Consider the following 72089-nt stretch of genomic DNA (forward strand, 5'->3'; position numbering starts at 1 on the left):
AAATAATAAAATAAAATAAAATAAAATATTATTGTTCCTGAGTGTTAAGTATAAAATGTTTGACAATTATCTAATCAATAATAGTAGTTAAACTATATATATATCTCTAACTAATAATTCTAGTAAGGCTATACATATCAAGAATCCACAATGCATGCCTACATTTTAAATGTCTTAAAATATGACCTAAACTTTGATTTGTTCTATATATTTATCAAATTACTCAGGGAATTCTAACAAAATATTTGTTAAGACAGAAAAGCTATAGTTATGTCATTTCAGGAGATAAGAAATCTAATTCCATTGATAGAAAATATTATAAATTACATTTTAAATTTCTTAATACCTATTAAAAATAAGAAAGTTATGCTTATTTTATTATTATCATTCAGATATATGACAAATTCATTCCAGAGATATGCAGATCAAGTTTGTGGTATATATATTTCAGAAAAAATCAGATTATGTGGCCTTGAGTAAGTTACTTAACCTCTCTTAGCCCCAGTTACCTAAACTAAGCATTCATTTATTCATTTATTTGTTCATTCAAGAGGTATTGATTGGGTTCCTACTGTGTGCTGAGCACTATTTTGAGTATCCTCAGTGAGTACTGAGTACTGAGGATATACTGAGTACTGATGATACAGTCTTTCAAGAAAGACAAGTTCCTTGCTCTCAATGGAGTTGACATTTCTAATGGGAAAGAAAGACAATTAGAATATTGAAAATTCAATAAATCAAAAATAATACCTGCTACCGAATAATAGTAATAGCTCTTTCTGGCATCCAGATCACAGCTAAAATATCACCCCCTTAGAAGAACTCCCTGTCCATTCAGTCGTTCCCTTTGTATGTAATCTAACTACATTTGATCCAATACAAATAGAAGGATTGAATGACAAGAAAAAGCAAGCCATGAAAATGTTAGGGGAAGAGCATTTGAAATGGAGAGAATGAAAACTACAAAGCCACTTCGATGGAGGAGAGCTTGGTGTGTTCAAGAATGAAAGAAAAATTCTGCCTGGCTGGAGCCTGATGAAAAGGGAAGAGGGTGGTGCCACAGTTGGCTCGCTGGATAGGTAGGTAAAGGAGAATTTGAAAGGCTATGATTAAGTAAAGAAATTAATTTTAAAAATAAAACCATTAGAGGTTTTATTCTGAATGTGATGGAAAGTTTATGTATTGCTGTGTAACAAATTAAAGGTTGCTGCAAAAGATTTGAAGTTTGTCGCAAAGCCATTTCTTAATCTTATCATCCTTTGCCATTAGAAGCAGCTGAGAATTTTCAGAACCTCCAAGTCCAGGCTGCTTCTGTTTAGAAGTACTTCTTTAATCTTATCTCTTTCCTCTTGCTTTTTAATGTAAGCAGGAAGAAGAAACCAGGAGTCACCTTTAACACTTTGCTTGCGAATCTCTCTTACCTAGGAAACGTAGCCTGTTAGGCACATTTTCTGCTTTCTACATTATCAGCCAGGCACGATGGCTCACAGCTATAGTCCTAGCACTTTGGGAGGCCAAGGCAGGAAGGTCACTTGAGCTTAGGAGTTCGAGGTTACAGTGAGCTATGATTCCACCACTGTACTCCAGCCTGGGTGATAGACACATTAACACAGTTTAGTGTTGCTAAACTTTCTGCCCCTATATGGGAAGGATGATCCTCTATCCTCTAATTTCCAATACCATTTTCTTTTTGAGTCTTCACCAGTACCTCTTTGAAAGCCATTGGGCTTCTGCTAACACTTAGTCAAAACACCTTATGCTTTCACTAACACATTTTCTTAAAAGTTCTTTCTACTTCCACCCACTGCTGGATTCCAAAGCTACTCCCACAGTTTTTGTTATGGTAGCACCCAGTGTTCATGTACTAACATCTATGTTAGTTACCAACTGCCATGTAACAAATTGCCCCAAAACTTAGTGCAAAAAGCAACAGATATTTTTAATTTCTGAGAGTCAGGATCCTGGGAATAGTTTACCTGGGTGGTCTTACCCTGAGTAACTCATGAGATTTTAATCAAGGTGTTAGCTAATAGGGTGTAGTCATCTGAACTCTTGACTGAGACTAAAGTATCCAATTCCAAGATGCTTCATGTAAATAGCTGGCAAGTCTGTGTTGCTGGTTGGCCGTGACTGCTTGTCATGCAGTCCTCTCCATGGGGCTGCTTGAGTGTCATGACATGACAGCTAGCTTCTTTCAGAGTGTGTGACATGGGAAGAACAAGATTAAAGCCACAATGTCTTTAATGTTTGAGCACTGAAAATTTCAAATAATCAGTTCTACGATATCCTAGTGTTTGTACAGTTCTAACCCATTTAGGGCAAGATGGGAATACACAAGGGCATGAATACAAGGAGGCAGATATTGGGACCATCTTTTTTTTTTTAAGATTCAAGGGTTTCGTGTGGAGGTTTGTTACATGAATATATTGCATAATGGTGAGGTTTGGGTTTCTAGTGTACCCATCACTTAAATAGTAAACATTGTTCTCAATAGATAATTTTCCAACCTTCACCCACTTCCTTTCTGTTCCCTTTTGGAGTCCCTGTGCCTATTATTTCCATCTATATGCCTGTGTGTACCTATTGTTTAACTCCTGCCTATTAAGTGAGAACATGCAGTAGTTGATTTTCTGTTTCCGAGTTATTTCACTTAAGATAATGAGCTCTAACTCCATCCATGTTGCTGCAAATGACATGATTTCATTCTTTTTATGGCTGCATAGCATTCCATGGTTTATATATCCCACATTTTCTTTATCCAGTAAACCATTGATTAGACACTTAGGTTGATTTCATCACTTTGCTATTATGAATATTGCTACGAAAAACATACAAGTGCAGGTATATTCTTTAAAAAATGATTTCTTTTCTTTTGGCATATACCCAGTAGCGGGATTTCTGGGTTGAATGATAGTTCTATTTTTAGTCCTTTGAGAAATCTTCACACTGTTTTCCACAGACATTGTACTAATTTACACTCCCATCAACAGTGTATATGCATTTTCTTTTCCCTGCATCCATGCCAACATCTGTTATTTTTTTTTACTCTTCAATAATCCATTCTGATTGATGTAAGATGATATCTCATTGTGGTTTTAATTTGTATTTCTCTGATGATTAGTGAAGTTGAGCATTGTTTTCATATGTTTGTTGGTCACTTACAGATTTTCTTTTGAGAAATGTTTATGTCCTTAGCCTACCTTTTAATGAGGCTGTTTGTTTCTTTCTTGTTGAATTTTTGAATTCTTTGTAGATTCTGGATATTAGTCTCTTGTCAGAGGCATAATTTATAAATATTTTCTCCCATTCTGCAGGTTATCTGTTCACTCTGTTGATTATTTATTTTGCTGTGCAGAAGCTTTTTAGTTTAAGTCCCATTTGTCTATTTTTGTTTTTGTTTCATTTGCTTTGGGATATTAGTCATAAATGCTTTGCCTGAGCCAATGTCCAGAAGAATTTTTTTCTGGGTTTTTTTCCAGGACTTCTATAGTTTCAGGTCTTATTTAAATCTCTAATCCTCCTTGAATTAATTTTTGTATATGTTGAGAAATATAAGTTCAGTTTCTGCATATGGCTAGCCAATTTTCCCAGCATGGTATATTGAAAAGGGTGTCCTTTCCCCTTAGTTTTTGTTGACTTTGTTGAAGACCAGCTGGTTCTAGGTATGTGGCTTTATTTTGAGGTTCTCTATTCTGTTCCATTGATCTATGTGTTTGTTTTTTGTACCAGTACCATGCTGTTTTAGTTATTATAGCCTTGTAGTATAATTTGAAGAGAATGTGATGCCTCCAGCTTCATTCTTTTTGTTTAGGATTGCTTTGGCTGTTCAGGTTCTTTTTTTGGTTCCATATGAACTTTGGGATTGTTTTTCTAACTCTGGGAAGGATGACATTGACAATTGGATATAAATTATATTGAATCTGTAGATTTCTTTGTGCAGTATGATCATTTTAACAGTATCAGTTCTTCCAATCCATGAGCATGGAATGTTTTTCCATTTGTTTGTGTCATCCATAATTTCCTTCATCAGTATTTTGCAGTTCTCCTTGTAGAGATCTTTCATCTCCTTGGTTAAGTGCATTCCTAGGGGTGTGTGTGCGTGCGCGCGCACGCGTGTGTGTGTATTGCAAACGGGATTGAGGTTTTTTGTTTTTTGGATTTTTTTTTAAAGCAAAGTTTCACTCTGTGACCCAGGCTAGAGTGCAGTGGTGAAATAATGGCTCACTGTAGCCTCAACCTCCCAGACACAAGTGATCTTCCCATCTCAGCCCCCTGAGTAGCTGGGCCTACAGGCACTCGCCACAACACCCAATGAATTTTCTTACTTTTTGTAGGGATGGGAGTCTCACTATATTGCCCAGGCTGGTCTCAAACTCCTGGGTTCAAGCAATCCTCCACCTTAACCTCCCAAAGTGCTGAGATTACAGACAAGGGTCACTGTGCCCACAAGAATTGAGTTCTTGATTTGGTTCTCAGCTTGAATGTTATTAGTATATAGAAATGCTACTGATTTTTATACATTGATTTCTTATCCTGAAACTTGACTGAGGTTGTTTATCAAGTCTAGGAGTCTTTTGAAAGAGTCTTTAGGATTTTTTAGGTATTAAATTATATCATCAGTGAACAGAGATAATTTGACTTCTTCCTTTCCAATATGGAAACCTTTTATTTCTTTCTCTTGCCTGATTGTTCTGGCTAACACTTTCATTACTATGTTGAATAGAAGTGGTGAGAGTGGACGTCCTTGTATCATTCCAACTCTTAGGAGAAATGCTTTCAACTTTTGCTCATTCAGTATGATGTTGGCTATAGGATTGTCATATATGGCTCTCATTATTTTGAGATATGTTCCTTGAATGCCTAGTTTGGTGAGGGTTTTTATCATAAAAGGATGTTTGATTTTATAGAATGCTTTTTCTGCATGTATTGAGATGATCATATGGTTTTTGTCTTTATTCAGTTTATATGGTGAACCACATTTATTGATTTGCATATGTTGAACCATCCTTGCACCCTTAGAATTAACCTCAGTTTACTGTGATGTACTGTCTTTTCAATGTGCTGTTGGATTTGGTTTGCTAGCATTTTGATGTGAATTTTTGCATCTATGTTCATCAGGGATATTTGCCCGTATATTTTTTTTTTTTGGTCATGTCCTTTTTTTGGTTGTGTACTGGTTTATTGTCTAGTCTTCTGCCTTCTACTCTTGCTCCTCTACAATCAATTCTCTCCACAGCAGCAAGTGAACTTTTAAAGACACAAATCAGATCATGTCACTCTCTTGCTTATAAACCTAATGGCTTTTTGTAGTAGCCAGCCTTTAAGATGGCTCCAAGGAAGGCCTATGTTTAGCCTCCTTAAGGAAAATAAACGGGCTGGGTGCAGTGGCTCACAACTATAATCACAGCACCTTGCAAGGCTGAGACAGGAGTATGGCTTGAGCTCAGGAGCTCAAGACCAGTCTGGGCAACAAAGATCCCCATTTCTACCAAAAGAAAAAAAAAAAAAAGCCAACCAGGCAAGAATTTTATATTCTGCCAAACTAAACTTTACAAATGAAGGAGAAATAAAGTCTTTGCAAGGCCAGAAAATATTAAGAGAAATCATCATCATGAGACAAGCCCTACAAGAAATGCTCAAAGTTGTTCTAAACATGAAAACAAAAGGACAATACTCACCAACACAGAAGCACACATGAGTAGAAAGCTCACAGATCCTGTAAAGCAGTTACACAATTGAGACTTCAAGACAACCAGCTAACAGCACTATGACAGAAACAAAATCTCATATATTAATATTAACCTTGAATCTTATATTGATTTGGGTAATATTACTATCTTAACAATATTTAGTGGTCTAATCCATGAACATTAGATGTTTTCTAATTACTTAGGTCTTCTTTAGTTGATTTCCACAATATTTTATAGTTTTCATGGTAAAAGTCTCACATTTGTTTTATTAAGCTTATTTCTAATTATTTTTTAAATTTTTGACACTATTATAAATGGGATTGTTTTCTTAATTTTATTTTTGGACTTTTCTTTGTTAGTGCATAGGAATAAAATTTATCTTTGTATGCCAGTCTTACATCCTGCAACCTTGCTGAGCTCATAAGTTCTTTTGTGGATTTATTAGAATTTTCCACATATAAGATAATGCCATCTGAGAATAGCTAGCACTTTCAACATTATGTTGAATTAGTGGTGACAGCAGACATCCTTGCCTTGTTCCAGATCTTAGCAGAATATTATTCAATTTTTTACCATTAAGTATGATTTAGCTGTCAATTTTTTGTAAATACCTTATCAGTTTGAGGAAGTCCCCTTCTATTTCTAGTTTGATACATATGTTTATTATGAAAGGGTCTTGGATTTCATCAGATACTTTTTCTTCATCTTTTGAGATGATCATGTGATTATTGTCCTTTATCCTATTAATATGGTATATTACATCAATTTATTTTTCTGATGTTAAAAAATCAAACTTGTGGAGTTTTTTTGTTGTTATTAAATCCTACTTGGTCAAGTTGTGTAATCCTTGTTTAAATCTGTTCTTGAATTCACTTGACTACAGTTTTCTTGGGAATTGTTGCATGTATGTTTATAGGGAGATTAATCCATAGTTTTTTTGTGATTTCTCTGTGTGGCTTTGATCACAGGATAATATTGGCTTCATAGAATATGTTAGAGAGTATTTCCTTCTCTTCTACTTTTTGGAAGAGCTTATGAAGTGTTGGAATTAATCTTTTTAAAATGACTAGAATTTGATGGTGAGGCATGTCATCTGGGCCTGAGGTTTCTTTTTATGTAACATTTCAAAATTACTAAGTCAATCTTTTTTTCTTGTTATAAGTCTATGTATTAATACATGTTCCAATTGTTATTCAGTCAGTTTAGGTAGTTTGTATTTTGTAGAAATTTCTCCATTTTATATAGATAATCCATAGATAATCAGTTATTCACAATATTTCTTTGTAATCCTCTTTTTTTCTGTAAGGTCAGTATGAATGCTCTCTCTTTCATTCCTGACGTTAGTAATTTGAGTCTTCACTCTTTTGTTCTTGCCAATCTAGCTAAAGTTTTTCGATTTTGTAGATCTTTTCAAAAAGCTAACTTTTGGTTTGTTAGATTTTTTTTTTTCTATTGTTTTTGTATTCTCATTGGGAGAAGCTCAGAGACTCCAAACTTTGCCCTTCAAGAGAGATCCAAACATACAGCATCGCGATGTATATAGCACTAGAGACTTAGCAATCAATCTTTTATGGTTATTCCTCACAGCTTGTATATGAGGTCAGATCGAAAGAATTTGTTTTGATCTGCTCAGAGGTCAAAAAAGATTTTTAGAAGTCAATGGGAGAAATGGATTTCCATTCCTAACTTCATTCCATGCATCTTGAATGCTCCCAGTTTGTAACAGTTAAATATTTCCAATGGGAATCCTTGTTCACTTCAAAGTAATCATTTCTCCAGACAATGGCTATAAAGCTCCCTCTAATAAAAATGTAGTCCCATCCAACATTTAAGATAAATTTAACATGAGACGAAGTTTTAATTTAAGATTATCAGGTGCATATTTTAACAGTAGGAGCCAATACACAAAATCTGTGGTGCTGTGAAAATAACTGAAACTGTGATTACCCTTGAACAAATATTAGCATGGTCACACTTTTTTGCATAGCAGGTGTTTTTAATTATCTTACCCATTCACAGACTGTCTCTCTGCAGAGTTCATGAGAATTTTTATGACAAAATGCTATCATACTTTCACCTACAGCTTTTGGCTTGCTCTCCTACTCTAATTCCTGAATAGTTAATTAAAACTCTCAAATTTTGTCAGGAGACTGGAACATTTATTGAGCATTTACTGTATGCATATAGGATATTGGATTAGGCACAATAAGTGAGAAACCTTAAATAAATCAAACACTGCAACAATAAATGTCGTGTTTTGGGGAGATGGTGTACTGGAGGATAGATTCAACATGTGCTTCTCTTCAACTGCAGAAAGGGAAAAAGTTTGTAACCCATGGAAGCATCCTAGAACTGTCAAAAGTATATTAAATCTATGAATGCTGTGATAAATAAGGACTTGTTTTATTTGTTTCTTCAACAACGTGAAAAATACAAATTGTTCTTGGAAACAGAATAAAAACACAAGTAAACTAGTTGTACTTTGCTATGACAACTGACAGTGAAACTTCTTTTGAAACACATTGCGAAAATAATCAGCATTACAACTTCTGACAAGGCTGTATGCCCTAGTCCTTATTGGCTTCTTCCCTAATCCGCAAATATTTTCTTCACCTGTGCCCAGGACTGACCCTAGTGTTAACATACATCCCTGGAAGAACTTATTTACAATGCACATTCTTGCTTCTATGCTGTTAATATGGTATAGATCCCGGATTCTGCATTTTAAATAAGTATCTATATTTTTTTATTCTGGTAGAACCAGGACCACACCTTTAGAAACTTGGCCCCATTGTGTTTCTGCTCTATGCAAGGCAGAATCTGTACTGGAGAAGCTTAAAATTTAGTCAGAGAGTCAAAACACGGTAACAAAACAAAACAAACTGCAGAAAGAGAGAGCAATATTCATTCATTCAACAAAATTTATCAAGTGCCTACTATGAATCTACGAGTTTGCCAGAAAAATAATAGGGTGTTTAAACTTTTCTTGTTTCCAGTTTGAAGTTTCAAGAGATGGATACCACATTTTAAAGTGAGACTTGAAACCATCAGGCAGGACTTGCAATAGAAGGTTGTGGGAAACTGGAATTTTCCATAGCTGATTGCCAATCTTCAGCCTTCAAGGCTGAGGAAAGATTTGGAGGTGTGAGAAAGAGTGTCCAAGAGAATAGCTGGTGGGCTGTGTGTCCCAACCTCTTTTATGGGAATGGAAAGGGAATCTTCCTTTTTTACTGAAAATCAACACAGAGGGACTCTAAAGTAGGTTAATACGAGTCCCCACAGCTGGGGGACAAGACGCACTGGTTTCTGACTAATGACTGAGGAATCTGTGGGGTAGGAGAGGAATATCTGGTTTGCTAGAGGGATTTTCCCATCATATTGCTCTGCCTTTTCTGCCAAGGGGGGTTCTTTGTCCTGACTGAGTTTCATGATGTTTTTCAACTAAGGGCCACAAAGTGATTAATTGTTGAACTCCTCAACACCCTGGTGAGGTAGTTAGGTATCATTATCCCTGATGTCCAGCTAGACAAACAGTGAAGGTTGGCTGCATTGACTTAGATCACACAGGGAGCAGGTTTAGGAAGAGAAATGGGTTGTAGCCTCCTGAAACCAGAGTGAGAACTTGGTCTGATCTCCCTAGGAAGATTCCCAGTTGGCCAAAATGTTCACTATGCCTCCTTCAAGTGCAACAATGTGTGGGGCATTTTGCAATTGTCAGTGTATGTGAACTGAGAGCAGCTGTGTGATAAAATATGAGGGAGGGAAAGCTTTTCTGAAATGTCTGGTTTCCAATTTGTGCTTGACTGGCAGTCAGAGAAAATTGTGCTGATTTAATTGGCAAGGGAAATGTGCACCCAAGGCACTTGCTGGGGTTTCCTTGCAAGGAAAATATATATAAATGTATATTATATAAATATTTATATATAAATATTTATATTTATATATTGTATAAATATTTTATTTTTCAATTTAAAAATATGTTTTGAATGAGTGCTACACATCTTAGCATGCAAGCCTTTGGCAGCATCAAACTGTTCTCAGAGCTCTCTAGAAGTGCTGCCCTATGCAACAGATGGTTAATAACTACAAAACCATTCAATCGAACAAACATTGAATTAGCCTGGGAGCAGATTTGGGAGGTAGGTGGACAAAGAGATAAATATAATACAGTCCCCACCCTCTAGAAGATTACAACCTATCCTGAGAGGTGGAGCTGGATGGTAAAACACACAACCAAATAAACAAAATGCAAAAACAGAAGTTTACAACCTAAGCATTGATAAATATAGCAGAGTTCCCTTTTAATTGGGGTTGGGTTCTAAAATCAGAGAATAAATAGAAAATCTCATTTATTCAAAATTACCCTTGAAGGTTTCATTAACTTGTCCATAAAGTGTTACATATATGGGTCATAAATATAAGTCTGTGCAATAATTCTTATGTCCTTTAAATTTTTAAGAATCAATGGAGTTAAAATATAAGGAACATAAACAAAGGGCAGGTGCTTTGTGTGAACATTCAAACTTGCCCACCAATGAGATGATTATTGAAGACCTAGCTGGGAATGGAGGTTGGAGTGTAAAATCATACAGTGCATCTGCTTGATTTTTCTGCATAAGAAACAACTCCAAATCTCAGTGGCTTAATATAACAATCGTTTATTCTCATGGAACTGTTGGTCAGTTGAATGTCAGCTCTCTTGCCTGGGCTTGGCTGGGACAGTTCAGCTTTGCTCCACAGTTTCTCCATTCTCCCTGTAATACTATTGAGCTATCCTGGACATGTTTTTTCCATGGCGATTACAGAGACTCAAAATCCCAAGCCTGGCCGGGCACAGTGGCTCACGCCTATAATCCCAGCACTTTGAGAGGCTAAGGTGGGGAGGATCACTTGAGGTCAGGAGTTCCAGACCAGCCTGGCTAACCCCATCTCTACTAAAGATACAAAATTAGCTGGGCGTGGTGGTGGTTGCCTGAAGTCCCAGCTACTCAGGAGGCTGAGGCATGAGGATTGCTTGAACCCAGGAGACGGAGGTTTCAGTGAGCCGAGGTCATGCCACTGCACTCCAGCTTGGGCAACAGAGTGAGACCATGTCAAAAACAAAACAAAACAAAACAAAACAAAAACAGTCAACAAAATCCCAAGACATTTCACTCAAGCGCCTTTTAAGATTTTGCTTGGTTGGGTGCAGTGGCTCATGCCTGCAATCCCAGCACTTTGGGTGGACAAGGCGGGTGGATCATGAGGTCAGGAGTTTGAGACCAGCCTGGTGAAACCCTGTCTCTACCAAAAATGCAAAACTTAGCCAGGTATGGTGGCGGGCACCTATAATCCCAGCTACTCGGGAGGCTGAGGCAGGAGGTTGCAGTGAGCCAGGATCGCACCACTGCACTTCAGCCTGGGCAACAGAGCACGACTCCATCTCAAAAAAAAAGAAAAAAAAAGACCTTGCTTACCTCACACTGGCTATGACTGAAGGAAGTCACCTGACAAAGACCAAAATCAAGTGATGGGGAGATAAGTTCTGCATCTTTAGTGATTGGAACTGTAAAATCACATGGCAAACAGTATAGACACAAAGGAGGGTGGAGTCAGTCCATCACTGGAATTTATTTCATTTCACATTTCAGAGTTTAGTCTCTAGCCTTCTTATTCATAAAGCAAGCTACTTTCCCATAAGTTCCTTTTCTGCTTGAGTTGTAAACAGTGTTAGTTTCTCTTTGCAACAAATAAAAGTTAAATGTGCATAGCAAGTGTAGGGGCAAAGGGGATTTCCTTTCACCCCTAGAAGATTTGAGTCCTTAAGTCTGCTGAAAAAAGCAGGAGGAAAAGCATACAAATTTATTACCATGAATGAGGACATCACAGGGAGGTGAGCACCCAGTAACCCAATGAAGTTCAGAAGCTTAGAGACCCTTCTTCATAGGTGAGAGGGAAATGGGAAGTGTAGGAAATAATCAATTGTAGAGGTGTAAAAAGTGACTTTACGGTAGATATGGGCCCGAGAAAACAGACAGTAGCCTCAGAAAAAGTTTGTCTTGGCTCTAGGTATAGTGTTTGGTTTTTAGTCTCTTCTTCCGTGATTTGTGTTTAATCTTCCCTGGTTAATGAAATTGCAGTAAGAAGGTTGAAGGCAATTCTGTGCCTTTTTAGCAGATTTGATCTTTAGGTTGATAAGAGAAAAGCCTCATGTAGCATCTACTGATCCCCATGTGCCTTTAATTTTAAATTGTCAGCATACCAGGTTGCTATATTTTGGGGTGACTTTTCTAGGACTTCTTCAGAAGCAGCTCCTCTGCCAGGCAGACTGTGAGATACACATAAAGTGAAATGGAGACACGTTAATTTTAGCAGGGAGAGGACATCCAAGAAGACTTTTTGGAAAAGTTGGGATTTATCTGGAATTGTGGGGAATGGGTAGGATTTGGATATTCCAGGCTGAAGTGAGGTTTCAGAGAGAAGGTGAGAAGCTCACTCTCTGTTTGGAAAGCAAGTCCTTTTTTTTGTTATCTATATAATCACCTGTAGCTCTGGTCTCAAATTATTTCTATAGATAGAAAATAAGCACTTTAGAAATCACCACTGTGTGCATATAAAGTAACACATGTCTCCTACAAACATGCCAGAACTCAGCTTAATCAAGCTTTCCTCTCAAAGCACAGTCAAAGCAGACATCAGGAAGGATCCAATGTGGGGACTGAAGGAAAGTAAAGCTGGCTTCATTGTACTTAGCTTATGCTGCCCTGAAACACAGTTCAGTTTTCACAGAGCCTCGGTTTCCATGCCTATGTGCTCGACAGTGTTGCCTAAGCTTGGGTCATGGGGAGATTTGTTCCCAGAGAGAAGCTTGACGTCCACCTTCACATCAGAATGGGACCATCTCCAGTGCACAGTACTAAGAATGGAACTAAACTTTGATGACTACAGAATTTAGCTAGACTTTAAACAAGAAGAGGAAAAGGATGATGGTTTTGGGAGATGGGGAGAGTCAGAATAAAAGGATTCTTTTTCACTCAAATGGTGAAAAAGAGTAGATAAGGGAGGAAAATTCTAAAGAATGAATACTTAGAAAGTCAGGAGTGGGAATTCATCAAGGTTTTGGAGAAGGGAAGACTAAGTTTTATGAAGACCCAAATTATCTGTTTTGTTCATTGTTATTTTCCTAATATCTGGCATATGATACAATTATACAAAGCAATAATGAAATATATGAATGAAAACAATTATATAGATACACAATACATATGTTCATATAGGTATATAAACATAGTTCAAAATTTTTACTTGTCAATAGTATACAAATTGATACTTGCAAAAAAGTCAATTAAAATGTATGTAAAGCAACAGTGAAAGCTGTTTTTCACTAACCCTGCAATTTCACTCTCTTCCCCAGAAGTAATTGCAGCTGTGAATTTGATATGTGACCTTTCAGATAGTTTTCTCTGACTAGATGGCCTACAATGTGAAATGTAACTCACCCTCTACTGGATTGATCTAAATTACTGCTTAAATAATGTCAAAAGCAGTACATTTACTTGTAATCTACATTCATTCTTTCTTCACTCATTACATGAAACTTTCTCATTCTAAGTGGAGTGATATGCCAAATTCTAAGAAAGTTGTCTAACTTAAGGAGTTCAACCCCCATTTAAAAGGCCGTACCAGAACCACTTAGGCTTTTAGCCAACCATAAACATCGTGTGTGTGTGTGTGTGTGTGTGTGTGTGTGTGTGTGTGTGTGTACTCCACAATTCTTCCTCTTCAATTCAGAAAGAGTTGCTCCCAAGGCAGCTCCTAAATGCTGGAAGTATTCCTTCTCTAGGGATGCTATAAGAAAGTACCACAACTGGGTGGCTTAAACCAGAGAGATGTATTGCCTCATAGTTATGGAGACTGGAAGTCTGAGACCAAGATATTGGTAGGGTTGGTTCCTTCTGAGGGCTAGGAGGGAGTGATCTGTTGATTACCTCTCTTCTTGGCTTATAGATGGCCATCTTCTCCTAGTATCTTCACATTGTCTTCCCTTTGAACACGTCTGTGAAAGTGTCCACATTTTTCCCTTTTATAAGGACATGAGTCATATTGGGTGAGAGCTCACCCTAATGACCTCATTTTAACGTGATTACCTTTGGAAAGGTTTTAGCTCCAAATAAGGTCACATTCTGATGTGCTGGATGTTAGGATTCCAACATATATTTTTTGTAAGGACACAATTCAACCCATAACACTCAATTACTAGGGATTATATTCATAAAACACTCTCTCAGGAATCATTCTTTTAGTTGCTTTGAATTATTGTATTTGGAGGAAGCCAGACCATTAAAGATCCTGAACCATATTGTTGTGGCCACTTGTACATTTGTTGTCGGTGAGGCAGTTCGGGTTCTTGAGTTTGCTGCACAAAATAATTTGAGAGTGAGTCCAAGATAAGGGTAGCACAAGAAGTTTATTGCAAAGCAAAAGTACACCTGCAGAGGCAAAGCAGGCTGCTCAAAGGGTGAGACAGCCCCTAGTGTCTTAAGGGAAACTCCCTTTATGCGAACTGTACATACATATTCATAAAATACTGGTGAGGTCAAGCATGCAAAGGTGGACCTGAAGCTGATGCATGTACTCAGCATCTAGATGCTCTAATATGCATCACATACATCATTGGCATCTAAAATCTCTATCTAGTGGTGTGTTTTTTCTATTAAAATGAGGAAAAGTTCACTATAAGTTAAATCTTGAGCCTAGCTGCACAGATGGGACCCAGAAAAGTCCCTGCCTCCCCAAGGCAGGAATTTGTAGCTAATAGCTTCTTGGGCTTTTGGTGCTGATTGGCTGGAAATTAGGGAAGCCACATCATGAATAAGGGGTTCTTGTTTTCTTTCCCAGGCTATTTTGGGTGTCAGAAGCTTGAAACCATCTGGCAGTCGGTTGACATCCTGTAGGATTGCTTATCATGCAAAAGAGTTAGGTGTTGAGGCAGAAGGGTGTGAGGATGTGAGACAAGCCCGCAAGGCTTCACACAAGGGAACAAGTCAGTGTAGCCTCCTAACTTTACTTATCCTACCTCGAGTTGGCTTTTATTGACATCTCTCACACATTAACAACATTTTACTTATCAGACTTTTTCATGAAAAATGAAAATGCAGCTTAGCTGATGAATAAACTTAGCAAATAAGATGGGTAGAAAAGCTCAACCCTCCACTCCCCTACTTTAAGATAGAGAATACAACAATTCTTTGGGAAATAGGGACAACTTCATAGACTCCAGGTGGACATATTTTTTCGGGTGCCACCACTCAACATATTATACTAGCATATGAGAAAGAAGAGGCAAAATAGGTGGGTGTGGGATTCAGAAACGATCAGGAGAGAGTGCCAAGGATCAAATTTGCTGTCTTTGTAATCCTGCCTTGGAATTGGAAGCAGCTGATGCACCCTAGAACACTGCTGCCAAAAGCTGTTGATGCCCCATTAAGCTACTAGAACTGGCTCAGATAGTTGAAATTAAAGGTTCTCTAATTTTGCCTAATTTTTCAGCATTCTATTTGTGGCAGAGCCACAGTATGTATTAGCCCTCAGTATCTATTCTTTCCTTCTTTCTTTTAGTAATAGAATCTCCAACTCAAGTATTTTTCATATTTTTATTGTTTTATTTTGTTTTAAATTGCCGAATAATCAATGTACATTTTTATGGGGTAAAGTGTGATGTTTCAATACATGAATACATTGTGTAATGATCAAATCAGAGTAATTAGAATATCCATCACCTCAAACATTTATCATTTATTTGTGGTGAGAGCATTCAAAATCCTCTTTTCACTATGTTGAAACAAGCAATACATTATTGTTAACTATAGACATCCCACTATGCAATAGAACACCATAACTTATTCCTCCTAACTGTAATTTTGTACTTGCTGACCAGCTTTTCCTATCTTTACTCCTTCCTCCCCTGTCCAGTCTGTGGTAACCACTATTCTACTCTCTACTTCTATGAGATCAATTTTTGCAGATTCCACATATAAGTGAGATCATGTAATATTTGTCCTTCTGCTTGGCTTATTTCACTTAACATAATGTCCTCTAGGTTCATCCATGTTTTTGCAAATTGCTGGATTTTGTTCTTTTTTATGGCTTAATAGTATTTCATTGTGTATATATACCACATTTTCTTTATCTATTTTTCTGTTGATGGGCACTTAGGTTGATTCCATATCTTGGTTATTGTGAATAGTGCCACAATAAACATGGGAGGCCAGATTTCTCTTCAACATATTGATTTCCTTTCCCTTGGATATACACTCAGTAACGGAATTATTAGGTCATATGGTAGTTCTATTTTTAATTTTTTGAGGAATGTGCATACTGTTGTCATAAGGGCTGTACAAATTGACACGCCTACTTATAGTGTATAAGAATTCCCTCTTTCTCTACATCCTTCCCAGTATTTTTAATGTTTTTGCCTTTCTGATAATACTCATTCTATCTGGGGTGAGGTGATATCTCATTGTGGTTTTGGTTTGCAATTCCTTGATGATTAGTGATGTTCAGCATTTTTCCATTATATCTGTTGGCCCTTCTCATGTCCTCTTTTGAGAACTGTCTATTTAGGTTTTTTGCCTGTTTTTCAAATTGGATTTTTTTTTGTTGCTATTGACTTGAGTTTCTTATAAATTCTGGATATTAACCTCTCATCAGATGCATAGTTTGCAAATATTTTCTCCTGTTCTACAGGTTGTGTATTCTGTTGATTGTCATGCAGATTTTTGTATGACATAATCCCATTTGTCAAGATTTGCTTTTCTTGCCAGTGCTTTTGGGGTGCTATCCAAAAATTCCTCACTCAGACCAGTGTCATAAAGTGACATTTCCTCTGGTTTTTTTTTTCAGTAGTTTCATAGTTTGGGGGTTTTAGATTTGTCTTTAATCTATTTTGAGTTGATTTTGTACCTGGTGAGAAACAGGGGTCTAGTCTTATTCTTCTGCATGTTGATATCCACTTTTTCTAGCATGCTTTATTGAAGAGACTGTTGTTTCTCCAATGTTTTGTTACCTTTCTCAAAAATAAATTGTCTGTAAATACCTGGATTTATTTCTGGGTTCTCTATCTCTTCTATTCGTCTGTGTGTCTGTTTTTGTGCCAGGACCATCTCTTTTGGTTACTATAGCTTTGTAGTATATTTTGAAGTCAGCTAGTGTGATGCCTATAGCTTTGTCCTTTTTGCTCAAGTTTGTTTTTGCTATTTGGGTTATTTTGTTGTTTCATATGAATTTTAGAATAGCTTTATCTATTCCTGTGAAGAATGCCATTGGTATTTTGATAGGGATTGCACTGATTTGGTAGATCACTTTGGATAGTATTAATATATACATTTTAATAATATTAATTATTCCAATCCATGAACATAAAATATCTTTCCATTTGTGTCCTTGTCAATTTCTTTCATCAATATTTTATAGTTTTCTTTGTAGAGATTTTCACCTTCTTAATTAAATTTTTTCCTACTTGTTTTGGTAGCTGTTGTGAATGGGATTATTCTCTTGATTGCCTTTTTAGATAGTTCACTGTTGGCATATAGAAATGCTACTGATTTTTGCACGTAGATTTTATATCCTGCAAGTTTACCAAATTTATTAGTTCCATTAGTTTTTTTGGTAAAGTCTCTAGGGTTTTTTATATAAAAAGATTATGTTGTTCCAAAACAGGGCTAATTTGACTTCCTCCTTTCCAATTTGAATGTTCCTTATTGTTTTTTTCTTGCCTGATGGCTCTGGCTAGGGGTGCCAGTACAATGTTGACTAGATATTAAAAGTTGGCATCCTTTTCTAGATTTATATCTTACAGAAACCTTTCAGCTTTTATCCATTCAGTATGATGTTAGCTGTGGGTTTGTCATACATAGACTTTATTGTTAAGTACATTTCTTCTATACCTAGTTTATTGAGGATTTTTAATTATTAAAGGCTGTTGAATTATCAAATGCCTTTTCTGCATCTAATAAAATGATCTTTTGGTGTTTCTCTTCATTCTGTTAATGTAATGTATCATGTTTATTGATGTATGCATGTTGAGCTATCCTTGCTTCCCTGGGATGAATCCCATTTGGATGTGGTGAATGCTCTTTTTAATGTGCTGTTGAGTTTGGTTTGCCAGTATTTTGTTGAACATTTTTGCATTTGTATTCATCAACGATATTGGCTTCTGATTTACTTTTTTTTGTTGTGTCTTTATCTGGTTTTTTCATCAGGGCAATGTGCTGTCCTCAAACAATGAGTTTGGAAGAATTCTTTCCCCTTCAATTTTGTTGAATAATTTTAGAAGAATTTGTGTTAGTTCTTCTTTAAATGTGAGGTAGAATTCAGCAGTAAAGCTGTCAGGTCCTGGACTCTTCTTTGATAGGAGACTTTTTATTACTGATTCGATCTTGTAACTCATAATTGATCTATTCAGATTTTCTATTTCTTCATACTTCAATCTTGGTAGGTTGTATGTGTCCAGAAATTTATTATTCATTTCCTCTAGATTTTCTAATTTGTCAGTATATAATTTTTCATAATAGTCTTTTATGATCTTTTGTATTTCTGTGGTGTCCATTGTAATGTCTCCTTTTTATCTCTTATTTGAATTATCTCTCTTATTTTTAGTTAGTCTAGCGAAAATTTTGTTAATTTTGTTTATCTTTTCAAAAATCCAACATTTTATTTATTTTTTGTAATTTTTTAGTCTTTATATTGTTTATTTCTGCTCTGATCTTTAGCATTTCTTTCTGACTACTAATTTTTGATTATTTTTCCTTGTTTTTCTAGATCCCTGAGGTACAACTTTATTTATTTGAGACCTTTCTACTTTTTTGATGTTGGCATTTATTGCTATAAAATTCCCTCCTAGAATTGCTTTTGCTGTATTCTCTAGGTTCTGGTTTGCTATGTTTCCATTTTCATTTGTTTCAAGAATTTAAAAAATTTCTTTCTTAATTTCTTTATTGACCCATTGGTTATTCAGGAAAATGTTGTTTCATTTTCATTTATTTGTACAGTTTTGAAAGTTTCTCCTGTTATTGATTTCTAGGTTTATTCTACTGTGGTCATGAAAGACATTTGATATTATTTTGATTTTTAAAAAAATTGTTGAGTATTGTTTTGTCACCTAATATGTGCTCTATCCTGGAGAATGTCTCATGTGCTGTTGAAAAGAATGTATATTCTACACTGTTGGATGGAATGTTCTGTAAATATCTTTGGTCCATTTGGTCTACAGTCTGGTTTATTTGGCATGTTTCTTTGTTAATTTTCTGTCTGGATAATCTGTTCATTGGTGAAAGTGGGATGGTGAAGTCCCCTACTATTATTGTATTGCAGTGTCTCTCTCCCTTTAGATCTACTAAAATTGGCTTTTACATTTAGGTGCTCCAATGTTGGCTGTATATATACTTATAATTGTTGTATGCTCTTGTTGACTCACCCCTGTATCATTATATGACATTCTTCTTTGTCTCTTTTTACAGTTTTGGCTTAAAGTATATTTTATCTTATGTAAATAGAGTGACACCTGCTATTTTTTCAGTTTCCATTTGTATGGAATATCTTTTTCCATCCCTTTACTTTCAGTCGTGAGTATCCTTACAGATGAGGTGAATCTCTTGTAGGCAGCATATAATTGGGGCCTTTTGAAAAAAATCCATTTACCCACTCAATGTCTTTTAATTGGAGAATTTAATCAATTTACATTGAAGGTTAGTATTGTTAGGCAAGGGCTTCCTCCTGCCATTTTGTTACTTGTTTTCTAGCTGTTTTATAGATTCTTTCTTCCTTTCTTCTTTTCTAACTCTTTTTCTTTGTAGTTAAGTGATTTTCTCTAATAGGATGTTTTGATTCCTTTCTTTTTATTTTTAGTGTATTTATTATAGATTTTTGTTTTGTGGTTACCACCGGCTTACTAAGAACATCTTATAGTTATAACAAATTGTTTTAAACTGATTAGAACTTCACTTTGGTAACAAACAAAAGAAACATAAAACCCTGTACAGTTTGCCTTCATTCTCCCTCCACATTTTGAGTGTTTGGCATTACAGTTTGTATCTTTTAGTATTGCCTATCTCTTAACAAATTGTCTTACCTATTATGTCTTTAATAATTTTATATTTTAATCTTCATACTAAAGATATAAGTGATTTACTCACCAAAAATTATGGTGTTAGAGTATTCTGAATTTTTCTGTATACACACTTTTACCAGTGAGTTTTATACTTTCAAATGTTTTCTTGTTATACATCAGTATCTTTTTCATTCAGTATGAAGAACGAGCTTTGGCATATCTTATAAGACAGGTCTGGTCATGACAAATTCTCTTACCTTTTGTTTGGGAAAGTCTTTGCCTCACCTTAATTTCTGAATGACAGCTTTGCTGAGTACAGTATTCTTGGTTGCCAGTTTGTGTTTTTTCAGTACTCTAATTATATTATTCCAATTTCCTCCTGGCCTGCAAGGTTTCTGCTGGGAAGTCTATTGCCAGACATATTGGAATTTCCTTATTTGTTATTTACTTCTTTTCTCTCACCAATATAGCATCCTTTCTTGTTCTTTGACCTTTACAATTTTGATTATAACATGTATTGGGGTAGTTTTAATTGGAATGACTCTGATTGGTGACCTTTGACCTTCTCTACCTGGATATTTATATCCTTTTTTAGGTTTGGAAAGTTTTCCGTTATTTCTTTGAGTAAGACTTCTACCCTTTATTCTTTTCCTGCTCCCACTTGAATTCCAGTGACCCAAATGTTTTCTCTGTTAATGCAATTCCATAGGTACTGTAAGCTTTCTTTGTTCCTTTTTATTATTTGGTCTTTTTTTATCTCACTGTGTATTTTCAAATAGTCTATCTTCAAGCTTACTGATTATTCTGCTTGATTAATTCTGCTTTTGATGCTCTCTATTGCATTTTTTAATTTCACTAATTGTATTTTTCAGCTTCCACATTTTTGTTTCATTTTTTAACATTTTAATCTCTCTGTTAAATTTTTAAAATAAAGTTCTGAATTATTTTCTCTTTTCTTGAGGTTCACAGAATTTTCTTAAAGTAGAGATTTTGAATTTTTTGTCTGTCAGATCACATGTCTCCATCTCTTTAAGGTCTGTCACTGGCACCTTGTTTTGCTCATTTGGTGAAATCCTAATTCCCTGATTGTTCTTATTTTTGTGGACATATGTTATTTTTCTGGACTTATTTTGTGTGACATATGTCAATGTCTGTGCACTGAAGAATTGGGTATTTATTCCAGTTTTTGAAGTTTGCCTTTGTGTTGATCTTTCTTCAGTGGGTCTGTCCAGAAATCTAAGCAGACTGACTATTATCAGAGCCCATAATCACTGAAGTCATTTCAGCACTAGTGGATATCCTGAACCTGTGTTTGCTGTGAGTCTTGCAAAGGCTCTAAGGTTGATACAGCACCTTGGCCTAGATGGACCTGGGGAATACCCAAAGAGTATACCCAGGCTGTGTAGGATAACACCGAAGGGGCCAAGTGTGAAAGTCTCTACTATTGGCCCAGACAGGCATGCGTTTCATAGCAGATCTCTGAACAGGTGAGACAGTTCTCTGACTGTACCCTCATGATAAACTGTGGAATGGGAATCAGTGGGCTTACCCTAGTGGCCCTGATGTGTATGCTTGTGAGCATTCTTCTGCTCAGGCAAGATCTCCTTGATTATGATAAGAGAGTGGAAACTGGCCCCTTAAGAGCTGCTGTGGGACAGACAACTGTGAGGCTTTTCCAGTAGCCCAGGCAAGTATGCATTCCCCAGCAGTTCCCCACAAGGGTGGGTGAGCTCCCTGAGTGCAGCAAGCTGAGACTGGCCCCCTCAGTCTCTACTTTTGGATGGAGAACAGAAGGTACATTTTGGAGGCTTAGATGGATATGAAATATGAGTGAGTCTTGCTCAGGATCCTTGTATGTGCAGTAATAAGTAGGAACCATGCTGAGGGAGCTCAGCCAAGTTATAGGGTAACTATCAGATCCAGTCTTGAGAACGATGGCAGGCAGAAAAGCTTTTCTGCTGAGGCAGTAGTGTGCATGATTCCTTCTAAACCTTTGGCAGATGGTTTTAGTCACAGGATCAAGGACAAACAGGGTTGTAGCCATACTCAAAGGGGAATGGGTTTGAATCTAGGAGCACAATTGGCAGGTCTGCTACCTGGTTATTGATCTGCAATCTCAAATCAGCCTTCCTAGGTTTTAGGCTCCACCAGGATCTCAAAACCTCCTACTTGAATTCTGAGGCTCTCACAGACAGACTTTTGTCTGTAGATGGGTGTAGACTTCTTGTTGTTGTTGAGGGATATGAGCACGCTATATTCTATTCTGCCATCTTGCCAATGTCACTATAGCCCAACCCAAGTTTTAACAGAGCATATGTCTACCCATCTAAAGACTACAATTCACAGGCCTTTCAAAGCTAGGCCATATGACTGTGTTCTGGTCAATCGGGTATATGAAACCATGTATACAACTTTTGCATGTAGGACCCACATCTCTAGCAATGAGGATGTGAGGAAAGAAGGAGATCTGAGAGAAACAGGCAAGAGGTCAGAGGTATAGCCAAATGAACTGCACTAAGGTTAGTGCCCAGGGAAAAATTTTAACTCCAGTGTGGGAAACTGGTGTACTATTAGCAAATCAAGGCAGAAGCCAGATCATACACAAGTTCTGGGAAAGTAAGACCAATATAATCAGAGTAATATAGTTCAGAACAATTGAATTTATAAGGCACACAAAGCTAAAGACAGTAAGATTAATTTCAACACGATGTAGTAATAGTTCTTGATGCTGGCTTTCATAGGGACTGTGAGACTCTGGAAGAGGCTGAAATTGTAGTTCAAAGATGTTCAGGAGAATTGCGTGAGCAAGGCTGGGGAGTTAGGGATTGGAAGCACAGGTGAGACTAAAACACAAAGGGAAAAAGTTACTGAAGCCTTCAAATCACTTCTAATGCATTCTATAAGGTTTTATCACCATAAATGCCACTATTGTAAACAAATAAATGTAAAAAAATGGTTTAAACTTGTATTTATTCTTTTTAAAAAGTAGATGGAGCCAGGTGCAGTGACTCACATCTGTAATCCCAGCACCTTAGGAGGCTGAAGCAGGTGGATCACTTGCAGTCAGGAGTTCAAGACCAGCCTGGCCAATGGGGCAAAACCCTGTCTATACTAAAAATACAAAAACTAGCCAGGCACTGTGGTGTATGCTTGTAATTCCAGCTACTTGGAAGGCTGAGGCAGGAGAATCACTTGAACCTGGGAGGCAGAGGCTGCAGTGAGCCGAGCTCATTCTATTGCACTCCAGCCTGGGTAACAGAGTGAGACTTCATCTCAAAATAAAAATAAAAATAAATTTTTTAAAAAAGAAAAGTAAATGGAAGTGATTTTCATGTGTTAAGTTAATATCTGATGGAACACTACCATTGCCTTTTCCCTCATCTCAGGTTTGCTGCCTCATCTGTTTTTCTTTGTATGAGGCTCAAGTCCTATTACTGGCTCAGAGTGTATGAAATTGTATCAGGTAAAGTGTAAAATCATTACACCTTCTGAAAGAATCTAAGCACTGAAGACAATAATCTATGATCCTTACTACAGATCAGCAGGGCCCAAATCAACTTTCCTCAGCCTCCCAGGGAAGGGAAACGTTGCTACGAGTCTTGTGTTTTATAATTGAAAGTAACGCATACTTTCTGTTTCCAATGGTTTTAAGTCTTAATGAATATTGTGTGTGTGTGTGTGTGTGTGTGTGTGAATATATACACACTTTGTTTTAATCTGATGTTTTCCCCCAACTATATTATCATATAAATCAAGAACATATCTGTTTGAGCTACAGGGAAAATAACTTCTTTCCTTTTTTTTTTTTTTCCTGAAATGGGGTCTTACTCTGTCACCCAGGATGGAGTGCAGTGGAACGACCTCGGCTCATTGCAATCTCCGCCTCCTGGGTTCAAGTGATTCTCCTGCCCCAGCCTCCCGAGTAGCAGGGATTACAGATGCCTGCCACCACAACCGGCTAATTTTATACTTTCAGTAGAGACGGGGTTTTTCCATGTTGGCCGGGCTGGTCTTGAACTCCTGACCTCAGGTGATCTGCCTGCCTCAGCCTTCCAAAGTGCTAGGATTACAGGCATGAGCTACCACGCCTGGCCACTTCTCTACTTACATATAGAATTTTAATACTAAAATAGGTATGCAGATTTTCCAGAATTAATTATTATGTTAATTTAGAAAACTAAAGCCAAAAATATCAACCTTAAGTAGTCTTTCTTCAATAGTGAATGGATTCAGCCCAAATATGAAATATTACAGTGATATACAAAACCAATAACTTTGCAAAGGAGTTTATAAAAAAAAAAAAAAAATAGGCCAGGCACAGTGGCTTACACCTGTAATCCTAGCACTTTGGGAGGCTGAGGTGGGCAGATCACCTGAGGTTTGGCGTTCAAGACCAGCCTGACCAACATGGAGAAGCTCCATCTCTACTAAAAATACAAAATTAGCCAGACATGGTGGCACATGCCTGTAATCCCAGCTACGTGGGAAGATGAGGCAGGAGAATTGTTTTAATCCGGTAGGCAGAGGTTGCAGTGAGCCAAGATCGCACCATTCCACTCCAGCCTGGGCAACAAGAGTGAAACTCCGTCTAAAAAAATAAAAACGAATAAATAAATAAAGTTACTAAGAAACTAAATTAATCCAAATAAAAACAATAAACCTATTGGAAAGTTTTTGAGAGAAAAATAAGTTTAGAAATGTAGTAAACGGAATCAAAATAAACCAAACTGTTTTAGTCCAATGTCTGGAAAACATTTTTAATTCTAAAAGTAATACAATAAATCCTTAAAAGTCACCAGAACCAGATGGTTCTACAGGTGATATTTTTTAAAAAGTTCAAAGAATGTGTGAGTCCTATTTTACAAAGACTTACTCAGAATATTAAAAAGAAGTAAAACATATTATCTCAGTGTTAAAACTAGCCTAATACTAATTTAAAAACCAGACACAGTTGGTACAAAGAAAGAAAATAGCAAGTTAATCTTACTTTTAAATACAGATGCAAAAGTTCTAAATAAAATATCAGCAAATCCCTATCATAAATAAAGTGTTAGCAAATCAAATTCAGTAGTGTTTTGAAGGAATATTACATCATAGTTATGTAGAATTTAGTCTAAAATTGCAAAAATATGGTTCAAAATGTTTTTAAAAACTACCAATTGTGATAATAATGAATAAAGTCCCCGTGATTATCTTAATCACTGCTAAAACTATTTACTAAAATTCAGCACTCATTCCTCATTTTAAACTAACACAGACACATACAACAAAGCACAGACTAAGAGCAGCAGCAACCACTGAAAAACAACAGAAAATCCTGTGACAAAATATGAAATATACAAATCAATGATTTTCCTATGTAGCAGCAGTAACCAGTTAAAAGGAAAATGATCCCACTAATAACAGCAACAACAATACATGTGCAAGATGTACATGAAGGAAACCATTAACTTCACTTCAGTGAAAACCTGGATAAGTGAAGTATTGTATCATGTTTCTAGAATGGAACATACAATATTATAAATATTGTATATTTATATTATAATAAAATATATAAGTATTTACATACTCTGAATTAATTTATAAATGTAATGCATTTCCATTGAAAATATTAACAGGATTTTTTAATGGAAGTTACAAGCCAATTCTCAATTTCGTAATAGAGTTTTGGAAAACAGTAATGTGACAAAACCTGGACTACCAGATATCAAAATATACTATCAGCTCATCAAATTCAAGACAAAATTAAGACACAAGTACACAAATAGATTATTGGACAGACAAAAAGTAAGAAAAACATATTTGCATGCACATGAAAGTGATATACCTAATCAATGACCAAAAATTAGACTCTTCATCATATGGTGTTGCAACAATTGGCTATCCTCTTGGAGCAAAAGGAAAGTAGGTCCTTAGTCCATCCCACTTACAGAAGTAAATTACAGATAATTAAACAATCATGGTAACTAAGTGTGGCTGCAGTCACCTCAAGGATCAATTGGAGAAAAACCCACATTCAAGATCACTCACATCGTTTAGAGTAGGATGTGGCTTCCTGTGGACTGCTGGGATGAGGTCCTCAGTTCCTTATTAGCTGTCTTTGACACTTGGGTCTCTCCAAAAGGGAGCTCACAGCATGCCAGCAGGCCTCATCATAGTGGGCAAATGAGAGAAAGCCAGAGAGAGCTCCAGCAAGATGTCACATTTTTGTAATCTAATCTCAGAAGTGAAATCCCATCATTTTGTAAATATTCTGTTTGTTAGAGGTAAATCATTAGTTTCATCCCGGATTAAAGGGGAGGTGATTATACTAGGGTGTGGGTACTGGGAGGAAAGGATCGCTAAGTTCTATTTTAGGAAGCAGCCTGACACAATAAGCAATGGTTACAAATGGGAGATTCATAGAAGAGGGAAATGAAAGCTCAGCAAACTTAAAACACTGTGGAGGAGCTCAGATTGTCCAGAGAATTCAAATAGAAACAGCATTTCATTTTTCTTCCATTTGACTGGCAGAATGTAAGCTCTGGGATCATGTTGCCTGAGTTAGTATTCCAGCTTCACCATTTCCTAACTGTGTTACTTTGAGCATTTGCTTAATTTCCCTGGCCTCTATTTCCTCACCTGTAAACAAAAGATAAAAATAGTACCTACCACACAGCAGTGTTTTGATGAATAAGTAAGTTGATATATGCAGAGCACTTAGTGCCTGAGACATAGTAAGTGCTCAATAATTACTTTAAAATATCATTGTTATCCAAGGCATAGAAAAGTAACATACATTGCTGGTTAAGAACATGAATTTGTGAAGTATTTTTGGCTATGATTTGAGAGACCCTTTTATTATACTAGTAAATAGTATACAGTAAACCCTCACTTAACATCATCGGCAAACTCCTGGAAAAGGTGACTTAAGTGAAACAACGTATAGCAGGTAGTTGAATAAAATTTCCTTCAATGATGTTTCATTATAATACTGATGAGAAAAAAAATTGGTTTTGTTATATGCTGTTTCACTTAAAGTTGAAGTTTCTAAGAACCTATCAATGACACGGAGGACTTACTATATTCCCTTTCAACCAGCAATTCTACTTGTCTAGAGTTGTAGTCACACAGTTGCTTGAAAATATATGTTTAAGAATTTTTGTTTGTAATAAAGAAAAATTTTCTAACAAAATGTTCATCAGTACAGAAAGGGCAAACATAATCTGATACAATTACATACTTTGCAATTCTTTTTTTTTTTTTTTTTTTTGAGAGACGGAGTCTCACTCTGTCGCCCAGGCTGGAGTACAGTGGCCGGATCTCAGCTCACTGCAAGCTCTGCCTCCCGGGTTCACGCCATTCTCCTGCCTCAGCCTCCGGAATAGCTGGGACTACAGGCGCCCGCCACCTCGCCCGGCTAGTTTTTTGTATTTTTTAGTAGAGACGGGGTTTCACCGTGTTAGCCAGGATGGTCTCGATCTCCTGACCTCGTGATCCACCCGTCTCGGCCTCCCAAAGTGCTGGGATTACAGGCTTGAGCCACCGCGCCCGGCAATACTTTGCAATTCTTTACAGCAGTTGAAACTTTTTAAAATGTAGCAAAGGCCTAAAGTTACAAAATATACAGCAAACATTGAAACCTGTCATCAAAGTGCTTAACATTTGTTGAATGAATGAATTATTACATTAAAAAGTAATTCTATATATAGTGAAATGGAAAGGCTGCTAAGAAATATCATTACTGAAAAAAATGAAATGCAGAATAGTGTTTAGTGTGGTACTGTATCTACAAATGACCACAATTAACCTGTGTGTAGATAAATGGCTTAAACAAGGATCTGGAAAGATTCATGCCAAACTGATAAGGAATATTAGCTCTGAGGAAAAAACTAAGTTCTCAGGTTTTGGTGAAGGGAGCCTGTATATGTATTTATTGCTTGATTTTTTACAACCGTGTATGTATTCTATATTGTATAATTTTTAAGGAAATACATATATTTATTATTTAATATGTAGAAAATTATAAAAAAAATTAAAATGTCCATAGACCACTGCACAGAGTCTTAGCATTTAGTGATATAGTCTAGTTTTCTTTACACATGTAACTGTATGTGTGTTTGTATCTATATATGTGTGCATATAAGAAGAATCTTATAATTTCAGGAAAAGGTATAAAAGCTCCATTACCACTTTGCTACAGACTGAATGTGTTCCTCCAAAATTCATACGTGAAACTCTAATCCCCAATGTGATGATATTTAGAGATGGTGACTATGGGAGGTGCAAAGGTTTGAATGTGTCCCCTCGAAAATTTAGGTAGTGCCAACCTGATACTATTAAGTGAAAAGTCATTAGGCCATGAGGGCTCCTCTGTTGTGAATGGGATTAGATTACCTTATAAAAGAGCTTGATGGAGGGAGTTGGCCCTCTCTTGCTCGTTTGTCATCTGCCATGTGAGCATGTTGGCATCTTGGTCTTGGACTTAGCCTCAAGAACTATAAGAAATAAATTTCTGTTAATTGTAAATCACTCAATTTGTGGTATCCTGTTATAGTAGCACAAAACAGATTAAGGCAGAAATTGGTATGTAGAGTGTTGCTATAACACATACCATACAACTGTGTTAGCAGCTTAGGAATTGGGTAATAACTAGAGGCAGGAACAATTTTGAAGTGAACATCAGGAAAAGCTGTCTTGCTGTGAAGACAGCATTAAGGGTGATTCTGGTGAAGGCTCAGAAGAAGAAACCTCTAAGGAAAGCCTCATTCTTTTTAGAGATGAGTTTAAACTATTATAAACACAATGTTCGTAGAAATATGGACAGTAAAGGCCATTCTGATGCGGTCTCAGAAATGAGGAACAAGGTATTGGAAACTGCAAGAAAACTCATTCTTGTTATAAAGTGGCTAAGAAATTGGCTGAATTTGTCTGTTCTAGGACTTTATGGAAGGCAAAACTTAGCAATAAACTAGGATATTTGGTTAAAGAAAACTTTAAGCTATCAAGTGTTCAGGATGCTGTGTGGCTTCTTTTAACCACTTATAGTAAAATGTGAGAAGAAAGAAACAATTTAAAGACAAAATGTATAATCTAAAGGGAAGCAGAATGTAAACCTTTGGAAAATTATCCTGGCCATGTAAAGAATAAAAACTGTGTTTGGGCCAAGGATTTGGCCCAAGTGACCATTTTATAAAAAAAGCAGTATGGATATAAGGAAGTCATGTGATATTCATCAAGACAATGGGAGAATGACCCTGAAGCCATTTTAGAGAGCTTCAAGACTGCTGCTCCCATCACAGGCCCAGAGTGCTGGGTCCTTGAGGGCAGAATGGCTTAAGGGGAGGGGCCCAGGAACAACTGGAGCCTCAGGGCTCACTGCCCAGGGCCACCTCAGTCTATGCTCCCTGAATTCTGATGCAGTGCTCCTTAGCTGCACCACCTGTGGCTCAAGCAGACCTAGATGCTGCTCGGGTCACTTCTCTGGAGTGTGCAAGTTGTGAACCTTGGAAGCATCTACGTGGTGCAAATTCTGTAGCCCCAAAGAGCAAAAGAGCTGTGTAGTCATGGCTTCCTCCACTTAGATTTCAAAGGATACCTTGAACAGTTCTGGGGCCTAGGCTGAGACATAACATCATGTCAGAGCTGCCACAGAAAGTCCCCATTAGGGTAATGCTAGTAGAGTTATGAGCAAGGTTGTCCCTGAGACCTCAGACCTGTAGAGATACCAGCATGCAGCAACAACCTGGGAAAGCTGTAGGCATGTAATTTCAGTGCATGAGATCTGAAGCATTAGCAAAGCTATGGGGATGGGGCGGGGCTACTCTGGGGACTTGGGGCCCAACCCCTGCCCCAGTGTGTCTGGAAGGTAAGATATGAAGTCGAAGAAGATTATTCTAAGCTTTAAAATTTAATGTTGCCTGCTCTGTTGTGTTTTGGACTTACTTGGAATGTGTTACTCCTTTCTTCTTTTCCATTCTCCATTTTGGAATGGAAACGTCTTTCCTGTGCCTATCCCATCACAGTATTTTGGAAATACATAACTTGTTTGATTGCACAGGCTCACAGTTGGAGGGAAATTTGCCTCAGGATGAATCATACCTTGAGTCTCACCCACATGATGTTTAGATGAAACTTTGAACTGGACTTTAAAGTTGATTCTGGAATGAATTAAGAATTTTGGGAGCTATTGGGATGAAATGAATGTGTTTTGTATATGTGAAGAACATGAATTTTGGGGGATCAGGGATAGAATGCTATTACTTAAATGAGTCTTCTCCAAAATTCAGGTTTTGCCAGTGTGATAGTATTAAGAAGTGGGACTTTAAGAGGTGATTGGGCCATGAGGGCTCCTCTGTTGTGAATGGGATTAGGTTCCCTTATAAAGGAGCTTGATGGAGGGAGTTGGCTCTCTCTTGCTCTTTTGTCTTCTGCCACGTGAGAATGCTGCATCTTAATCTTGGACTTCTCAGCCTCAAAAACTATGAGAAACAAATTTTTATGCTTTATAAATCACCCATTCTATGGTATTCTGTTAGAGCAGCACAAAATGAATTAAGACAGGAAAAATTAGAAGTATGGAGCCCTCTTGATGGGATCAGTGACCATATAAGAAAAGGCAGAGAGAGATTGCTTTTTCCCTCTCTCCTCTTCACCATGTGTGACCACAATAAGAAAGTGACCATCTGCAAACCAAGAAGGGGGGCCTTCATTGGACATCTGATCGGATGGCAACTTGATCTTGGATTTCTTAAGCCTCCAAAACTGTGTGAAATAAGTGTTTCTTGTTTAAGCCACCCAGTCTATGGTTGGTTTTTTTTAATAGAAGGCTGAATAGACAAAGACATATTCTGAACCAATATGTCTTTCACCTTCTCACTGATGTTTCTTTTGTCTAGAATCACGTTAATTTCCACCATTATTTAAAAATCCCTCATTGTACATGATCCCAGCTATTCTCTCCTTCACTCCTTATCTTTGCTGTCACTTGTCATTCTGCCAATTAAATTATTTTAAACAAAACTTGCCACATTTCAGAAGTTAGCCCTCTCAACATTATTTTGATAAAAACATGCCCCACTTTTTGTATTTGTCTGTGCTTATATGACCCACATATCATCTTTTACACATTTATTTAAAAATTAAGTTCAGAGACTTCCTCATGGAGCCAGAAAGGCTTTCTTTACTTCACTCCTGCTACATCCTCAATCTTGATGTTTTCTTCATCAAGGTTCTTCATGGCTATCTTGTGATAGGGAAAGTGTCTGAATTAGTCCATTTTCACACTGCTATAAAGAACTACTTGAGACTGGGTAATTTATGAAGAAAAGAGGTTTAATTGACTCACAATTCTGCAGGTTTAACAGGAAGGCATCAGGAAACTTACAATCATGGTGGAAGAAGAAGGGGAAGCAAGCACATCTAACCATGGCACAAGCACATCTTACCATGGCAGAGCAGGAAGGAAAGAGACATAGCACAAAGTGGGGAAGTTTCACACACTTGCCAACAACCAGATCTCATGAGAACTCACTATCATGAGAAAAAAAAGGGGGAAGTCTGCCCCAGTGATTCAATCCCTCTCACCAGGTCCCTGCCCTGACATGTGGGGATTACAATTTGAGATGAGACTTGAGTGGGGACACAAAAACAAACCATATCATTCTGCCCCAGCCCCTCCCAAATCTCATGTCCTTCTCACATTTCAAAACGCTATCATGCCTTCCCAACAGTCCCCCAAAGTCTTAACTCATTCCAGAGTTAACCCAAAATCTCAAGTCCAAATTTTCATCTGAGGTAAGGCAAGTCTTTTCTTCCTATGAGCCTGTAAAATAAAAAAAAAAAAACAAGTTAGTGACTTCCAAGATACAACAGGGGCACAGGCATTGAGTAAATGCTCCCATTCCAAATGGAAGAAATTAGCCAAAACAAAGGCGCTTTAGGCCCCATGTGGGTGTGAGACCCAACAGGGCAGTCATTAAATCTTAAAGCTCTGAAATAATCTCCTTTGACTCCATGTCTCACATCCAGGCCCCACTCATGTAAGCGGGGGGCTCCCAAGGCCTTGGGCTGTTCTACTCCTATGGCTTTTCAGGGTACAGTCCCTGCAACTGTTTGTATAGGATGACATTGATTGCCTGCAGGCACACGGTGCAAGCTGTCAGTGGATCTACCATTCTGGGACCCAGAAGGCAGTGGCCCTCTTCTCACAGCTCCACTAGGCAGTGCTCCAGGGGGGGACTCTGTGTGGGGTATCCAACCCCACATTTCCCCTCCACGCTGCCCTAGTAGAGGTTTTTCATGAGGTCTCTGCCCCTACAACAGGTATTTCCATACATCCTCTGAAATCCAGGTGGAGATTCCCCAACCTCAACTCTAGCTTTCTGCACACATACACACCACACACACACATGCCCAACAGCACATGGAAGCCACCAAGTCTTAGGACTTTCATCCCCTGAATCAATGACCCAAATTGTACCTTGGCCCCTTTTAGCTACAGTGGGAGCTGGAGCAGCTGGGATACAGGATGTCATATCCTGAGGCTTCACAGAGCAGCTGGCCTCTGGGACTGGCCCATGAAGGTATTTTTTCCCCAGGCTTCAGGGCTTGTGATGGGAGGAGCTGCAGCAGAGGTCTCTGAAATATCCTGGAGACCTTTTCTTTATTGTCTTGGCTATTAACATTCAGCTTCTCTTTAGTTATGCAAATTTCTGCAGCCACCTGAATTTCTCCTCAGCAAATGGGTTTTTCTTTTCTACCACATGGTCAGGCTGCAAATTTTCCAAACTTTTATGCTCTGCTTTCCTTTTAAACATAAGTTCTAATTTCAGACCGTCTCTTTGTAAACACATATGACCATGTGAACCCTGAGTACCTGAGACAGTTCTCAGTTAATTTAGAAAGTTTATTTTGCCAAGATTGAGAACAGACACCCATGACACAGCTTCAGGAGGGCCTGATGACATGTGTCCAAGGTGGTCGGGATACAGCTTGGTTTTATACATTTTACAGAGACATGAGACATCAATTAATATATGTAAAATGTACATTGGTTCAGTCCAGAAAGGCAGAACAACTCAAATAGGGAGGGTGCTTCCAGGTCACAGGTAGATGAGAGACAAACTGTTGTATTCTTTTGTTTCTGATTAGCCTTTCCAAAGGAGGCAATCAGATATGCATTTATTCTCAGTGAGCAGAGGAATGACTTTGAATAGAATGGGAGTCAGGTTTGCCCTAAGTAGTCCCCAGCTTGACTTTTCCCTAACTTAGTAATTTTGGGGCCCCAAGATTTATCTTCCTTTCACAACTTATACTGTTAGGAGCAGTCAGACCACATCTTGAATGCCTTGCTGCCATGAAATTTCTTTTGCCAGATACCCTAAATCATCTCTCTCAAGTTCAAAGTTCCACAGATCACTAGGGTAGGGGCAAAATTCCACCAGTCTCTTTGCTAAAGCAAAGCAAGAGTGCCCTTTACTACAGTTCTCAATAAGTTCCTTATCTCCTTATAAGACCACCTCACCCTGGATTTCACTGTCCACATCAGTGTTACCATTTTGGTCACAACCATTCAGCAAGTCTCTAGGAAGTTCTAAACTTTCCCACATCTTCCTGTCTTCTTCTGAGTGCTCCAAACTGTTCCAACCTCTGCCCATTACCCAGTTCTAAAGTCGTTTCCACATTTTCAGGTATCTTTATAACAATGTCCCACTTTCCTGGTACCAATTTTTTTGTATTAGTCTATTTTCACACTGCTATAAAGAACTACCTGAGACTGGGTAATTTATGAAGAAGAGAGGTTTAATTGACTCAAAATTCTGTAGGCTTAACAGGAAACATGACTGAGAGGCCTCGGGAAACTTACAATCACTGTGGAAGGAGAAAGGGAAGCAAGGCACATCTTCCCATGGTGGAGCAGGAGAGAGTGCAAGCAAAGGGGAAGTGCCGCCCACTTTCAAACGACTAGATTTCATGAGAACTCACTCACTATCACGAGAACTGCAAAGAGGAAGTGTGCCCCCACGATTCAATCACCTCCACCACACCCATCTCCTGACATGTGGGGATTATATTTTGAGATGTGATTTGGATGGGAACGCAGAGTCAAAAAATATCAGCCCCCATCCTCCCTAAGCTGGATTTTTTTCTTTTCCTTTCTGTTTAGTATGTGACTGATATAGCTTGGATATTCGTCCAAGCCCAAATCTAATATTGAAATAGAATCCCCAATGTTGGAGGTGGAGCAGGCCTGGTGGCAAGTGTTTGGATCACGGGGGTGGAACTGTCATGAATAGTTTGGGACATCCTCTTGGTGATAATTGAGCTCTCTCTGAGTTCTCACAAGATCCAACCATTTTAAATGTGTGGTGCCTCCCCCTGCCCCACTCTCTCGCTCACTCCTGTCCCCCTTCACCTTCTACATGAGTAAAAGCTCCCTGAGGCCTCCCCAGAAGCCACACAGATGCCATTACCACGATTCCTGCAGAACATGTTCTGCATGCAGAACAATGAGCCAATTAAACCTCTTTTCTTTACAAATTACCCAATCTCTGGTATTTCTTTATAACAGTGCAAAGAATTGCCTAATACACTGACTATGTTATTAGTTATTAGTTCTTCGAGTTTCTAGAGTCTGTATGTACTTGTATATAATCAATATTTCCTTCATTGTTATTATTATTCCAAGATACGTGATCATTTTCTTTCCAGATTCACTTTTACTTCCATGGTCACTTTTAAATTTTTGATTGATACCAAGTGCACAGTTACCATTTCCCTGATTATTCCTGACTTCTGAGAGAGTTCACATTTTCAAAATGGCAATCAAGAATTTGCCTAATAATCTTCTTTGAGCGGACCAAGACTTCCTGCAGAGATCTGCATAGCTGAGGGCCCTCATCACCACTCATTTTTACTGCGCTAGTTGTGTTTGTGCATGTGTATGTGCTTCATTTGCATTGTAATATCTCACTTATTCTGCTATTTAGCTGGATATCGCAGTAAAATTCCACAATTGAAGCATTGGGTTTGCTCTCCCCTCATAGCCTCTCTCAAATAATGATCATTGAACTTACAATTTCATATTCATGGATTTACATCCAGATATACATCTTATCGGCATGCAATGCTGACCTCCGTTCTCCTACTATACATGTTTCTTTTGAAGAATGTCCTCAGTCATTCTTCAAAATGGACAATGAAATGTCCTACCCATGGACAATGAAAATGAAATCCTAAGGCCCCTCAACCAACTGAATGAAAACCATGTTGGTCAAAGGGACCCCAGAGAAACCTTGAAAACTGAGTTCCCAGCCATGCTGGGATGGGAGGTCAGACATACCTCATTATATTTTCTCCTTGGGTCTTCCCTAAGGGTTAAAAAGAAAGAAACTAGCCCTTTGGAAAGACTTGCTGCATCTCTGATATCAACCAACTGCCTAGCGCTACCTCTCCCTTTTGCAGTTTTAACAAAACAACTGACCAGCATTCCTTCCTGATAGGCCAATGACAAGGAGTGGTTCTGGCTGGTTAAGGGAGGATGTGCAGTGAGGGTTTTTGTGTCCTCCGCTTCACGCTTTGACGTCAGAGGGCTGAAAACGCCTCCTTTGGATCATGCTACCGCTACCATTTTTTTTTTTTAACATGGGTCTCAAGGAGAGGCTTCAGCTCAGTTGTAAATGCACATATTTTTCGTTTCATAAATATTCATGATTCCTCATGTAACTAATTAAATACGTATATTTGCCCACCTGATTCAGCACAAATCTCTGTCTTATTCTTCTCACCCTTGAGGTGTCTGTTTCTGGCTTCTGGCCAGAGGCTACACCACCCAGCCTGTCAGAATGGCCACCCTGTAAGCTCCAACCCTTATTGAAAAATAAGGTTCTTTTTTCCAAATGTATAAACCTCATTCTTCAAAGGACGGTCATATTACAGTTATTGTTTTGGTCCTTAATACAGATTATACTTATTTCCTTGTGTTAAGATTTTAATGTCATTTTGTCATATTATGCCATTTATTTACAATTTGTTTTATATAATGATACACATAGCATATGATACTCATTTATAATACACACAAACAGGAGCATATTGAGATTCTGACTCAACACCTCACCTTTGTGGGAGAAGTAGAGGCCTGTAACAATTTATAATTGTTGTAACTCTTAAAGGAAAGGGGTCCCAATCCAGACCCCAAGCGAGGGTTCTTGGATCTTGCACAAGAAAGAATTCAGGGCAAGTCCACAGTGCAAAGTAAAAGCAAGTTTATGAAAAAAGTACAGTGATGAAAGGACAGCTACTTCCTAGACATAGTAGGACAATCCTAAACGTAAAAGGAAGAACAAATTTACCCCAGGTACAATGCTTGTATATATAGGGAGATGTGCTCTGCTACAAGGGTTTATGATAAAAAATTAGTTTTCTTAATTACTATATTTTGCAAGAATTGATATTATTATCTTTAAAGCAAAATTAGGAATGCCTTCATTCGCAAGATATTGGGATATTAGGACACTCCCAAGTCTGAGTCTGTTTAGTAAACTTTACTAATCTGCTCCCTTAACCATAAACATCTAGAGGCTAGGAATACCTTTCTTTCTGAGAACACAGCCCAGGAAGTCTCAGCCCCATTTTCCCAACCCTCACTCAAAATGGAGTTGCTCTGGTTTGAATGCCTCTGACATATCTCCCCATCCCTTTACCAGAGGACCTTTAATCCTAAGGGTTGCAGAGGGATGAAGATCCATCTTCTGTAACTTCTTCAGGCTGAATAGGGGCAATGATATGCCTGCCTAACTATTAGGGTCTCTTGTATTCAGGGTAGAGAGAAGCTGAGTCAGAGAGTGTTGGTATGGTGGTCATTCATAACTCCAAGTTCTGACAAAAGGTGATATCTGAAAGATTAATAAGTGTCCAATTTAAGAAAGTGTTGAGTGAGTGTGTCTTGCATTCCTACACAAAGAGTACAACTGCAATATATCCCACAACGGCAAAGCAAAATAAGTAAAATCATTCCAAGGAAACTAAACAGAAAGGCTTTCCAAGAACTGGGCAGTTCTTGGAACCAAGCATATATAGGGTCAACTGATAGTGCATCAATGGCATAGATATGAGTATCTGCAGCTTTCATAGCCTGGGTAATATTATGTGAACAGTTTGGAGCATACACACAACATTCAGTTTTGATCAAAGCACAAGTTCCCCCTTGGGCCGCTGTTAAAATGTCCACATACCTAACAGTTTGTCTGATTATGTAGAGAGGCTAAAGTCTATGCCCATCAGTAAATAAGTAACTGTCTGCATGATTCCAACTTATATCTAGGGGAGGAGACCACTCCTCATATCATCTTATGCCCAATTTCTGCCTCCAAAGAAAGAACTAAAAACTAAAAGGCAGAAATGAAATCCACAGGCAGATAGCCCGGCACCACACTCTGGGCCTGGTAGTTAAAGATCGACCCCTGACCTGATTGGTTATATTATCTATAGATTACAGACATTGTATAGAAATGCACTGTGAAAATCCCTATCTTGTTTTGTTCCAATCTAATTACCGGTGCACGTAGCCCCCAGTCACATACTCCCTGCTTGCTCAATCAATGATGACTCTCTCACATGCACCCCCTTAGAGTTGTGAGCCCTTAAAAGGGACAGGAATTGCTCACTCAGGGAGCTCAGCTCTCGAGACAGGAGTCTTGCCGATGCCCCCGGCCGAATAAACCCCTTCCTTCTTTAACTTGGTGTCTGAGGAGTTTTGTCTGCCACTCGTCCTGCTACATATCCAAAGGTAGAATGCCAATCCATATCTTTATGTTACCCATCCCTTTCATTTTTTCTGAATGGGAGTCAGAGGTCACTGATTGGCTCACAGGAATAAACAGGATCAGTCTCTTGTGTTCTGTTGGCCTGTGGGACTTCATAAGAGACAGGTTTAATTTGAGATAAGTGGACCCAGCTGTTTATTCCCAGAAGTTTAACTGCAGTTGGGATGCTAAGGAGAACTTGCTGGGGTCACTTACATTTTGGAGAAAGCTGACCTGCTGGGATCCTTCCCTCCAACTTTTTAATAGGATGCAGTCTCCCAACTGGGTTGTCACAACCAGCTTAGTTCTTCCTTCATGGGGAAAGGGTGTCTTTGATTTCCATATTCAAGGAGTGCGTTTTGCACTTGTCCTAAGTTAATCACATAATTCTACAGCTTGAAATTATCTATGTCTATTAAGAGGACTGTAGTTAAGAAAGGCCTTCCATACATTATTTCGAAAGGGCTGAGCTGCAGATTTCCCTTACGGACCACTCGAACCTATAATAAGGCTACAGGCAATAAAGACAGTCTGATTTCTGATGTCTCTTGGCATAGTTTAGCAAAAGTCCTTTTTAGAGTTTGACTAGCTCTTTCTACTTTTCCCGAAGACTGTGGCCTCCATAGTAAGTGAAGGCGGTACTGAATTCCTAGGGCTGAAGATATGTTTTGGTTAATTATCACTGTGAAAGATAGGTCATTATCACTCTGTAAGCTCCTAGGCAGCCCAAATCTAGGAATTATTTCCTTTAGTAGGAGTTTAGAAACCTCATTTGCCTTTTCAGACTGGGTAGGAAAAACTTTGATCCAACCCGTAAAGGTGTCAACAAATATTAATAAATATTTAAACCCTTTAGATGTGGGCATCTGAGTATAGTCTGTTTACCAGTCTTCATCAGGGTATGTTCCCCTATGCTGAACAGGCCTTACTAGAGGAGGAGGTAAAGACTGATTATTTAGGTTATTCCAGGCACGCAGTTGACAAGCCTGAGTTACCCACTTTATTGTTTTAAGTAAGCCTTTTCCTATAAAAAGCTGGGACATTAATTGAAATAGGGAATCTCTTCCCAAATGAGTACATTCATGCAAATGTTAACTATTTTTCACTGATGAGCACCTGGTATTAACAGTTTGTTTTCATTGATAAACCAGCCAGAAGGATCTTGCATTATACCCTGGCCTTTAGCCCATTCTTGTTCCTCTTTAGTATACCTAGGTTCTGTCATTATCCTGGCTTAGGGCATTAGCATGCGGACAAGCCCAACTAGCTCCTTTAACGCTGCTGCCTTAGCAGCTGCATCTGCAAAAGAATTTCCCTTAGCCACACTAGAGTCTCCTTTTTGATGTCCTCTGCAATAAATTACAGCTTCTTCCTTGGGCAGGAAAACAGCACCCAGTAGATTTAGAATTTCTAACTGATGTTTTATAGGAGAACCCTTAGCAGTTAAGAGTCCCTGTTCCTTCCAGATAGCAGCATGAGCATGAAGTACCAGAAAGGCATACTTAGAATCAGTATAAATGTTAATTCTTAAGTCCTTTCCCAATTGCAGGGCTCTAATAACAGCTATTAATTCTGCCCTTTGAGCTGAGGTAGAAGCTAGTAAGGCCTAAGATTCAGTTACCTGGTGTTCACTGACAACAGCATACCCAGCTTTCCTGTTTCCCTGGTGCACAAAGCTACTTCCATCTGTAAACCATTCTACCTCAGGATTACCTAGAGGCTCATCCTTTAAATATGGATGACTGGAGTAAACTTGCTCCATAACTTGTATACAAGAATGATCTAGGGCACCTGTGGATTCAGGCAAATAGATGCTGGATTCAAAGTTTGACATACTTTAAGTCTTATATCAGGAGCATCTAGCAACAAAGCCTGATATTTACTCGAAGGAAAGGAGAAGGAGGAATTTCTTGTTTACCTGTGATTTCCAAAAGATACTACTGTTTGCAGTTGAGTCAACAAATCCCTTCCCAACAAGGGAATGGGGCATTCAGGAGAAAACCAAACTCCCTGAAGATCAGCTTAGAGGATAGGTAAAATGATGTCTATGGGCTTGTCCATCTATCCCCTTGACCATACAGTTTTGGGGTGACAGAAGCTCATTATAATGGGTCAAAACAGAGTAAGCAGTCCAGAAGGAAATTAATGTTCTTACCTGCCATGTCAAGGGTTACCAAGGCTCATCCGGAGATATGTTGTCCAACAGGAGCTGTGACGGAACATCCTGGGCCCTGTCACTCTTGGGCTTGCCTGGCTATTTCAGCCATCATTGGTTTGGGTGTCGATGGCTCCCTTCAGGATGCCAGGCAACCCCTCTTCCAGTGGCCAGTTTTTTTATAGTGTATACACTGATTTATGCTCAAGGTGCAGTGACTTAGATGCCCAGCTTTGAGCTTCCCACCTTTCAGTTCCCCTTGTTCAAGCCAAGAGCCAGGAGGGTAACCCCATGTGGGAAGTGAGCTTAAGGCTGCAGCCAAGAGCTGCACGTTGTGGGAAGTTCCTCTTGCTCTTTCGGCTTCCTCTGCTTTGTCCCTGTCATTAAAAACTAAAAATGCCATATCCAAAAGCTGTCCTATAGGAGTTTGGGGACCATAGCTGCTTTTTTTAGTTTCCTATGAGTATCAGGGGCAGAGTAGGTTCTAAAATGTGTTCCCAAAAGGGTTTGTCCTTCCCTTGAGGCAAGATCAGTGTTAGTATATTTCCTGATGGCCTCAACTAAACACCCTTGAAACAAAGCTGGATTCTCCTCTTTACCCTGAGAAATTTCCTTAACCTTTTATTAGTTAACAGGCTTTTTCATACACTTCTTCATCTCTTCCAACAAACAAGTGACCCTATGATTTCTCCTCCCCAAGTCCTCACTGCTCCGTTAATAGTTCCACTCTGGATCTTGATCTGGAACTCCTGTACCTCCTGCTTAATATATCGTATGGTTCAGGTTGCGAGCCAATACCTCATCTGCATGGGTCCTAGCTGTACCAAAAATGCATTGTTTCCCTTCCACTGTACAACACAGAGACAACAAAACATGCAGATCCTGCCAAATTAAACCATAGGTCAGAGTTAATTTCTCAAACTTACCTATGAATTTTATTGGATCTTCAAAAAAATGACCAAATTTCTCTTTACATAGAGCCAAATCAGACATGGAAAAGGGAACATGTACTCTCACAATGCCTTCTTCCCCATTTGCCACCTCCAAGTGGACAAAGGTTTGGCTTTGGAGGTTGACAGGAGGCTCCACTATAAGTAGTACTCACTGGGCTAAGTTCCTTAGGGAGTGGTGGGTGGGTGTAGAGTGGGACTAGATGGGTACAAAGGAGGGGATGAATGGTTCTCAATACAACTTTCAGGTGGACTACAGGGAGAAAGGACCAACACATCTGAACCTTCAGAGTTGACAGAAGGAAGTGTTGCTCCACCCGAAACTGCCCGCCAATTCTGGGGCGGGAGGGCAGTGCGTGGGGCGGGGTGGGTGTTGCATTAAAGGATCATCTAGTATGTCCAGCTCTTTTTCTTCTTTTCCTCTCATCAAACATGTTCCACATTATCCATATAATATTAGTGAGCTGAGACATGAATCTTAAATAAATCACAAGGACTTTGACAAAAATGTTGAATAAGGAAAAGGAAATGAAGAGGATTTAGATGGGAATGACCAGAGTAAGCAAGCAGGTTCTGGCCAATAGTGGCAGTGTGGATTGGACAAGTAAAGCTGGTTTGCCCGAATCCAGGAAAGGAAAGAAGTTTTTCATGTGCAAAATGAGACAAACAGCAGAGAAAAGTCCCCTGATTTCCATCCCAGTGCTTCTCAATCACACATAGTCTGCATAGCAGCAACAAAACATAGCTACATCTATCTGATCTTATTGCTCATAGCTGTTAAATATCGATCTCAATCAGCAATTTTAGAGATGAAGCATTCAATGATTTTTGTCCCAATGTTTCACAAGCGAGTGGACAGAAATCAGGAGTCACATAGGAAATGAGTAAGGTAAAATCCCTAAGACTAGTTAAATAAAGTCTCCTGAAAATGACACTGAAACACAGACAGCAACCAAGACATTGATTTATGCAGCAAGGATGACAAGGCAGATTAATATGAAGAGCATAGCTTGAGGTGCCAAACCCATTTTCAGCCAAGAAGGACTTTACTTAGAGGAGCCTCTAACCCCCTAAATCTTAGAAGGGACTCTAACCTTCCTAAGTTGGGCCTCTAATCCGAGGTCAGTTAAGCGTCCTTGCCTTTTTGTTAAGAGGGGCCTCCAATCCACTCGGTCTTAGGAGAGACTCTACCTACCCTAAGTTGGGCCTCTAACCCCATCTCATTCTTTACCCAGGTACCCCACCACTTATCCAAAGTCGTCCAATCAGTGCTGCAGTCTATTTCGTTTGGGTTGGGGGGGTTTCTTCTGTGGTCTCCAGAAATATGTTACAGGAAAGGGGTCCCAATCCAGACCCCAAGAGAGGGTTCTTAGATGTCATTCAAGAAAGAATTCAGGGAGAGTATACAGTGCAAAGCAAAAGCAAGTTTATTAAGAAAGTACAGTGATGAAAGGAGAGCTACTCCACAGACACAGTAGGATGCTCCTGAAAGTAAGAGGAGGAACACATCCACCCTAGGTACGATGCTTGTATATCATGAGGAGATGTGCTCTGCTACAAGGGTTTGTGATAAAAAATTAATTTTCTTAGTTACTATATTTTGCAAGAATTGATGTTATTATCTTTAAAGCAAAATTAGGAATGCCTTTGTTCTCCAGATATTGGGATATTAGGATGTTCCCAAGTCTGGGTCTGTTTAGTAAACATTATTAATCTGTTCCCTTAACGGTAAACATCTAGAGGCTAGGAATACCTTTCTTTCTGAGAATGCAGCCCAGCAAGTCTCAGCCTCATTTTCCTAGCCCTCACTCAAAATGGAGTCGCTTTGGTTAGAACACTTCTGACATAACTATTAGCAATACATTTCAGACATAGAAACTCATAACTGGCTCTAGTACAGATAACATCAGCCCTAGGGTTTGTACAATAGCTTGGACTCTATCTCTTTATGCCTCACAGAAATGACTTAATTGACATGATATGGATAACTTGAAACTAATGTAACTTAAAAAAAACTCACAAAATTTATTTTGTATTGAAACCACCTTCACAAAATTATGACTGAGACAGTGAAAAAGATTTAACTTAATCAACTCCATCTTGCCTCTAATCTCCAAGTTGTCCTTGTTCATTCCTGGGTGTATGCTGAACTAACTTTGGGAGAAATTTAGTTTATAGTTTAAACAAAGACGGTAACAGCCCTTTCCCAAAGCATGCCTCCTTCTTGCCTGGGGACTAGATTGCCTTTGTAGGACTAACACTAGCCACAAGATTAGAATTTATGGTTTAGGAGGCAGGCAGTTGGAGGCTACAAGATTCTGACCCTCACTAAACTGCTCCTAAGATCAGTGCTTAAGATATTTTGCAGACCCTGCACTTGACAGATCAGCTGGCACCACTCAGATTGGCTCATCTGATCTTGTAACCCCACTCAGGAAATGACTCAGTGCCAGAAGACAGCTTAAACTCCCTATGATTTCATCCCTGACCAATCAGCACTCCTGGCTCACAGGCTTCCCCCCATCCACCAAGTTGTCCTTAAAAACTGTGCTCCCTGAATATTCGCGGAGACTGATTTGAGTACTATAAAACTCCGATCTCCCACACAATTGGCTCTGCATGAATTACTTTTTCTCTACTGCAATTCCCCTGTCTTGATAAATGAGCTCTGTCTAGGCAGGGGTCAAGGTGAACCCACTGGGCACTATAGTATTGTTAGTAACAAAATATAACTTACCTCATGATAAATTAAGATACACTGATGTATCACTGAAGAACTGCTCTGTGCCTTGGTATCCAAAACCATGAATATTATTCTTGACCTACTTCCTTATTAGTTTCACCTGAAAATTATGAGAACTTCTTCCTTTTTCACGTGTTCTTCTTGTATGCCACTGATTACCCCTGCCTCCATTATCCATTACCCTCTTTTCAATGTTAGTAACATAATGTCCTCCAAGATTTCAGCTGGGCACATGGCTGCCCAGCTGGACTACATTTCCCAGCCTCCCATGAAGCTAGGTGTGGTCATGTGACTGGGTACTGGCCAATTAAATGTGAGCAGAAGTTACGTTACTAACATCTATGCTAAATTTCAAATAAAGTAGTTATTTGCATTTGGTACCAGTTTTAGACCCAGGCAACAGGATTGCCTTCCATGAGGCCTGTACTTTTCAAGGCCCTATCCTGGATGTGTCCCTCCCTATAGGATGAGAATTCTGCAGGACCGAAGGGACCTTTGTTCTTCTATTGTTCTTCTAGACCAAGCTTTAAGTCCATGGAACCTTAGAATTCCTTGTCCAAATGTCTCTGAACCTGTTTCCAGAGCCTGCATGAGCTTCTTCTGTGGATCTATCCTCCTGAGTGTAAACCATGCCACCAGTTCATTCACTCCTAGGACGAAGGCTCACTGAGAAACAGCTGTATAGTGGGGAGGTGTACCGACAAAAGAGTGTCTTTACCTTCTGGGCAAGGATGCTGGCAGTGCAGGATGGAGCTGGAGTGGGAAAGAAAACGTGGTCAGCCATAAGCTCAGGGTCAGGTGTGAATTCTCCCTATGCTGTCATATCCAGTTCAGAATTCCAAGAGGTCTGAGAATCCTAAATTTGCCCCTGGATTTCCAGGCAGTTAAGAAGGCATACTGTCAAAATAGTAGGTTCATTGGCAGTGTTTTTGTTTGTTTAATAATTTGGAAGTATTTAGACAAACAGCATGTGGGCCTATAATTGTATCTCTGTCCTGGTCTCCTGAATGCAGAAAAAGGCCTGCTTACACCTTTCTTCCTTTTTTCCTTAGGCTGGAATATAGATGCGTTGCTGACCAGCAAGCTCTGACCTTGTGTGGACAAATACAGTATCTAAAGGGATGGCAGAGCAACCCGTTCAAAGGAACTGACTTCCTGTATGAACCTGCATTCTAGAGTCACCCCAGCTCTGGAATGCTCATACCTAACTGTTCCCTGGAGAAATGCCAACTTCTCTCTTATTTGAAACACTGCATTTTGGATTTTTTTTTTAATCGGTATGATCTGTATTCTAACCAACACAACGAGTTTCAGTCTCTTCTTCCCACTCTGCACACCACTGGTTCTATTTGAAGACCTTCTTAATAAGATGAATAGATTACTAGTGAAGCACACTCTTTCTACTAAATATAAGATTCACTTTGTCTCATACTAGGTGCTCTACAGTCACACTGCTTGAGTTTGTGTCTCAGCTGTCCTTTCACTTTCTATATGTGACCTTGACAATGTTCGTCAACCTCTCTGTGTCTCATGTTTCTCATTTGTAAAATGGAGATTAAAATAGTTTCTTCCTTCTCAGGTTGTTGGGAGATTAGATGAGAATCTTAGTCTGTTCAGGTATAACCAAAATAATATCAACTGGGTGGCTTATAAACAGTAGAAATTTCTCATAGATCTGGAGGCTGTAAGTCCAAGATTAAGGCACCAGCAGTTTCAGTATCTGGTAAAGACTGGCTTTCTGGATCATAAACAGCAGTCTTCTCACTGCATCTTCACATGGTGGAAGAGCTGAGGGAGCTCTCTGAGGTCTCTTTCATAAGGGCACTAATCCCATTCATGAGGGCTTTACCACCATGATGTAGTCACCTCCCAATGACCCCACCTCCAAATGCTATCACATTAGACATTAATTATTAGCATGAATTTGGGGGGAAACAAACATTCTGTCTATACATGCACAAGACCAAGAACAATATCTGGGAAAAGTAGGTTATCAATAAATTTACAATTTTTTATTATTATTTGTTTCAACTGGCTTTCATTTTTTATTAGATTGTGCTACAGTAACAAACAGTTCCCATATCTCAGTGACTTACAACAAAAAACTTATCTCCTTGCTCACCTTGGATGGGAACTACAGTTCTGTTTCAGATACCTCCTTCTTTCCATGATCAGGCTGTTTGAGACACTGGTGTTCTTGTGGAGGAGGTAAAATAAATAAATAAATATAGATAGATATAGATATATCTTGATATCCCTACGGTAGAGAAGCATAAGCCACTCACATAGAGAGGTAGTGAAAAGTGGAAAATAATAATGCAATCTACCACATTCTCAATCTAGTGCCAAAGCTGTGGTGCATAAAACCACATTCTTTGATAGCTGCGATTTTGCTGGCTCAACACCACACCTTCTTAACTTCCAAAGTGACAAATAGAGGGAAAGATGTTTGATCCATCTGTGCCCCTGATTTTCCACGTCCCTGATATTTCTACCCCTGTTTTAAGTGACCACAACAGCATTTTATATTTTTTCTTTCTTAATCCTTCCTTCTCCTACAACTAGGGAGGCAGGAGAAATGGGTTTGATGGTTTTTAGGCTCCAGGGCCATAGGAAAACTTTGGGGGGTAGATTGTGTTATTGCTCTCAACTCCTTACTCTCCCTTTGTACAATAGAAGTATACATCCTACCTGTTGCCATGAATATTCAGTGTCTCTTATGAGAAAAAAATATGCAGCCCTGTCCTATGGACATAGGGGTTGGCCATGTAACTTGCTTTGGCCAATAAAGCGGAAATAGATATAACTTATGCCACATTTAAACAGAAGCCCTTTGCCATAAGAGTAGCATGTTATAAACAGGGGTTCCTTCAGCCTGTATCCCAAGCGAAGTCACATCCAACAGAAGCAAAGCTTTGTTGCTGCAAACCACAGAGCACTGGGCATCATTTGTTACCATGGCAGACAGAATCAATGTGCCTTTTAATTTAGCACCACCTGTCATCACACACCCACCACAGTACTTTGAAGATGGGAGGTGCAGAGCTCTATTTCTTGTCCCTCCCTCCCTTAATGGGCATCAGGATTCTTCACTGGGAAAATGTTCCACAGAGCATGGGAGCTTAGTTCTTCTGAGTGGCCAGTTTTACCTACTGTGGAAACAGGCTCCTGTGAACAACACCAGCCGTAGTGTCTTCTTCTCTTCCCCTCCAGTATCATATACTCATATTTAATCCTTGATATCAAATTCGATTCTCCCTTGATTTCTTGACATACTGCTTTTTTTTTTTTTTCTGTTTCCTGCTTGGATAACTTCTCTCATGTTCTCCAGAAATATTTCATGAACTAACACAAAGAAAGGCAGGTAAGAGGGTACTATAGTGACAAACAGGCAAGACCCTGCCCTCATAGAGCTTACATTCTAGTAGGAAAGACAGACAAGAAATGATAAACAAAAATGCAATGTCAAGTGGTGAGGAGTGCTACCTAAGAAAAATAAATCAATTAAGGCGAATAAGAATGACATGGAGTTTTACCTTAGCCTGGGTGGGCTGGAGCAACTGCATGTGTTAATACACTTTAGCATGGTATCACTCTGTACACACACTGTAGAGCATGTCTTTGGCTAAACCATAGGATGTCGCTAGCAAAAATCCTGAGTGCTGAGGATTTTCAGTATCTTTAGCACATACAATATCAGTCACACCTGAGAATATCCCCCTGTGTTCTACTTGCTGCTTTGAGAACCCCAATGCTGTCTTCTTTCTTAATTGTAGACCAATGTGTTGGTGACTCACCTCAGGTTTGCATATTGCATTGTTTTAAAATATTTCTCTTCGTGCCTCAAATTTAGAAGGGAACTCAAGACAGAAGTGAGGAAACAAGAAATAGGAGAAAATGTTTGTTTGCAATTGGCAAAAGAACAGCCAAGAAAGAGCCTGGGCTGTTGCGCTTTACAACTTTGCTGCCTTCCTCCACCCCTGGGATTGGGGTTCATTTATAACAGGGAAGCAGCTTGATAAGAAGCAAATATGACTAATCTGTAATATTTTATTTACTTTAAAAAAGAAAGAAAGACTAGAACCAAATCTGACTAAACTTAAAACTTACTAATTTTGCATGGCAGAAAGATGAATGTTTGTTATATGGGTCTTTATTCCCTTTTGTGTTTAAAATGTATCTTTAAAAAAAGGTTCTTAAGGAAAAAGAAGAACAGAAGATTCAAAACATTTGGTCAGAACATTTGGTAGCAGCCCTTGCATTACCATGTCAGTCTATGCGTCCCTGAGCAAGTTATTGAAGTTCTCTAAGCCTTGTGATCCTAAGACCCGTGTTTTAGGATGTGGTTAATATTAAATCAGAAAATGTATACAGAACACCCAGTATTGGACTTAGATGCATATGTTCTTAATTCATGGCAGCCACTATGGCTACTTCCTGATTTCCCAAAATGTGTTTGCTACAGTCTTAAATGTATATTCTCTCCGAAATTCCTGTTGAAACTTAATCCCCATTGTGGTGGTGTATTAGGCTGTTCATATACTGCTAATAAAGACATACCCAAGATTGGGTAATTTATAAAAGAAAGAGATTTAATGGACTCACTGTTCCAGATGGCTGGAGAGGCCTCACAATCATGGCAGAAGAGGAGGGAAGAGTAAAGGATCATCTTATGTGGTGGCAGGAAAGAGAGCTTGTGTAAGGAAACTCCCCTTTATAAGACCATCAGATCTCATGAGACTTATTCACTATCATGAGAACAGCACAGGAAAGACCTGTCCACATGATTCAATTACCTCCCACTGGGTCCCTCCCGTGACACGTGGGAATTATGGGAGCTACAGTTAAAGATGAGATTTGAGTGGAGACACAGTCAAACCATATCAGGTGGTATTAAGAGACAGGGCCTTTGGGGAATGAATTAAAGCACTTATAAAAGAGGCTTCAGAGAGTCTTCCATCTCTTTTCCTTCCATCCCCTCTGCCATGTGAGGACACAGCATCCCTTCCCTCCTGAGGATCCAGCCACAAGATGCCATCTTGGAACCAAAGAGACAGGGCCCTCACCAGCCAGCACCTTGATCTTGGACTTCTCAGACTCCAGGACCATGAGAAATAAATTTCTTTTGTTTATAAATTACCCAGTCTGTGGTATTTTGTTATAGCAGCACGAACAGAATAAAGCAGTGTCTATGGAACAATAATATCATAAGAGGTTCCGAGGTATTCTGAGGTCAAGAAAGTTTAGGAAACTATACTTTACATGTCCTTCTTGAAGATTCAGAGAGACATCAGGATATTAATAGCACAGAGAACTTCTACAGTTAAGAAATCTGTTTTGTTTATCTTTGTTTTTTTCATTTACATCAGTGTTTCCCAGATTTTGAACATGAGACACAGGCCTACAGTACTTTTGCCTAAAAGGAAGAAATGAAGCTACACTTGGGGTTCCCAAACTTTGTGAGAAAGGCTTTGAATTTCTTTTCCTCGAAAAACATGGTGCAGAAGTTGGAGGGGCAACTGCAAGTGACCATATTCTTCCTCACAACTGGGACACGTGGCAACCTGTAGAGAGGGAGGGCTCAAAGCTGCACCTGATATGGAGGCCAACCAATAAAGCCCTGAAGTCTGCTGCTGGGTACTCATTAACTGGTTGGAAAGCTAACCCTGTTATCCTCTACAATTAGAAAATTATGGGTCAGGCCAGGTGGCTCATGTCTGTAATCCCAGCACTTTGGGAGGCTGAGGCGGGCAGATCACCTGAGGTCAGGAGTTCAAGACCAGCCTGGCCAACATAGTGAAACCTCGTATCTATTAAAAATACGAAAATTAGCCAGGCGTGGTGGTGTGCGCCTGTAATCCCAGCTGGAGACTGAGGCGGGAGAACTGCTTGAACCCGGGAGGCAGAGGTTGTAGTGGGCCAAGATCACGCCACTGCACTCCAGCCTGGGCAATAAAGCAAGACTCTGTCTCAAAAAAAAAAAAAAAGAAAATTATGTAAAATGTTGATGATCTCACAAAACAAACAAGCAAACACATTTTTATTGACCAGGTATTGTTAGCTACTAATAATTACCCAATAGCCAAAAATCAGCTTCACCCTAAAGTACATCGTGCCCCGTTTTGAAGTGAAGAGACTGTTAATAACAGCCCCATCACAAATCCTATTGGCAGATTGTCCCTCAATATGAAAAGGCCAAATATAGACGAGTTTCATGCTTGAAACTAATGTTTAAGATCTGTTCGAGCACTTAAGCATTTTACCATGAAGACGATATGTCCCCTGTGCGCTAGGCTACATATTCGAGAAGAGCTCAGCCAGAGACGCTGGGAAGAGGCTGAGCAGGGGCTGGAGAAAGTCTGCATTATTACTGGCAGTGTGTCCTGGGGTCCATCAGCTGGGTGTGACCATGGAGGATGCAGACAGACCTTTAAAATCGATGACAGCATGTCTCCAAAGAAGATGAGTAGCCAAGGAGAAAAGCAGCCTGCCCAGAAACCCAGGCAGGAGCCGAAGTGATGGAAGCGATAATATCCCCTTCCTAGAGAACAGGGCTTCTCTATCGTTACGTTTCTTTTCCGTACATTCATGTTTTCTAAAGAAGGCAGGATTGAGAGTGAGAAGAGGTGGAGGGGGTCTTACTGGGTGAGCTGAGGGGGCCTTTTCAGGGTCACGAATTTATTAATTCAGCTCTCCCAGGCCAGATTTCCAACTATAAAATAGGGACAGTAGTATTATCTACCTAATGGTGCAGATCAGATGAGAGTCTTGCCACAGTACATGGCCTGTAGGAGGAGCTCTGTTAATGTTGCTTAATTTAGACGATGATAGTAGGGTGTTTGCCTCCTTGAGCTCATGTCATATGCTGACCATATTTCACTTTCTTCTCCTAAGAGGGCCTGTGTCCCAGCAGACGCTTGGCTGAAGCATGCTCATGGTAATTGAATCTAAGGTCTGGTGGTGCTGTGTAAAGAATAACTGATATGCAGAGATTCTGAAAGGAGCTTTGGGAATGGAACATCTGGTTTGGAAAGAAGCCTTGTAGGCCAACCCCCTGTAGGCCAGAGTAGGAGAGGAAAACAGGAAGTTTTATTCATCTTACTTTCTTGGTTTTTCAAGTTGCAGTCTCCAGCTGTTTACATCAACTTTGTTTTTCCTAAAGAGGAGAGAGAGTATAAAGCACTGTAAGTCACAGTCTTTCCATGAAGTAGCCCTTTGTGGAAAATCGGAGTTATTCTTTGACTTGGCTAGTTCATCTTTTATTTTTCTCTTCTTCACCCAAAGCAAATATCTTTTCCCTGGCTTCTTTTCAGGCCCGAATAAGTTGTAGAGAAGGACAAGAGAAAAGAAGTTTGGGGAGAAGAAGGTGGGGAGGAGCAGGAAGGTGAAAGAAGCAAGAGAAAAACCCAGGGGAAGAGGAAAGAAAGGAAAAGAGTTCATACCCCAGAAATTTAAGATACTAACATGTTTCCAGGGTTGGAGAGTCTGCACGTGGATCATTGTGAATTCAGTGGGGCATCACAGACAGGGGTCATTGTCCTCAGAACTGAAGAAGAACAGGAAACAAACCCACAAAAATGAAGACTATGCGTTTCTTGAAAATAAATTATATTCAACTTATTGACAAATATCACTGCAAACACTTAACGTGACATTTTCTAATCTTCCTGTTAACCTCATATCTCTTCCCTCTAGGGTCCGGGTGAATGAATAGTCTCTGGTGCTAGATTACAAGGGTTCAGACCCCAACAGGGCTACTCGCCAGTCAGGTGACCTTAGGCAAACCGCTTAACTCTCTGGGCCACAGTTGATTCATTTGTAAATGGGGATGATGATGATGATGATGATGATGATGGTGATAACTTACCTACAGCCTAGGCTATCCTGAGGATTAAATAAGTTAACATATGTAAAGTGCCTGGGCACAGGGCAAGTGCTATATGAATGTTAACTATGATTATTCTGGCCACTCTGCTGAGATACTTGAATCCTACAACACAAAGTGGCATGCACTCTTTTTTCATAGCACTTACTGTATGCTTTGAACACTTCATATATAAAGACTCCATTTTATGCCCTAGGAGGCAGGTACATTATGAATATGACCCATATTATAGATGAGGAAACTGAGGCACAAAGAGATTAAGCAACATGCTTAATTTCCTGTATCTCATAAATGACAGAGTTGACTTAAACCTAGGTAGTTTAGCTCTAGAGAAGGGGTCAGCAAATGAGGGCCTGCCACCTGGCTTTGTAAAAAAAGCTTTATTGAACCAAGGTTATTCCCAATCATTTATATATCATCTGGCTGCTTTTGCATTAAAATGGCACATTTGAAAATATTTGTTATCTCGTCTTTTTACACTAAACCTTTGCTGACTCCTCCTGATCTACACACTCTAACCACACTTGTAGCTATTAAGGTAGGGTTGCCAGATTTAGTAAACTAAAATATGGGATGATCAGCTAGATTTGAACTGCAGGTAAACAATGAAGAGTTTTTTTTCAGTATAAGCATATCTCATGTAATGTTTGGTAACTCTACATTAAGGTAACCTGCCTCTCTGATCTACCTTTGAATACATGGCCAACATTTTTCAGAAACCAAGTTACCTTTATCTCTTCTGAATCATGGTGAGCTAGAGCTGCAAGGGACCTAAGATGGTCAATAACTTGCCCAGCATCCACTCAAGACTTCATGACAAAGCCGACCTGGAACTGTCTCTTTGTATAACAGGTGGCCTTGTTAAAGTTTTTAAAGTGTGGTGGTGGTGGGGAAGTATGATGTTTGTGGAAAAGACCTGGACCAGAAGCATGGCTGAGCCTAGGAACAATCATGACGCAGAAAGTCACCTCTGTTAAGCACAGACAGACAAAACCACACGATCTCACTTATATGTGCAGTGTAAAAAGGTTGAACTCACTGGAACAGAGAGCAGGATGGTGGTTACCAGCGACTGGGGGTGGCAGTGGTTAGGAAGATACAGATGTTGGTCAAGGGATACAAAATTTGAGTTAGACAAGCAGAATGAGTTCTAGCGATCCATTGCACAACGTGGTGACTACAGTTAATAACAATATATCATATACTTGAAAATTGCTAAGAGAGTAGATTTTAATTGTTCTCGCCAAAAGTAAGTAAGGATATAATGTAACACATATGTCAATTAGTTTGATTTAACCATTCCACAATGTATCTGATATGGTTTGGCTATATGACCCTGCCAGATCTCATGTTGAATTGTAATCCCCAATGTTGGAGGTAGGGCCTGGTGAAAGACGTTTAGGTCATAGGGCCAGATCCCTCATGGCTTGGTGCTGTCCTCATGATATTGAGTGAGATTTCCTAAGATCTTGTTTTTGTAAAGTGTGGCACCTCCCCATCCCCCAACTCTCTCTTGCTTCTCCTGTGCCATGTGAGATGCTGGCTCTCCCTCTGCCTTCTGCCATGAGTAAAAGCTTCCTGAGGCCTACCCAGAAGCCAAGCAGATGCCAGCACCATGCTGCCTGTACAGCCTGTGGAACTGAGAGCCAATTAAATCTCTTTTTTTTTTTTATTAATTACTCAGTCTCAGGTATTTCCTTATAGCAACGCAAGAATGGCCTAATACAGCATCTCTGTTTCAAAACGTGATGTTTTACACTATAAATATATACAATTTTTGTCAATTTAAAAATAAATTTTAAAAGGAAGGAAAAAAAGAGACAGTCATCTCGTGACTTCCTGTCCACTGGTCACCTCACCAGCCTCAGTTTCCCCCATCAGCAGACTTGATGTACATCTTTACGGCCGACGTTGCCTGAAACCATCTTAACTGCTTCCTTTCAGCTTCTGTGAAGTATAATAAAACCAGCAATGCTCTTCCCAGATGAACTGAGACTTCTCTTCTCCCTCCTGTGAGCTGGAAAAAGTCTTGGAGATTGGAAAGAAGCAATTCAGAGTCAGACCCATTTGTTCTCAGGGGTAATGAGAGCTAATATGCAACCTGTCTGGGCTGGAAGAGGGAAACACCTGCTGTCGCCCAGGCCTTGCCCTCAGAGGGATGAATCTTGTCCTCTGTGCATGCAGGAGAATGAGGAGATCAGGGTCCCATGCCTGATTCCTTGTCTTCCACTTCCAGCTCTGTATAACTTTGAAGCAATTACCTAAATCCATCCACATGCAGATATTCAAGCCAGAGTTCAGTAGATATTCTAGTCTTGTATTCAGGTGAGGTGGTACTTTAAAGGTTTATTCCCTTCAGTCTCCTCTCTTCAGAGGACAGTCAGAGACACACACCCTGGGCCTGAAAGACAGGGGCCTACCTTGTATGTTAAATTACCAGTTTACCTCCTATTTCCTGAGAATACATTGATTCATGCCTCTTAGGAGTTTCAAAATCTTGAGACATGCATGCAGAATAAAAGTGAAGATCAATTGGTTTTAAAATATGGGCACAAATTCTTCAATGCTCTTCCCATCAAGAGGTGGGTGAGGGTCTATATCTACTCTTTCATCTGTGTAAGATTATGTCTGCTTTGACCTATAAAGTATGGTGGAAGTAACGCTATACAATTTTCAAAGGTAGGTTATAAAAGGTCACACAGCTTTTTAATCTCCAAGATTGTTTACTAGAATACCTACTCTTATAGCCACACCATGTGAGAAATCCAATGACCCTGAGAGGCCCTAAAGGGAGGAAATCCAGCCACATGGAGAGACCACATGTAGATGCTCTGGTCAACAGTCAGCTGAGCTAGCATTCAACTTAGAGATACAAGTCATTTGTGTGCAGAAACTTCCGTAGGTACCAACACCCAAACTTTCATGTCACTTCAGGCTGTCTGAGTCTTCAGAGCTGAGACCTCAGATGTCATAGAGCAAAATGTCCCCTGTTTTGTCTTGCCTAAATTCCCTATCATCAAACCTATAAATATAACAAAATGGTTACCTCTTATGCCACTAAGTTGGAGTGGTTTGTTATGCGGCAACAGATAAACTGAAACAATCATAAGCATGAGAGAGAGAGAGAGAGAAAGAAAGAGGGAGAGAGATAGCATTGTATTATAATTGTATTATAAGCCTTTGGGATCTATATTAAAATTTACATTTTAGAATCTTAAAACTGTGAGAAAGAGTAGATAAATAGACATATCACTGATTAAAACATGAAAATAATTTTTACAACTCAAGATGGCTCATTTAATATTGGCCAATTATCTTCAAAGAGGTTTGCTCAAGTATGACACCACAACTTGGAACAGCTCATTCGTGAAAAGGTAGCATCCTGAGGTTTGCAATACCCAACGTTTATTTTCCAGGGGGATGTTTACTTTTACTTTTACTTTTACTTCCCCAGAGGCCCCAACTCCCTATTATTCTTTTATTCTTCCCTCCTGGTATATAACCTTTCAGCAAAAGATCAAACTCTGGCCCTATTTCCCCTGAGAAAAGAACAAGGGGAAATTTTGGATCTAAAGAAATCCACGGAGACCCTATATAACTGGGAAATGTGCCATTTGCATTTGTTTATTTTATATATGGTTTCAAATTCTTTGAGATCCTCAAGGACTTCGGTTTGCCTGACTTTGGAGCATAAGTAAGTCTGTAGTTGGCTCCCTCTCTTGATCTATGCTTTGCTCCAGTAGCATAGCAAAGGCTTGCTTTGTATTGCAGACAAACAGAAGTAGACGTTTGGAAATTTGGCATCAGGGTGGAGCCCAGAAAGTAGGTAAAAGTTAAAACAGACAAAAAGTTGAAAAGATGAACTATTAATCTTGATAGTAGGCATATAAGCTCACTAAAGAAGAAAGCACTTTGTATATGAAACCACTGCATAGCAAGGAAGACCCAATACCTGAAGATTAAATTAAATCAAAGTATAATTGCTTCTAAAAATTGTAATAATGAGAAAGCTATTGGAGTTGTATATTAAATTATAGATATTTGGCATAAACCTTGTAACCAGATGAGTTTTCATGTCTCTGTAGGCTCTTTCTCCTCTCAAATCATTTTGCACACCGTCATTATATTAATCTTCCAAAAAGTTTATTTCCATCAAAAAGTGCCAGAAAATATTTTCTCCTACTGTTCTATTTTGGATTTGAGAAACTGAAAGCCAGAAAGGTGATTTAGCCAAGGTACACAACTGCTTCATGAACTGGAGCCCAGATCATCTAATTCCTGACAAAAACTATATACTTTCTTAAGGCACAGACATTGAAAGGCAGTAAAGAAGACAGAAGAGATGTGGTGAGGAAGCAGGAGCCAAGAGACTTGGGTTATCACCCAGGGAAACAGAAAGAAACTCACAAAAAACTGTGAATACTGTTCATCAAAAGTAAGTATAGGTGATTAAAACAGAACTGCAATTACACTTGAAACTTTCTGTTTCAACAATCATAATAAAAGAATTCATGATTGAAATAACCCATATTAAGCATCCTATATGTGCACTTACACCCCATGTACATCAGTTTTTGTGACCAAATGGATTTGCTTCTTGCAGAATAATTTATATCATCTATGTCAGACTGATTAAAAAATCCTCACAGAGGATAATATGTATCTAAATAGTTTACATATTTTGACTTCATAGCACTCAGAGAAGAGAAACTAATCTCACAGAGGTATGTTGATAGGAATAAAAGAAAATAGGCTTGGCACGGTGGCTCACACCTGTAATCCCAGCAATTTGGGAGGCCAAGGCGGGCGGATCATGAGGTCAGGAGATCGAAACCATCCTGGCTTACACGGTGAAACCCCGTCTCTACTAAAAATACAAAATATTAGCCAGGCGTGGTGGCGGGCGCCTGTAGTCCCAGCTACTCAGGAGGCTGAGGCTGGAGAATGGCATGAACCAGGGAGGCGGAGCTTGCAGTGAGCCAAGATTGCACCACTGCACTCCAGTCTGGTAGACAGAGAGAGACTCCATCTCAAAAAAATAAAAAAATTATATATATATATATATATATATATATATATGCTTCACCACATTCATAATAGAAACACCAGGGCTGAGCACAGGCATGGTGGCTCATGCCTATAATCTCAACACTTTGGGAGGCTGAGGTGGACAGATCACCTGAGGTCAGGAGCTCGAGACCAGCCTGGCCAACATGGCAAAACGCTGTCCCTGCTAAAAATACAAAAATTAGCCAGGCATGGTGATGGGCACCTGTAATCCCAGCTACTCGGGAGGCTGAGGCAGGAGAGTCGCTTAAACCCAAGAGGCAGGGGTTGCAGTGAATTGAGATCGTGCCACTGTGCTCCAGCATGCACAACAGAGCAAGACTCCATCTCAAAAAAATAATAACTAAATAAAAAACCAATCTCACAGAGGCATGTTGATAGGAATAGAAGAAAGGATTTCAAAGCAATTTTATTGAGCTCAAGATACCTATTTTTAGATTTTTGTCTGAAATGAAGAAAGAAGGTCTATAATTTCAAAACTTTCATCCATTGAAATAGCATCTTGTTGTGCCTAAATTACGTTGAGTTTTTGCAATGGTTGTCCTTAAATTGCAACACTCAGTACCAAAATCCATGCTTCAGATATGGGTTATTAAAATTAGAATATAAAATCAGTATCTTGAAGAGATATCTCCACCCCATGTTCAATTGCAGCATTATTACAATAGCCAAAATATGGAAACAACCTAAATGTCCATAGATGGGTGAATGGGTAAAGAAAATGTGACACACACACACACACACACACACACACACACTGGACTATTACTCAGCCTTAAAAAAGAAGGAAATCTTGCCATTTGCGACAACATGGTTGAATCTAGAGGACATTATATGCTAAGTGAAATAAGCCAGGCACAGAAAGACAAATACTATATGATCTCACTTACATTTGGATTCTAAAGAAGTTGAACTCATATAAGCAGAGAGTAGAATGGCAGTTGCCAAGGAATGGGGAGAGGGGTGAAAAATGGGAGATGGTGGCCAAAGAGTGCAAAGGTTCAGTTATGTGGGATGAATGGGTTTTGGAGCTGTAATGTACAGCATGGTGATTATAGTTAATAACAATGTATTGTATAGTTGAAAATTACTTTAAAAAGTTGATTTTGAGTCTTCTCACCACACACACACACACACACACACACACACACCCCACAAAATCCTAACTTTGCGAAGTTATTGTGTGTTAATTAGCTTAGTTGTGGTAATCATTTCACAATTTATACCATCACCTTGTACACTTTAAATATATACAAAATTTGTGTGTCAAGTCTACTTCAATGAAGCTGGAAAAAAAGAGTAGGAAAACATTTCCCACAAAAACCTTCCTCAGTAACCAGATTCCACCCTTCCTGACCTAAGTCCAATGGAATGAGGAGAGTTCAGAATCCAAAATGAAGTTGAGTCACAGAAAATGCACAATGTTTTCTTTCTTTTATGCTGGAGTTTGTGAAATGAGAATCATACACATTAAGTGTTTCATATATCAAAAAAGAGTCTCTTAATGGTGCCCTTAGAACCTTATAGACTCTCCCAAAGACAACTGTTTTATTTTATTTAATCAGTGAACATAACCTCTCTGAAATGTAGCATCTTCAAAGACAATCAGTTTTAGTAAAATTTCTTCCTTTAATTGATTCTCTTTCTTGTATATTTAATATAAAGAAGAAACATATGTTCCTGGAAAGATCCATTTTACAAAGCATTAGATTGGGTCCACAGCCAGATGGAACAAGGCAAGACGTAGAATGTGCAGCAGCCAGTGTGACAGGGCTTGCAGCTCAGACACTCATTGAGCACCTTCCTCAAGGTCTTATTAAAGACTACATGAAGCCCCAGTGCCAAGCATTGCAAAAGAGACAGAAATAACATACTGTTTTTCCATCACCTCTTTTGGTTACAACTGAATTCACTTAGCAAATAATGGAAAAGTAAATGGAATGGGTTTTACCTTCTTCAATAGCTGACATTGCTATTTTGATCTTTTCCCATACAATAGTAGAGGCCCTAGAACCAACAATGGATTTTATTCTGGTCAGTGACATTTTCTTGAAGGAGTCCCAAGTTTAATAAAATGGAGAAACATTTCTTACAATTGACATAAAGCTTTGTGTCTGTAAGTCATAAAATCTGGAAGAAAACACCTTGAATATTTAGTCCAATGTTGCTGTTTTTCCCCAAGGTGGTTATTAACAAACACACAAGGCTAGCAATAAAATTCAATGATGTTTCTAACAACAGGAGAAAAATTATTGCTGAATCTGCGGTAATAAGTAATTAATATAAGGCAAATAATGACACTATGAGATTAGGAGCAGGAAAAATTCATTAAAATGCTCTTTGTGTACTCAAAGCAGTTTGCATATTCAAGTGAATTACTTGAATGCTGGAGGACATTTACCCTCAGCATCTGTTTTATTATCCACTAGGAACCTGTGCACATATCTTGGCAAACCTCATCCTTGCTCCACCAAGATAAACATGCCAGAAAGGGATTGGGTTTGGCCAAGAATGAAGTATTCACTACACCATCAAGCATTTTCTTCTTTGTCATAAGGGAGCACTCAACTGGTTTTCCAAAGGCACACGTGCAAAATAGAATTATCTCTGCCTAGCTGTGATGGCTCTTCCTCCTTCCTGTGGGGACAGCCCTGCCTCAGTGCACTTTCCTAAGGGCAGCGTCTTTCCTGCATGGGTCCTGTGTGATTTTTAACTCTGGAGAAAACTTCCACTCCATCTAATTGGGTGGTCAACATTTGGACTCGATTTTGAAATTCATTATCTGTTACTCTTTGTAAACCTAACAAAATAAACAAGTGTGGTTAATTTAGATGTCTCTGGGCAATTTTCATCCATATGTACCTTGCGGCTTAAATGAAAAAGCAATTAAACTGGAAGACTCTATTTTGCTGTCAGAAAATTGATCTCTTAAAGGGTGTGTGTGTGTGCGTGTGTGCGTGTGTGTGTGTTTCCAATAAATAAACATAATGAGTCATTGGATTGTAAGCTCCTTGAGGGCATAATTTGTTTAAACAAAATATTTAATTCAGTTATTTTTATTTATCCCTTTAATCAACAAATATTTACTATGTGCCTGGCACTATCAATCAGTGGATAAATGAATGAAGGAATAAATGAACAAATAAATGAATAAACCATCCACTTCATGGCCTTGCTGTAGCTCTCCAACATTATATCCTCTTGTTTTTCATGCCCTGAAAAAATACAGCAATTTACAAAAACCCCTTGCAGCCCACAGATCTTATACTTGGGAGTGAACAAGCAGTACCATCACTAGTATTATGAGAAAAAACATTTTTTTAATGTAAAGTATGTGTACCTCCTTGGTAAAGAATAATTCACCTGAGTACCTTCTGGATTTACATACACTGTGGGTATTTTAATAATATCAGTTAACATGAAGGCTTTACTTTGGCTGGAAAAATATTCTAAGTTTTAACATACAGTAGTCCCTCCTTATCCACAGGGGATACATTCCAAGACCCACAGTGGACACCTGAAACTGTGAATGCTACCAAACCCTATATATACTATGCTATTTCCTGTACATACTATGCTTTTTCCTATACATACATACCTATGATAAAGTTTAAGTTATAAATTAGGCACAGTAGGAGATTAACAACAAAAACTAAAAATAGAACAATTATAATAATATACTGTAATAAAAGTTATGTGAATGGTGTCTCTCTCTCAAAATATTTTGTTGAACTGTACCGGTGAGTAACTGAAATCTTGGAGAGCAAAACTGCAGATAAGGGGGACTACTGTATCTTCTTATTTAATCCTCACAACAACCCTATGAGGTAGGTATCACCCCTACTTCATATCTGAGGAAACTCAGATAAAGAGAGGTTAGGTAACTCCTGTAAGTCTGCACAGCTATTCGGTGAGAGTGCCGAGCTCTTGGTATCTGCAGTCTAACTCTTGTACCTCTGCTCTTAATCTTGACACACTCGCTCCCATCTCCACAGTGCCACAGCTCAGTCCATATACAGAAAAGAGGCTGGCAGGCCACAAAGGACTCTATTTGCTTAGAGCAAATTTTCGTCTTCACCCACTTAAACAAGGAAACAGAGGATTGTTTGAGCTACACTGACCAGCAAACAAGAGCTTCAGGAGCCATCATTCTTGTAAGAATTCTATTTATGCAACATGTGTGTGCACGTGCATGCATGCATAAACCGATGCAAAAAAAGAATAGTTACCAAAATATGAATGTTTTTTATCTCAAACTGATGAGATTTCTGAGGAATTGACTATTTCCCCTTGCATTTTCCTATATTGTTTGAATGTTTACAAGAGCAATAAACAATTGATACAATCAGAATAAATATATTAAATCATTTTTATTGTGAAATAGTGATGGCTCTGGAGTCAGCTTGGGTTTAAATCACTTTTATCTGAGCTTAGGCATGTTTCTTATCCTCCCTACTTTGGGCTTCCTTATCTGCAAATTGAGGTTAATAAAAATACTGCTATCACCAGACCTGGAGAAGATGAAAATGAAAGACACACCCTGCCTTCACAGAGTGTGGCAAGTCCAGAGCCACATACATGTGACTTCTGGAGATGCAAATGAAATTTCTACCTTGAAGACCTGCCATCGGCTCTCATTTCTAACAAGGAAGGCCAGGCCACCACACACAGCTCAAACAGTGAGATGTACTCCAACTCCATTTGAGTTGTCAAATCCTCTTTTCTATTTTATATCAGGAGTTCAGAACAGCCCCAGGCAGCAGCACTACAAATGGCTTCACCCTTGGCATTCCTAGCATGAGAATCAATGTCTGAACAACATACTGGAATGTTGAGTTTATTCATCTCCTTTGATCTGGCCAAAGAGGCAGCATTTTCACATAAGACAGGTACAGTAGTTCTTTCCTTTCACGCTGTCTCTATGCATATTGACTTTTGAAAAGAACAGTGATTGACAGTGAAACCCACCCATGAAACAGAGAATGGAAATAGCTGGGAAGACTGGTTTCCCTGCTGCTTGTGGGGTAGAGAACACTGATAGAGGCCATGGCAGCTCAGAAGAGAAGAAAACAGGAGCCAATGGTCTGTGGAACAATAATAACGATGATTACACCTTGTCACCTTCCCTGGCTGCAGAAGATCTTTGCTATAATATATTTGGAAGAATTCACAGCCATACATGGCCAGATTCAGTAAGAACCAGTATCCCTGGGTTTCCTAGCCAGGAAAAAGCATGTAACAGGGACTCCTCTACTCAGAGCCACTCAACTGAGACTTATGTGACTATAACAGGTCCATTGCCCAATGCGCAGTAAGTCAATACACCGACACCTAAGGCTGCAGCAGAGAATGTTTTCATCGTAAGGCTGCCAACTGAGGGGATGGGAAGAAACCTCAAATCCGCCTCCCTGGGGAGTTTGGGGATAGGGACTTTAAGGGGTTTGGAGTGGGTCAAGGTGTAGGGATCGTTGATTGGTCTGAGAATGCAGGGTGAAGTCATGGGATGGGGAGGTGAAGAAACTTCATTCTCATGCTGATTCAATTCCTCTATGGGGATCTTCAAACGGCTGTTCCACCGGAATTCAGGATATGAAAAACATCTGAAGCAATGTTTAAGGAAAAAGCCTTGTGATTCCAATGTGTGATCCTATCTATTGAAACAAGGGATGCAAATGGTCAGTGTCTACAGTTTTGTGACTTCTTGTTATAAGAAGGTGGGCCAGAATGCAGTCTGATGAATGCTTAATTATAACTGTATATCTGCCTAGAGCTCAGTATGTAATTCTTGTTAACCCTGTGGGGACAGTTTCACTTCCAGTTAGGAAGGTTTCACTTCCAGTTAGGAGGAGGCTCCCTGGAGCTACTGTTTTACTAGTGAGGGCAGCACTGAGATATCTGGCTTCCAGAAGTGCCAGAGAGTCACAATGTCAAGTTCCTGGCAAGGCCCTGGTATTGGTAGGACAGTGGTTTTGGCCACAGTGGTTTTTCTAGTGTTGGGCAGGGAAGCGGTGGCATTGTCCTTCTCAAAGCATTCTAGCATCGGTTTGTGCATCCCTCCTGGAAGCCTAACCTCAAGTCTCCCAATATTCTTTACCAAAATCCTTTCCTGCTTAGTTAGTGGCAAGTTTCTTACATATAACTAAGAACCCTAAAGTTACTAACGCCTACTGTAAAGAAATATTTTTAGCCTTCTAGGAGCCTGAGAACCATGGCTGGGCAAAGTTGTTGCTAGCCAGTCCTGCACGTGGAGACTGAGCACAGGACTGCTCTGCCCATCTGTTTATTCCCATCCAGGACAACCAACACGTGAAGGGGCCCTTCTACCACTCCTGCACTCTGGGTGTCCAAAGCCCTCATTGTTCTTAAGATAAGAGGTTCCCCCTCTCCCCCATATCAGTGGCTTTCAAAGTCTGCTATATGACAATCAACTGGGAGCTTTTAAAAAACACTAATGCCCAGGTCGTACTCCATATAAATTAAACCAGAGTCACTGGGGTGGACTCCAGGTATCATTAACTTTTAAGCTCCCCAGGTGATCGCGATATGCAGCCAAGTCTCAGAACCACTGGTCTAACCAGTGGCATTCAAACTGTGCTCCCCAGACAAGCACCTCCAGGGAGCATTGTTAGAAATGCAAATCTTAAGCCCCGTGTGGTGGCTCAAGCTTATAATCGTAGCACTTTGGGAGGCTGAGGTGGGTGGATCACTTGAGCTCAGGAGTTCAAGACCAGCCTGGTCAGTGTGGTGAAACCCCATCTCTACTAAAAATACAAAACTTAGGCGGGCGTGGTGGTGCGTGCCTGTAATCCCAGCTACTCGGGAGGCTGAGGTGAAAGAATTGCTTGAACCTGGGAGGCAGAGGTTTCAGGGGGCTGAGATCATGCCATTGCACTCCAGCTTGGGCAACAAGAGGATACTCCGTCTCAAACAAATAAACAAACCAAAAAAACAGAAATGCAAATCTCAGGCCCCACCCCAGACCTACTGAATCAGAAACTCCAGGGGGAGCTCACTACCCCACAAGCAGCAATCTCAGCAATCTGGGATTTTATACTCGCCCTCCACGTGACTCTGCTGCATGCTCAGGTCAGAACCACTGGACTAAATCACTCCCAGGCTGAAATTTAGGCAGTTTTAGAATTTACTGTTTCTAGTCATTGCTTAAGAACACTTTTATTCTTGCAATTAATATGTCATGATGCAAATTTCTACGTAGAGAGAATTTTTCATGGGTTCCAGGGTGGATACAGACTGCAAACCAACTTTATCCGTGCCCCCACCCCCCAACTCAAGATCAGAGTGAATCCATTTTTCAGAAAATATAAACTACTTCATGACATTTATTCAACCAGACTGTGTGACTTCATTTTGAAAGGTTGAACTGGAAAAAAAAAGGTGGGATGATTAGCATATAGAACCCTTAACCAGAGACTTGAATTATACCAATGAAACACATAAACACACATTTGTGCCTGCATGCACATGCCCACACACATGCCCATACTCTCTCTCAGACATACACAGTTCCATGAAATGAGTATTGCCTGTCCCTAGCAGCACCTGTGGATCTCAGGGACAGGAAGAAATTGGTAGTTCACCAGGAGAGATCCAATATGCAACACTGTATGGCTTGGCACAAAAATCATACAGTCCCAGGTGAGGAAGGATTATCTTGTGACCTTTTCTGTGTAAGAGAAGATCAGACAGACCTGTCTTCAAAGCCAGCTTCTGCCACCTACCAGCAGCGAAATAAGAATAATAATTTTGATCCTGTAGTAACAAGTGCTATCAATAAAAGGTTTTATGGTTGCTAACTTAATTATTGCTATTCTCATCATCCTGGCAGTGGCCACGTGGAGTTCTTCTAAATACAATCGCCCTCTTGAGACTTGTAAGCACAGAGAAGGATGACCTCGTCAAACTGATTTTTCTATCCAGTCCTGATAAAGGGAGGCTTCAAGAAAGCCCGAAAGAGAGGAGAGGTCTGATAAATTTTAAGCACAACTGTCTCCTCCCCAGGCTCCAAAATAAAGTAGAGCATCTGGGCTCCAGGAAATCGTAGAAGAGAGTAATTGCTTTAGAATGTTATGTCTCTTTTCTTTGTGATACGCTCATTTTTTAAAGTAACATGATGAGTAACAGCCAACACCCTAGTGGAAGCCTAAAGAGAGAGAGGAGGTTGCAAGAGCTTATAAGTAGAGAAAGCAAAATGCAGGGAGCTCAAAAGTGATGGTTAATAATCACAACTAACATTCATTAACTAGGCACTTACAATTTGCCAGCCCCCCAAAGGACTCCACCTAGTTTTATCCATATATAATCATGAGCCCCATGTTGCGGATGGAAACCAAGCATAGGACGGCTAAATAAACAAAGTGAATGTGGAGATTTGAACCTGAGTTTGCCTGGCTGTGGAGTTACCACTCTCAACGTGCTGAGGAGTAAGGGGTGACCCCCACAATTAGAACCTCTGGAGCCCTACTTGCCTCTGCTATAAAGACACCATCATGTCCATTGCCATGGCTGGGGGTGGATATGATGGTGTAGGCGCAGGCTCAACTTCAAATGGAAATACAGAAAAATAATTGCCGTATATTGCAATTATTGGTCACCCTGGGGATGTCTCAATGGGAGTGACAGCTGAGCTGAGACCTGAAGGAGTCACCACTGTTCAAGAGGGGGCAGAAGGGAATTCCAGGCAGAGGGAACAGCCGGCATGGATGCCTGGAGGCCTGGAAGTACGGCCCTTTAGAAAGACATAAGTGTTCAGTGTGGCTAAAATGCAGACCTAGGCTTTTGACGTTACCGTGGCAACTGAGAAGTCATTAAATAATTTTAAATAAGGAAGGGTCTTGATCAGGTTTGAGTTTTAGAAAGATTGTTCTGGTTGCAGCCTGGAAAATGTATTGGGTTTAGTAGTTGCTGTTCAGAGTTAGAGAGACCATGAACAAATAAGTATTGAGAACTTACTATATGCCCATGATAGTTCTATCGTTGCGCTCTGTGGTAAACTAGGTAGCTTCAAGCATGCTCTCTTGGAACTCACATTCTAAGGGTGGAAGGAAAACAAGCAAGTTGCCACTAATACAAAGGCTATGGAAATCGTTCATGTGAGAGGTGGAAGTCCTCCCTCCTGTGCTTCTCTGGCTATCTACAGTATAGGAAAGGATAAGATTTCCCCAGCTCATCCCAGATCCACATGTGATCCTAATGGGCATAATTAGTGCACCCTTACACAACATGGGACCCACCACTCAAGTCTGACAACACATGAATTGGACTTTCTTTATTCAGGGAGACACTTTCATTGATTCTGTGTGTAGATGTTTGCAATAAAAGTTTCCAGAGCCCTACTCTCAATTACTTTTTGTTCGTTTGCTTGTTTTGTTGTTTGTTTGTTTTGAGACAGAGTCTTGCTCTGTCACCAAAGCTGGAGTGCAGTGGCACAATCCTGGCTCACTGAAACCTCCGTGTCCTGGGTTCAAGCGATTGTCCTGCCTCAGCCTCTCGAGTAGCTGGGACTACAGGCGTGCACAACCACTCCCAACTAATTTTTTTTGTATTTTTAGTAGAGATGGAGTTTTGCTGTGTTGACCAGACTGGTCTTGAACTCCTGAGCTCAAGTGATCCGCCCACCCCAGCCTCCTAAAATGCTAGGCTTACATATGTGAGCCACCATGCCTGGTCTTAATTACTCTTAATCAGGGTGGACTGTGATGATTCTCCCTGGGGTAGAAGTGAATCTGGAGGAAGGCACAGCATTGGAGATATTGACAAGACGGGCAGCTGATGGAATACAAGAGATGTCTGGGCAGATGAGTATGTGGGCTTGAATTTTAATCCACGAACAGGTGAGAAGTGCAACACACATTGGAATTTCAGTTCCTTCAACTTAAATATCATTCTGTTTCACTGTCCTACATCTTAGATCAACTTGTGTAAATGGTAAAGTCCATTGGAACTGACTCACAGTGAAAAGCAAATACTGTTGCTAACTGAATTATGTTGGAGCACCTACTGAGAATGTGACGGGGAAGGGATGAAGGAGGAGCAGATCTCGAAGCTGCATGGTTCCTGGGATACACAGCAGGGTGAACCCGCTGTTGCTGGTAGGAAACTGCATTTTCCCAAAAGGCCTTGACTCTCCAGGGTGAGGTCCTCGGTCTGAAACCCTGAGCAGAAATCCTTGTTCCAGTAGCTGCAGTAGCCCAGGAAGTAGCTGCAGGCCCTGGCTTTCTCGTGTTGGGTAGCCTGCTCCATTGAGGTGGTCTCAGTGGTCTTCCTTCTGCTCTTGCAGTCAAGTCCTCGGGTTCAGGGGTTGGCTTCTGATGGCCTTCCGCTCTGGAAAACGCACCACCCCAGAGAAGCTCTGAACAGAAGCACTTCACAGGCCTGACTACCCGCAAAAGACGTTTTTTAACACAGATGGCTTCCAGGGGAAAAGGGCACACAGCCTTTCACCTTGAATTGGGTGTGATTGTGAAGACTGATCCCCAGAGACTTGGCCCTCCTCCACCTCCCACCCCCTTGTATCCGCCCTCCCCCACCTCATCCCTGGAGGCTCTCTGAGGGTCAGTCCAGGCCGCTTCCTCACTCTATGGTGGGAAACCCATCAGCAGGTAGCAAAATGCCTCGCTGTCATTCCAAATGCAGTGCTAAGTGCAGTGCTGGATGCAGTTGCAGACCCAGACGTGCTAAGGAGATTGAAGGAAGATTGTGACCCATACCACCAGCAGTTTACGTTGAATTGATAATTTCAGAAATCAAATGATCTGGGGACGCATCATTATAGTATATTGTATTTGTGTGTGTTTAAAAAGACCAATTAAGCTGGGCATGGTGGCGCACGCCTGTGGTCCCAGTCTCAGGAGGCTGAATTGGGAGGATGGCTTGCATTCCTGCCTGGGCAACAGGGCAAGATCCTGTCTCTTAAAAAATGTTAAAAATGGCCGGGCGCGGTGGCTCAAGCCTGTAATCCCAGCACTTTGGGAGGCCGAGACGGGCGGATCACGAGGTCAGGAGATCGAGACCATCCTGGCTAACACGGTGAAACCCCGTCTCTACTAAAACTAATACAAAAAACTAGCCGGGCGAGGTGGCGAGCGCCTGTAGTCCCAGCTACTCGGGAGGCTGAGGCAGGAGAATGGCGTAAACCCGGGAGGCGGAGCTTGCAGTGAGCAGAGATCCGGCCACCGCACTCCAGCCTGGGTGACAGAGCGAGACTCCGTCTCAAAAAAAAAAAAAAAAAAAAAAAAAATGTTAAAAATTTAAAAATAAAAAAAGACCAATCAGATAAACATGCTTTAAATATCACAATTCCCATTTATTCATTTAAAAAAAAAAAAAAAAAAACCTCAAATAATGAAACCTGTCTGACATTCTCTCGTCATCTAGGACGCTTGCTTCTCCCTCACCCACTCATCCCTAAGGAACTTGTCCATTCATCTCCTTAAACAGGAAAAAGAAAACAGAAAGCAATAATTTGACCAGCAGGGGGCAGCAAGAGACAAAGAATAAGACAATCGATTTAACTTCCCCAGCCCCCAACTTTGTCTGGAATCCTGGATTAGAATGGTTTAAATTGGGAAAAAGATGGTGGAGGAGTGGGGATGGAATCCAAACCACAGAATCCAAATTCATAAAGTTAAGTGGATGCAGAACTTGCTGGAACAAGATTTACGGAGGACAATAGCCAGACAGTCATTTTTTGTTTTTTTCTTGAATTCTATGGAGGAAGGTCACCCAGCAGATATTTAAAGAGAACCTGGCTCTCTTTGATGATGTCCACGAACTCAGTAACAAACATGTAATTTGGGAGATATCCTATAGATAAAGATGAAAGAAAGTGGTTCCCTTTGAATATTCACCCCACAGTGAATTGGAAATGTGGGTCTCCGACGGGCCAGGAGTACCTGGGCAGCTGGGGTGTCTGGCATCCAGCCCTGGGCATCTCCGGACCCACCTGACCAGGTGAGGAGAAGTGGAAGACGCTGGGAAGAAAGATGGGTGGGCCTTGTGGTCCTGGACGGAATCTCTTACTTCCTGAAGAATCCTTAATGTGTATTAAAATGTCAACCCTGATACAAAGAAACGTGGACCCTAAAGAAGAGAGTAAGGGGACACAGGAAAGGAAATTGTGGTCGTGGGAGGCTTCTTCATGCGAAATGTTTATTTGGGGTCCTAGGCTGAAATGGAATTAAAAGTCCTGTAGCCTTCAGGACACGTGAGCTTGTGCCTATTACAGGGACTTTATATTAGTTTCCTAGGGCTGCCATAACAAAAGTACCACTAACGGGGTGGCATGTGACAACAAAAAATTATTCTCTCACAGTTCTGGAGGCCAGAAGTCCATAACCAATGTGTTAGCAGACTACGTTCCTCCAAAGCCCCTAAGGTAGAATTCTTCTGCATTAGTCTGTTTTCACACTGATATAAAGAATTACCTGGGTTGGGGCGGGGGGCCAGGATGGGTGGGTGACTAGAAACAGCTGTGATTGGAGGTTCCAACAAAAAGAACCATAATAAGTGTGTGAGCGCTTCACTGGCAACCAGGGTACCTGGGTTCTCTCATCAGAACTGCCTAGGCGGCTGGAGTGATCCACCGAGAGGAAGAGCAGTGTGGTGCGGCAACCCACTTAAGAGCCTCCCGGGGCAGGGAAGCCCCCCCCCGCCAGCCAAAGAAGGCAGTGAGTGAGCTGCAACCCTGCTGGGGAAACAGTGTTTTCTTCCAGGGAACTGGATTGGAAGATCCCACCTGGGAACCCACACCACCAGGGCCTAGCATCCTAACCCCGGATCCTCACAGATTCTCATCAGCCTCTGGGCTGGAATCTGCTTAAGCCTACGGAGCTCTGAGCTCCAGGGGGAGAAGTGACCAGCACCACAGCTGTGGCTACCTTCTGTCTAAGCCCTTTGAGCCCCTTGGGGGAGGGGCAGCAGCCAGCACTGGGACCCACAACCACCTAACACGCTAAGCTTCCTGGGCCGGGGAAGGACAGTATCCATCTCTAGGGCTCCAGGCTGTGCTTTTCTCCTGCTGGAGCCAGGGAGGCTGGATGGCTTGGTCCCAAGATGTATCCCCCACAGCCCAACACACCGGCTGTGGCAGGCTGTGGCAGACTGTGGCCAGAGGCTTCTTCAGGCCTGACCCTGACTCATCCTTCCTCACTGGATAGGGCTTCCCTGCAGGAACTCCAATAACTCCAGCCAAAGACTGAGGGACAGAACCCAGATCTCCCTGGGACTGAGCCCCTAGCGGGAGGGGTGGCTGCAGTCTCTGTGGACCAGCAGACTTAGCCTTTCCTCCTGGTAGTTCTGAAGGATCCAGGCAGCCCAGACAAGTGGGTTTCCCCCAGTGAAGCACACCCGTTCCACTAAAGTGCAGTCAAAGTGCTTCGTTAAATGGGTCCTGTTCCCCATGCCACCCAACTGGGTGAGATTCTCCAACAGGGATGTCAGACTCCCTATACAGGGGCAATCCTACTGGCATCAGGTCAGTGCCCTTCAAGGTCAGAGATGCCAGAAGAAGGAGCAGACACCCATCTTTGCTGTTCTCCAGCCTCTTGGGTGATATCTCTGGGCGTGGAAGTGAACCAGATGAATAGGGCCTAAAGTGAACCCCCAGTAAACTGCAGCAGCCCTACAGAAGAGGGACCTGACCATTGAAAGAAAAACAAACAAACAGAAAGCAACAACACCAGCATCAACAACAACAACAAGAAACACCCACAAAAATCCCAGCCAAGGATCAGCAGCCTCGAAGATCAAAACTAGACAAACTTATGAAGATGAAAAAGAATCAACAAAAAAACGCTGAAAACCCAAAAGGCCAGAGGGTCTCTTCTCCTCCAAATGATTGCAATGTCTCTCCAGAAAGTGCACAGAACTGGGCAGGGGATGAGATGGACAAATTGAGATGGAGAAGTAGGCTTCAGAAGATGGGCAATAAAAAACTACGCTGAGCTAAAGGAGCGTGTTCTAACCCAATGCAAAGAAACAAAGAACCTTGGTAAAAAGAGGAATTGCTGACTAGAATAACCAGTTTAGATAGAAACATAAACGACCTGATGGAGCTGCAAAACACAGCACAAGAACTTTGTGAAGCATACACAAGTATCAACAGCTGAATCAACCAAGCAGAAGAAAGGATATCAGAGTTTGAACACCACCTTGCTGAAATAAGACATGCAGACAAGACTAGAGAAAAGAGAATGAAAAGGAATGAAAAAAGCCTCAAAGAAATATAAAAAGACAAAATCTACAGTTGACTGGAGTACCTGAAAGAGATGGGGAGAACAGAAACAAGCTGGAAAACACACTTCTGGATATTATCCAACAGAACTTCCTCAGCCCAGCAAGAAAGGCCAACATTCAAATTCAGGAAATACAGAGAATACCACTAAGATCAACCCCAAGACATATAATCATCAGATTTCCAAGGTCAAAATGAATGAAAAAATGTTAAGGGCAGCCAGAGAGAAAGGCCAGGTCACTAGGCTTTCCCTACAAAGGGAAGCCCATCAGACTAACAGAAGACCTCTCAGCAGAAACTCTACAAGCCAGAAGACATTAACTGGGGGCTAATATTTGGCATTCTTAGAGAAAAGAATTTTCAACTCAGAATTTCATATCTAGCCAAACTAAGCTTCATAAGTGAAGGATAAGTAAAATCCTCTCCAGACAAGCAAATACTGTGGAATTTTGTTACCACCAGGCCTGCCTTTCAAGAGATCCTCAAAGAAGCACTAAATATGGAAAGGAAAAATTCGTACCAGCCACTGCAAAAACACACCAAAATATGAAGACCAATGACACTATGAAGAAACTGCATCAACTAGTGTGCAAACTAACCAGATAGCATCATGATGACAGAATCAAATTCACACATAAAAATACTGACCTTAAACATAAATGGGCTAAATGCCCCAATTAAAAGACACAGACTGGCAAATTGGATAAAGAGTCAGGACCCATTGGTGTGCTGTATTCAGGAGACCCCACTCATGTGCAAAGACCATAGGCTCAAAATAAAGGGATGGAGGAAAATTTACCAAGCAGATGGAAAGAAAAAAAAAGCAGGAGTTGCAATCCTAGTCTCTGACCAAACAGACTTTAAACAACAAAGATCAAAAAAGACAAAGAAGGGCATTACATAATGGTAAAGGGAACAATTCAACAAGAAGCACTAACTATTCTAAATATATATGCACCTAATGCAGGACCACCCAGATTCATAAAACAAGTTCTTAGAGACCTACAAAGAGACTTAGACTCCCACACAATAATATTAGGAGACTTTAACATCCCATTGTCAATATTAGATTAGACATATCAACAAGACAGAAAATTAAGAAGGATATTTAGGACTTGAACTCAGCTCTGGATCAAGTGGACCTAATAGACATCTACAGAACACTACACCCCATATCAAAAGAATATACATTTTTCTAAGTGCCACATGGTGCCGCTTATTCTAAAACTGATCACATAGTTGGAAGTAAAACACTCCTCAGTAAATGCAAAAGAACTGAAATAATAACAGTCTCAGACCACAGTGCAATTAAATTAGAACTCAGGATTAAGAAATTCACTCAAAATCACACAATTACATGGAAACTGAGCAACCTGCTTCTGAATGACTCCTGGTAAATAATGAAAATAAGACAGAAATCAAATCTTTGAAACCAGTGACAATGAAGAGATAACATACCAAAATCTCTGGGACACA

The sequence above is a fragment of the Macaca thibetana genome, chromosome 5 (genome assembly GCF_024542745.1).
Source record: "Macaca thibetana thibetana isolate TM-01 chromosome 5, ASM2454274v1, whole genome shotgun sequence".
Taxonomy (NCBI): Eukaryota; Metazoa; Chordata; class Mammalia; order Primates; family Cercopithecidae; genus Macaca; species Macaca thibetana.